Below are 72,089 nucleotides of genomic sequence, written 5' to 3'. Positions count from 1 at the left end.
TTCTCTCTCTCTCTCTCTCTCTGTTCCTCTCTCTCCCTTCCACTCTACCTGAGCAAAAAATGGAAAAATGTCCTCCGGTGAGGATAAAAAAAAATTAAAAAAAATGTTTTGGGATGATAGATATAATCTGGAGAGGCTGTTGTCTTAGGAGGTACTACCCCTCCCAGATCTTCACTTCCATAACTCTTCCATAACAATGTCAGGTCTAATCCCTATAATAAATCCCTTGTCCTATCATTCTCATGAGGGCTCTGTTCTCCTGCCAAAGTTTCAACCAAACCTTGCTTGATAGAATTGTTGATACGTGAAGTGGTCCCAGGAGAACAGAAGGATGAAGCTGGGCATCTGGAATTGGTTCTCTGATTGGCTAGATTGAAAAGCATGATTGGCCATGTTTCCATTGGTAAAAGGTATACAGACAGACAGTTCATGGCATAGAGTGACAAAAAGCTACCTAAAGTACTGTCTGTATCACCTGGAGTCAAATTCCTACAGAACGTAGAGGCTTTGGATGATCAAGTAGTTGCTACAATAGAACATTTTAGTGGAAATATAGAACAAGGACTATGGGGTTGGTTGCTTGCTTGCTTCTAAGTGAGCTGGAGAGGTTGGAGATAAAAAACCGATGAACTTAGGGCTCTGTATTTCCAGTTAAATATCTCACAAGTTATCAGAAAGCTTCTATGACTGTTCTGATAGAAACCGTATCTCCATAGCCACAGGGCTGGATTTTTGAGAGCCTAATTCTGTGTGTGTGTGTGGGGGGGGGGGGGTGTGCTTTCCTACAAGACAGAGTAAATGCAATAAACCAAAGGCAAATACACAGTGCCTTCTCCTCACAGGTTGAATAATCGTGCCTGAGAAGTTAAGAGTGGAAGTAGAAATGGCTCCTCTTAGATTTACTGTTAGATTTACTAACCCACCTGAGGAATCTGGCTCTTTATGCTAATGCTGCAACCTTGAGTTTGATGGTTCTGTAAAGCATCTGCCCCAGAGAGAAGTGGTTTCACCAGTCAACATAGATGTGCTCCACTAAATTAGAAGCTGGGGTTTTCCTCTAGGCAATTTGGGTGATTTGTGCCAATAAACCAACAGTCAGCTCTGAGAGCCTGATTTTTATTGACCTTGTCAGTTGCTTTTCCTTACCATTTGGCTTCCAGTGGCGTTTGGCCAATGGGAAGTACTGGCAGAAGATTCAAGGGATGGGAGGAGAGAGGACTAAAGTATTTATTTACCAGGTTCCTTCCCTGCTAGGTCATGGGTTGACAGTGTCTGAATTTCTTCCTCTACCAAAGACCACAGCTCCTATTAGGTGGACTTCTCATATAGCCATAAGTCTCTCTGAGTTCTAGAAATTGCATCTTTCTTATGATCCTTCAAGCCTAGGCCTAGTAATGACTTCCCGCTGCTGTTAGACACTAAGTGCATACCCCTACCCACACCTGTGCAAACAGTCTCTTCAGTCACCCTTTCTGAATATATGGGCCATCCTGTCAGCTCCCTGACTAATGTAAAAAAGTTGTGATCTGCATCTCATTCATCACTTTATCTAATTTTCTCATTCGTTCTCATAATTGTTAAGTTGATTGCCTTGGACTTTCTAAGTACCTACTCATTATCATCTATGAATAATTCATTTTTATCAGTAAAAGAAAATACTTTTTTAAAAAGCAGCAAAAGACAAACAACAAGTACTGGTGAGGATATGTGGGAAAGGTTACTCCAGGACACTGTTGGTGGGGATGCAGACTGGTGCAGCCACTGTGGAAAATAGTATGGAGTTTCTTCAAACAATAAAAAATTGAACTGCCATTTGACCCAGTGATTCCACTTTTAAGAAAATATCTTGAGAAACCTGAAACACCAATCAGAAAGAATATGTACACCCCTGTGTTCATAGCAGCGTTTACTATAGCTAAGATCTGGAAACAGCCCAAGTGCCCATTATTAGATGAGTAGATAAAAAAGCTATGGTACATTTACACAATGGAATACTATGCAGATATAAAAAAGAAGATCTTACCCTTTGCAGCAGCATGGATGGACCTGGAGAGTATTATGCTAGGTGAAATAAACCAGTCAGAGAAAGACAAATATCAGATGATCTCACTTATATGTGAAGTCTAATGAACAAAATAAAATAGGTCCAGAGACACAGAAGCATGAACAGACTGACAGATCTCAAAGGAAAGGGGGTGGAGGAGATGGGAAGAGATTAACCAAAAAACTTATATGCATATATGCATAACCCGTGAACACAGACAACAGTGTGGGGAGGGCCTGGGTTGGGGCGGGGGCTAGATGGAGGGAGGTAAAGGCAGGGGGGGATGGGGGATATCTGTAATACTGTCAATAATAAAACATAAATTTACAAAAAAGGAGCAAAAGACGCAAAGATTTCTCAGACTACAAAAAGCAAACCTATGAACAAATTTGAAAGTTTAGACTTCACTGAAGTTTAAAAACTGTCGCTTTACAAAAGATACTCTTAAGAAAGTAGAAAGGCAGACCCAGTCTGGAAAAAAATATTTGCAAAGCGTATATCTAATAAAATACTTTGTCCAGTATACATAAAGAACACTTAGAACTCAAGAATAAGAAAAAAAAAACCCAAATTTTTTAATGGGCAAAAGATTGAACAGATATTTCACCAAAGAAGATAAATGGATGCAAAGTAAGCAAATGAAAATCCAAATTAAAATTACAGTGAGATACCACTATATACCCACTAGAGTGGCTAAAATTTAAATGGCTGAAAATACCAGATGTTGTCAAGGATATGGAATAGCTGAAACTCTCATATATTGTTGATGGGAATGCAAAATGGCACACCACTTTGAAAAACCAGTTTCTTAAAAAGTTAAATATACGTTCAACACATGACTCAGCAACTCTACTTTTACACATTTACCAAAGAGAAATTAAACTTGTCTTGTGTGTCCACACGAAGACTTGTACACAAATGTTCATAGCATCTCTCATCATAATAGGCTTTGACTGGAAACAACCCCAAACAATCCCATCAACAGGTGAATGGATAAATAAATTGAGGTGTAGTCACACCGTGGAATATGACTTAACATCAAAAAGAAATAAACTGCACAGATATGCAACAACATGAATGAATCTCAAAATCTTTATGCTGAGCCAGGGAAGATGGACAAAAAGAGTATATACCGTATGAATCCATTTACATAAAACTTTAGAGAGAACAAATCCAATCTGTAAGGACAAAAGCAGACCCTCAGTTGCCTGAGGCTGAGTGTGGGAAATGGAGAGAAGGACTAGGCTGGGGGCACAAGGGAACTCTTGGGGGAAATAGACATATTCTGTACATTGACTGCGGTAGTAGTTACACAGATGTACACATTTGTCTAAACTTGTTGAAATGTATACTTACAATGGATGCATTTTACTTTTTGTAAACTATATTTGGATAATAAAGTTGATCAGGAGGAAAAAGAAGCAGAACAAGGTGTAGTATCAGTGAGCTCGGACGCTCTTCCCTACCAACCATCTGTGAATTGGCATCACGGTTGTTCAGCAGCAGCCTCTGGAACTGAATTACAGCCAGTAAACCTGCTCCCAGATGCAGGAACATCAGTTATAATGGAGAGATTATATTTCATCTCCTGTTTTGGAGATCAGCTCTACTACCTGACCTTAAATAGGCCACTACCTCCAGCAATGCAATACTGCATCCCACACATACAGGACTACAGAGCCATCTGTATCTTACTCTCTCATACAGTTAACATCAATACTCTTTCTTCTGTCACCAGACAAAATTCAAGGAACTGTAGGATAAAGATTACAAATAATGACATGTACCCAGATTTTAAGATGGCTAGTTACCTCTAAGACAGGTAATATCAAAGAGACAATCTTTGGATCCTTGAACTGAGCTTCACCAACAACACAAGAAAAAACTTAGCAGTTCTCAATGCACACCGGCTGCAGAAGCCCCTGCCTTCTCCTTGCTACACCAGCAAACAAGCACCATCCTGAGCCAATGCTCGGTCTTTCACTAAATGAGCTTTATTTTTTTTGTTATTACCATTTATCTTTTTGAGGGTGAAGTGATAAAGCAAAATCTCTGCTAAACAGACCATAAAGTTTGTCACTGGTCCAAGAATTGGATACACTAACAACCTAGACAACATTATCTAGGGTTTTTAAAAAACGTACATGGAATCTGGCCTACGGCCAAGGAAATGATATTAAATTGGCACAGAGGGAGGCCACGGGGCAGGTGGCATTTAAGAGAAGAGGGCTGGCGGAGAGGCTGATTAGATGATAGTGGAGACTTATTTCCCTGGAATTCAAGCACCTGAAAATTCAAGTAACAGAATTTTTTGCTGTATTAGTCAAGAATATCTATCGTTCATACTAAAAGGACAAAGGTATTTCAAGAGTGTAAAGTGGTGTCTGAATCAATGTAAACCTTAGATTTAGAATAACTTAAAAATAAACATATTTATTATATTCCAATTCTTTGGGAAAACCGTGTTTTATGATATGAACTCTCAATAAACCAGGATATTCCATTTATTAATCTAGGAGAGCCTTATAAACTAGGACTATATAACTCTTATTTCATCCCCATACCTAGCATGGTGCCAAACACAAAATGTGTATTCAATAAATGGTTCAAATTTTTTAAAGGAAAAACCCCATATATATGTTCATACATCCATAAGAACATGAAAAAATATGACAAGAGGCACACCAAACTATCACCAAGAAATACATCATGGATTTGAGGCAATGGAGGAAATTTTAACATTTCTTTTAATACATAGCGCAAGGGTCAAAATCATAAACTCAGGTGTCAGACTAGGTTCAAATGCTAACCCTACCCCCTCTCATGTGTGCCGCTGGGCAAATTCTCAACCTCTCTGTGCCCTCGTTCCCTCCTCTGTGAATGGAGATCGTAATGGCTCCAACCTCACAGAGTTAAGGTGAAGATTGAAATAATCCATATAATGCACTTCAGGGTCCTTGACACTGAGCAAGCCCTTGATTTAATGTTCACTGTATTAGTATGTTATTTTATTTCCTGTGGTCACCAAGCAGTACTTTTGAAATTAAAAAAATATATATTTCACACCAAAAAAAATGTTAGTGAAACCAAATTCTAATACAAGAAGAAGAAGAAACAGGTGGAGGAAAAGGACAAGAAAAAGGAGAGGAGGGAGGACGGGGAAGAAGAGAAAACTGGCTCTGGAGCTCATCCTGGAGAAACCTGTCCTTGGGCCGTCTGACTCGCTGCAAGGTGGCTGGTCGCGCCCACGCCTGTTACACAGCTGTCGTCTTGGGCTCTCCGTTCACCTTCATCCTTGGGACTTCTTCTGTCTATCACTTATGTTCCGGGGTCCCAGGAGTTTAGCTCTCTTCCTTTACTCTTTCATTTTGGTAGGTTATATCCAGAAAGAGTGCATATCAGGTACATTTTTTTGAGACATGGTATGTCTGAAAGCTCTTTGTTATACTCTCATACTAAAGTGTGCTTATTCTTAATAATAGTTCTTTTTAAATAATTTTTATGACAAGACAGGGGCATATTTTGGGGTGATGTTCTGTTTCCCTTCACAAAGATGTACCCTAATTTGCTTATGCATTTATGTACTGAAGGACATACTCAGTTTCTTTAATTTTTTATTATTTTTATTTTTTTATTAATCCTCCCCAATATCGCATTAGAGTGGAAGGGAGACAGAGAGAGAGAAACATTGACGTGAAAGAGACACATTGATTGGTTGCCTCCCGCATGACCTTGACAACCAGGGCTGGGGATCAAACCTGCAACCTAAGCAGGAATCGAACCGTGACCCTCCAGTTCACAGGCCAATGCTCTAACCGCTGAGCCAAACCAGCCAGGGCTAGCTTCAGTGTTCTTAAATATTGTTTCATTGTCTTTCAGCTTCTGACAATTCCTTAGAGATGTTTAGTACCATTCTGAATCTTTGTTTAAAACTTGAATTTTCTCTCTGGAAGCTTTTAGCATCTTCTCTTTGTGCCATGTGCCCTGAAAGTTCACAATCACTGGACTTAGTACTTTCATCCACTGTGTTAGGCACTCAGCAGACTCTTTTAGTCTAGTCTTTCTGTTCCAGGAGATTTTCATAAATTCTTCCTGTGATGACATCCTCCTCTCTCTCTTTCTCTCTCTCTCTCATTTTGTTTTGTTCTCCTTTTTTTTTTTTTTTATCCTCTCCCGAGGATATTTTTCCATTTTTTGTACAGATAGAGTGGGAGGGAGAGGGAGGGAGGGAGAGAGAGAGACACATCGACGTGAAGGGACACATCGAGTGGCTGCCACCCGCACGACCAACCACGGCCGGGGACAAACTGCAACCGAGGTACGTGCCCTTAGTGGGAACCAAACCCGGGTCTCTCCAGACCGCAGGCCGACGTTCTAACCGCTGAGCCAAACTGGCCAGGGCTGTTCTCCATTTTTAATCTCTTTATCTTTTCCCCCTTTTATTTTGCAAAAATGTCAACCTTATTTTCCAAAATTTCTATGGAGTTAAAATTTTTTCTCCTATGACATTTTTCATTTCTAAGAACTCTTTTTGTTCTCTGAATGTCCTTTTCTTTAAAGAAAAAAACCATAGCATCTGCAGTCTTGTTTTATGGACCAGAAATAGTCTCCTCAGTCTTTGAGAATATTAATAGAAAGTTGTTGACTTTTTCTCCAGTTTTCTCCTCCCTGCATGGTTTCTGTTTCCTCTCATTTGTTTTTTTCTTTTTTTATCCTCACCCGAGGACATTTTTCCATCTTTTGTTCAGATAGAGTGGGAGGGGGAGAGAGAAACATCGACGTGAAAGGGACACATCGAGTGGCTGCCACCCGCACGACCAACCAGGGCCGGGGACAAACTGCAACCGAGGTACATGCCCTTAGCAGGAACCGAACCTGGGTCTCTCTGGACCGCAGCCCGACGCTCTAACCACTGAGCCAAACCGGCCAGGGCTCTTTTTGTTTGTTTTAATTTCTATCTTTCATATTGAAGGCTTTCCTCACAGGCCTGGCAATCCTTCTCTGTCCATATTTAAAAGTGGGGCACTAAAATGCTGATTGGATGTGCTTGATCACTGTGGAGAAGAGGAAAAAATGGCACAAAGAAACAGCTCCCTGCCCTGGCCGGTTTGGCTCAGCTGTTAGAGCGTCGGCCTGCGGTCCTGAGAGACCCGGGTTCGGTTCCTGCTAAGGGCACGAACCCCGGTTGCAGTTTGTCCCCGGCCCTGGTTGGTCGTGCGGGTGGCAGCCACTCGATGTGTCCCTTTCACATCGATGTTTCTCTCTCTCTCTCTCTCTCTCTCTCTCTCTCTCTCTCTCTTCTTCTCTCTCCCTCCCACTCAATCTGAACAAAAAAATTGAAAAATGTCCTCAGGTGCAGATAACAAAAAAAAAAAAAGAAACAGCTCGCGTCCCCTCAGGGAAGTCAGGAACCACTGACTCTCGATGGGAACGTCCTAAGCAAAGGGGCCACACGCCCATAGGTTAAACCCATTGCAAGGGGTGTTCCAAGCTCTTCTGTTCTACTAGAAATGGGGCAAGTTGAGTATTGCTTAACCCAAGATTTCACTCAGCTGTAACACAATTGATTCTTGCATCCTCAGTTACGGCCTCCCCGTGGGTGTTCAAACACAGGACATGGCCGCTCCAGGACATGGCCTTCCAAAGGCTGGCAGCCAGCTCAGCAGCGGCTGGAGGGCACGTCCACGGGAAGGCTGTGCGCTGCCCTGGAGCACTCCTTCCCCTCGTACGTGGGGTCTGCGCCGCGCCAAAGCAGCTGTCCCCATCAGCAGTCGGTGAAGGGCAGAGGAAACAAAGCCCGTGACCGAGCAGTCAGGACAGATGCAACACAGACCAGCCGCGACAGGGGAAGTTGTTCTCCAGCTTTCTGGGCAGGGGGCACGCCACAGCCCTCCCGGCACATTTTCCCCAACACACATTTTGGCTTTTAAAAAGCAGCAACTGCATCCAAGATTTTCTTCTGATGGAAGGGCTCCAAATGCTTCACTTGAGTCTTCACCATGTAGGTGACAATCACAGATAACAGCTGCGAGACTTGGACTGGTCACTGCTCTTCCTTTTTGTGCTTACTATAAACTCATCAGGAGCTGAAAGAGAGTTTACAAGTGTTTTCTCTCGATGTTATTCTGAAGATCTGGCACTAATTAGAAACCCAGAGTTCGTTCCCTGGGGCTTGGGCAAGAGAGAGGGGAAGTCTGCTGAGATATCCATCCTTCAGTGGACCCTTAAAGGGCCTGTTATATGAAAGGTTCTGCATTAAGTGTGTAGAGTGTGGTGGTGAGGGATATACAAAGAGGAGGGTAGGATGTAGTGGCTACTCTTCAGAAATTTATGATTTACTGCACGATGAGACAGATAGAGATAGGATTCTAGACTAGTCAGAGAGCTTGAGTTCGTACCCTAGTGAGCACACGCTGTGTGACTCGGGTGAGCGAGTCTCTCCAAGCTCCCATTTCCCCACCAGTAAAATGGGGATAATGGTAGGACTGCCGGCATAGTATTATTGTAAGAATTAAATGAAATAATATATTGAATAAGTTTTGTAGAGTCTAGTACATAGCTGAAGCCCTCAATCTGTTCATTGTTGTTGTTATTATTATTATTATCAATAAACAAAAGCAGATGAGAATCACATGAATCATGGTTCATAAAGATAAAATTCAGTGTCTTGAATAGGAATATGCTTTGAAGGGGGTTGGCCCCCTGTATGATTGGAAGTTTCATAAAACATGTGACAAGAAAGAAAGCTGTAAGTTCGCCCCAAATAAGGATTTCTCTTCTCTTCAATGGACCTGAAGTCCAGCCCCCCCTCTAGACCGCTGCGGGTCCCCACCACAATGCCTTTGAGCGGCCACCCATTGGCTCTGGATCTAACCTCATGGCATCGTTTCCCAGGGCCGCATCCCTCCAAATACAAAGCAATCCTCCTGAATCTTTTTTTTTTTTTTTCTTTTTATCCTCACCCGAGGACATTTTTCCATTTTTTGTACAGATAGAGGGGGAGGGAGAGAGAGAGAGAGAGAGAGAGAGAGAGAGAGAGAGAGAGAAACATCGACGTGAAGGGACACATCGAGTGGCTGCCACCCGCACGACCAACCAGGGCCAGGGACAAACTGCAACCGAAGTACGTGCCCTTAGCGGGAACCGAACCCGGGTCTCTCCGGACCGCAGGCCGACGCTCTAACCGCCGAGCCAAACTGGCCAGGGCTCCTCCTGAATCTTAAACGTTTAAACTCCAACTTCCCTGCTCCTTGACCCCAGGGCTGCCTGTGCGGCTCTCCACTATTCACCCTGCAGCCTCATTCAGCCTTGAAATCTTTCCTTCTTCATTAACCACCTGCTTCTTGCATGCAGGCTCTCCCCTGCTCTCCAGAAACAAAACAAGATCAGAAACATGACCCAAAGTCTGGGCCATGACTTTTCTCTCTTAGGGACATTTCCCTGTGTCCTTCGCTGACCCAGCAAGAGTTGGGGTTTGGGGACAGGATATCAGGTGTCCCTTCTAGGTGAATTAGCCCAGCATTCACATGCTCCAAGCTCCTGTGCTCACCCTTCCGGGCAAACTATAATTATTATCGGTTGTATTTCACTTTTACAGAGTGAAGGGGCCCGTGAACTTTTTTCCTAGACCCAGATGTCAAGGAAATGTAGTGACGTGCAGTGGAAATGACAAGCTCTGCCGGAGGAGTGTGCCTCCGGGCCCCAGGAAGCAGCTGCGCCAATCAGCCCTGGGCTCGCTGCAGAGCTGCAGCCCCGGGACACATCTGGATGTTGTAAGACAACTCGCCAGGCCGGGCAGAGTTAATGAGAACAGAGTGCGTGGGAATGTCATCAGACCACTTGGTGCTTTGGGGTCTATTCTGGGCCTCGACCAGATCTGATTGCATAATGGAACCATTTGACATAATTGGAAATGGAAACTGGCAGTTTCCTTGCTTGCCCGGGACCTGCGGAAGCTGGCACAGGAGACAAAGAGGGGCCCAGCCTCCTCTGGAATGACCTGGGCACGGGCAGGAAAGCAGGGGCCGCCCTTGCCCTTGGCTGGGCCTGGCAGGAAGGCCGGAGCATTGCCGCTGTCTTCGGCTCTGTGCCAGCATCTGTCCTGACCTCTGCGGTGCCAACCTCTAGCCCCAGGACCTGACCTCTCCACGTGGAACCTGAAAAGATAAGATCCTAAAGCCTCTACCAGGCTGGGTCCAGGGAAATAAGAAGGGAGCTCATCCTGCCTCCTCTCCTTTTCTTTTTACATGAAGGCCGAGGCTGTCTGAGGTCTGAGACGCCTCTGTAAGTTCAGGCTCAGCACCCGGGGGAAGTCAGGTTTGGCACGGCCACATCTAATTGAAACTTTGGGGTTGAGATACTTCTAATATATCATGGTTAAGAGCACAGGCATTAAAAGTGTCACCCCAGGGATGACTACCTGATGACTATAAGGGGGAAAGCAGCTTTGCCAAGGGGCCACTGTCACCTCCTGAACCCACGGGCCCGTCTGAGCACGCGGCCTCCCCTGGACACAGCGTGCTGGATACGGGACCAGCTAGACTCAGGGTCTCTGCGTGATTCGGCCTCCATCTGACAACCTTTAGATCTAACTCCCAGTTTACACAAAGCCCAGGGGCTGGAGGAGCAAGTTCAACGACACCAGGGCCAGGAGGAAACCATCAGATCCACCGGACAACTGCCCCAGTCTCTTCAACGAGCTATTGACCACAAAGGGTGGGAGGAATTGCTTTAGCTAAAAGATTTGCCGTTTTAGAGATATAACAACTAAAAATCAAACACAAAACAAAAGGCTGGGAGTCAGACCAGGGGGCTTACATCCTGTCTTCACTTACAGGCTTGGGGACAAGTCACGAAACTTCCGTGAGCCTTATTTCGTCACCTGCAGGAGAACAATGCGTCCCACCTCACAGGGAGGCGTGGAGATGAGCTGAGATGCGTGAAAGCCTTTAGCACAGGACCTGGGCACACGGGGTCCTCAGAGTGGCTGCTGTTAGTGTCCCACCAGAGATCTGCTTATTGACAACTGCTCCTGTGGAGTGCCCTGCAGCTGGGTGCTGCTTACCACCCATCAGCTTCTTTACATAACAGTGCGAAACCACCCTATTGGAAATGTCATCTCCAAACATACATGCCCCTCCTATACTTCGGCTCCCTGAGCTAAGGCTAAAGATGTCACCAGCGGCCTACTTGTGTGGGAATATGTAAGAGTGTGTTCAGCAGACACTGTGGGTGCCCTGCCCGGTCTCCCGGGCTTTTACTGTTTCAGAGCAGACTGCCAGAACTCATGAGTGGTCTCGGCTTCTCACTGCTGAAGCCCATTCTGCCCTCCATTCTGCCCCCCACCCCAGAGTGAGCCCCAGGGAGCCCAGGGAGCTGGCGCCTCCTTCCCCTCAGCAGTTTCAACCAGTGACAGGCAGGAGTGTGGATACCCCGCGCCCTCGCCCCTCTGGTGGGATAGCTCTGCAGCAGGGTTAAGATCTACGCACGGGGAAACACACTAGGTAACACCCCCTTTATTAGTTTCGTGCTCTTCCCCGAATTACTTCCCCACCTGCCACCTGTGTTTTCTAGGATCACCTCCCAAATAAACCACGTGCACTGGAAGCTTTATCTGAGGGAACCCAAGACCCCACATGAATGAGTTTGGATTTTACTCTAAGGGCCTTTGAAGTGTTTGCTGAGCTGCAGTCATGAGGGTGGTTCCAGAGTCCGAGCTCTGCCCCCACACCCTGCCTATCCACCATCAGTGGTAGATCTGAAATCCAATAAGAGTGGTAAGTGTTGCCCTGGCCGGTTTGGCTCAGCGGTAGAGCGTCAGCCCGCAGACCAATGAATCGTGGGTTTGATTTCGGCCAAGAGTATGTACCTCATTTGTGGTTCATTCCCGGCCCTAGTGGGGGTCCTACAAGAGGCAACCAGTTGATGTGTTCCTCTCACATTGATGTTTCTCTCTTTCCTTCTCCCTCCCTTCCACTCTGTCTGAAGATAAATGAAAAAATATCCTCAGGTGAGGATTAAAAAAAAAAGTAGTAAGTGTTGTATCTCATTCACATCAGATACTCCCCCTATGGTGCCCATCACGATGGGCTGCCTCCAGCTTCTCCTGGACAGCAGCCCCCTCAGCCTGCTTCCCACCAGGAGCCACAGGGAAGGAAGCTGGAGGTGCGCCCAGAGACCCTGGTTACTCAGAGCCTACACAGCAGCCACCATGGCTGCAAACAGTTACCTGGAAACCCACTCCTGCTTTCTGCTTGGAGGTGTCTGAGGTCTAAGAGTAAAACCCTGGAGAGGGCAGCATGCCAGTTATAGCAGGAAACATCTAGAAGGGAGGAAGGTCTGAGGGAGCATCTGGCTGCCCGTGAGCCCAGCGCCAGGGGATCTACCTTCCACGGGATAACTGAGGAAGCCCTGACGTAGACCTGTCGAAAGCTTCACAGCTCTAATAAAGAGAATCCTCAGGGTGTGGAGAAAAGGGGACTCCAGTACACTGCTGGTGGGAATGCAGACTGGTGCAGCCACTGTGGAAAACAATATGGTGTTACCTCAAAAAGTTAAAAATTGAACTGCCATTTGACCCAGTGATCCCACTTCTAGGAATATACCCTAAGAGACCTGAAACACCAATCAGAAAGAATATATGTACCCCCATGTTCATAGCAGCACTATTTACAATACATAAGATCTGGAAACAGCCCAAGTGTCCATCAGTAGATGAGTGGATAAAAAAGCAGTGGTACATATACACAATGGAGTACTATGCAGCTGTAAGAAAGAAAGATCTCTTATCCTTTGAGACGGCATGGAAGGACCTGGAGAGTATTATGCTAAGCAAAACGAGCCAAGCAGAGAAAGACAAATATCACATGATCTCATTTATTTGTGGAATATAATGAACTAAACAAACAGACGAACAAAATTAACCCAGAGACATGGAGGTGGGGTACAGACTGACAAGCCTCAGAGGAGGGGGAGTTGGGGAGGGAAGAGATAAACCACAGAACTTACAGGCATGTGTGCATGACCAATGAACATAGACAACAAAGCTGGGGATAGGGTGGGGGAGAAGGGTGTCAATGGGGGAAAAATGAGAAACATCTGTAACAAACAAATTAATACATAAAAGAAGAAGAGAATCCTCTGCCCCTGCCTTGCTTCAGTGGCAGTGCCCTGAGCATGCTGATGAGACCCAGAAAGGCCATACGCAATAAGGTTAGGCAGCCAGCCAAACTTTTGGCAAAACGTTGTGCACTGCTCTTGGGACAACTTCAGAAAGAATATGGGTCCAAGTGGGTATTATGATGAGGACCCTTGGGAAAATCTTTCCAGTAGAACCTGAGACCCCCTGACACGTCTGGGCAACATCTTTCCCTTCTTATGAGAAGCAGATGAAATAGACTGAGCCTATTGTTCTATTACTCTTTTGTTCTAAAGCAAGATGTTTCAAGATCTGTGTCCTTTACTAGGCTAATGTTGGTAGCAAGGAAGCCGGTTTAATACTAGCAAATCCTTTGATTCTATCCTTTGTTTAGCAAAGATGCTGGTTTGCTTTGTTTGTATTGGAAGGAAGGAGGGGAGGGAGGGAGGGGGGAGAGGATGGGGGGAGGGAGAGAGGGAGGAGAGAAGAAAAAAGTTGCCCCTAAAGAGTCCCAAAAGAGATCATAGAGTTAAAATTGGATGTCATCACAGACACATAATTTCTGCCCAGAAGGAAAGTAATAAATGAGGTCAGCGTGGTCACCTGACTGTGCTGGCCAGAGCTTGTCCTCAGGCACAGGGAGCCTCTGTACTTGTGTCCTTGCCAAGCGGCCTGAGCCAGATCAGGGCTCCTGGCCACCTGGACAAATGAAGGCGGAGGGCCAGAGCAGTGAGGTGGTATCTCAGTGTTGTTTGGCATTACATTTGATGGGACATAAAAGGAATAAAAGAGGAAATGAAGGGGAAGGGAAATCTTTGGGGAAAGTCTCTTTATTTGGTGTCCTCTAAATTATGTCTCAAAGCAATTTAAAATTTGTTTTTCCTGTATTGGTTTTAGAGAGAGAGGAAGGGAGAACCTGACACCCCCTGACACTTCTGGGCAACAGCTTTCCCTTCTTATGAGAAGCAGGAAGGGAGAGAGAGACAGACAGACAGACAGAAACATCGATGAGAGAGAACATCAACTGGCCATCTCCTGCAGGCCCCGCACTGGGGACTGGGCCCTGACCGGGAATACAACTGGCGACCTCTTGGTGCAGGAGTCGATACTCAACCACGGAGCCATACCAGCCTGGCTATCTCAAAGCAATTTAAAAAAATTGTTTTTTGATTGACTTTAGAGAGAGAGAGAATAAGAAAAATAGCAAAACTTCAATTTGTTGTTCCATTTATTTATGCATTCATTGATTCATTGGTTGATTCCTGTATGTGCCCTGATGGGGGATCAAACCCACAACCTTGATGTATTGGGATGATGCTTTTAACCAACTGAGCTACTCAGTCAGGGCTTTCAAAGCAATTTTTTTTTTAAATATGTTTTTATTGATTTTTTAGAGAGAGAGGAAGGAAGAGAGAAATAGAAACATTGATGTGTGAGAGAAACATCAATCAGCTGCCTTCTGCACGCCCCTTACTGGGTATTGAGCCCACAACCCCGGCATGTGCCCTCACTGGGAATCAAACTGGGACCTCTCAGTCCACGGGACTGATGCTCAATCCACTGAGCCACCTGGCTAGGCTCAAAGCAATATTTAAAGTGTAGACTTTCACAGAGCAGGGAGACGTCCTGATCTAGGCAGACGCAGAGTGCATGCAGCTTACATCCATTGACATCTTAGAGTTCCAAGCTTGGGCACTAGCACTGACCCGGCTAGCATTTAATTCAATGACATCAACTGAAGCTTCTCCCTGGGCCACTTTGGCCCACCCTGAACTTTGGGACATCTGGTACACTATACTCCTCTCCACTTTGTTCTCAGGCTGCCTTAAAATTTAGAAACTACAACAAATACTCAAACAATAAATGCTGGCGAGGGTGTGGAGAAAAGGGGACTCTAGTACACTGCTGGTGGGAATGCAGACTGGTGCAGCCACTATGGAAAACAATATGGTGTTACCTCAAAAAATTAAAAATAGAACTGCCATTTGACCCAGTGATCCCACTTCTAGGAATATACCCTAAGAAGCTTGAAACACCAATCAGAAAGAATATATGCCCCCTATGTTCATAGCAGAGCTATTTTCAATAGCTAAGATCTGGAAGCAGCCCAGATGCCCATCAGTAGACGAGTGGATAAAAAAAAGCTGTGGTACATTTACACAATGGAGTACTATGCAACAGTAAGAAAGAAAGATTTCTTACCCTTTGAGATGACACGGAGGGACCTGGAGAGTATTATGCTGAGTGAAATAAGCCAGTCAGAGAATGACAAGCATCACATGATCTCACTTATTTGTGGAACCTAATAAACAATATAAGCTGTTGCCCTGGCCAGTTTGGCTCAGCGGTTAGAGCGTCGGCCTGCGGTCCAGAGAGACCCGGGTTCGGTTCCCGCTAAGGGCACGTACTTCAGTTGCAGTTTGTCCCCGGCCCTGGTTGGTCGTGCGGGTGGCAGCCACTCGATGTGTCCCTTCACGTCGATGTTTCTCTCTCTCTCTGATTCCTCTCTCTCCCTCCCACTCTATCTGTACAAAAAAATGAAAAAAATATCCTCGGGTGAGGATAAAACAAAACAAACAAAAAAAAACCCAATATAAGCTGTTGACCAAAAGAGATCCAGAGTCATGGATGTAGGGAACAGACTAACAAATTTCAGAGGGATGGGGGTGGGGGGGAAGGATGGGGGTGGGGGGGGATGGGAAGAGATAAACCAAAGAACTTATATGCATATATGCACAACCATTTGACAGGGACTCTAGGCTGGGGAAGGCAGGAGGGGGTGGGAGTCGGAAGGAGGGTGTCAATGGAGAAAAAAGGGGGAAATTTGTAATACTTTCAACAATAAGAAATAATAACAAATGAAAAATAAAATAAAATTTAGAAGCTCACATCTTCACTTCTCCAACCACAATTAAATTTCTAAAAAAGGAAAAAAAAAAAAAAAGAGGAACTCACTATTTGATTTCAGTCAGTATCTGTAAGAGTAGGCCTTCTGTTTTAGGAAAAAGTGTATGTTATTTGATTTAAGCCTATATCCTGAATGACTGTTTAGACAAAACAGGGAACACGTATTAAAAGTTAAACTTCAGCCCTGGCCAGTTTTGCTCAGCGGTTAGAGCATCACCCATGGACCAGAGAGTCCGGGTTCGGTTCCCGCAAGGGCACATACCTCGGTTGCAGTTTGTCCCCGGCTCCGGTTGGGGTCATGTGGGTGGCAGCCAGTCGATGTGTCACATTGATGTTTCTCTCTCTCCCTCTCTCCCTCCTGCTCTATCTGAATATAAATGCAAAAATGTCCTCAGGTGAGGATAAAAAATTTTTTAAAAGTTAAATTTAGGTGTAAATCCTTGAGACAAACATCTATAGACAACAGTCAAAATGTAATCTGGAAGGAAGGAAGGGAAGGTGGGAGGGAGGGAGGGAGGATGTGTCAGAGGGAGGGCCATCACAGCGAGAGTGGCATTGCATTTGATTGGAAATAAATGGAATGAAAGGGGAAATAAAGGGAAAGGGAAACCTTTGGTTATTATAACCAAAGTTTGATGTTCTCCCAATAAGAAATAAAATGTAGAAAAATCCTTTGGCCTAAGTTAAACCCATTAGCAACACCTTTTAAGAAACTGCACTGGCTGTCCTCAGGGTAGCAGGTGTGTGGTGGTTCGGTTTTAGCAGTGAATTCAGTCATGCACTTGCAGGCTGTGTGTTAAGGGAAAAATATACATTTGATTCAACTGACCTCATCTAACAGTTTATACAGGAAGCTTCAATCCCCATGTTCTCCGTTTGCGTTTCTTCAGCAGCCCAAACCAAGGAGGCCGAGGTGCACTGCCACCCCCCACCAGCGCATGGATGAAGACAGCAGGAAATAATCCTGGGAGGGCAATTACGTTTGGTCAAACATCAGCTCTGCTCAGCTGGCATCCACACACACACATAACTCACGTTGCTGAAAAGCCTGCAGTGGTGGCTTATCCATTACAGATTAGTTGCAGAAAAGGCTGTAACTTTATTACAATCATAATTTAAGAATCCTGTAAACACTTAGGATTTAAACTCCACCTTCTGAATGGTCAATGCGTAGTAATCAACCTGATGTGCGAAATTAAATCCAACCCGAAGGAAGATTCATACGCGTTTTCAATTCCGTCTGAACCCTTCCCAAGAACACCACGTGCTGAGGGATCCAAAGGCAATTTAACCAACCTGACTCCAGAGCACCACTGTCCCGTCCTAAGGGGTCATCACCTGCCTACTCAAAAACATCCGAATGTATATATCCGTAGTCCGTGAGAAAGCAACATCATTTCTCTAATGTTAAGTTGTTTAAATGTTAAGGTTTACTACTCATGAGTGTACACAGCTGTTGAGCTTCTGTGCGGTCTTACATGGCCTGTAGCTGCTTAGAACCTGCTGCTCCTGCCCCCTCTATTGCAGACACCGTTCATTACCTGTTAATTCACGTAGTATCCCGTGGGCTACCTGCAGAAAAATCTGCCCCTCTTCCCCAGGCTCCGTCTCTCCAAGAGCTACCTTATCCAGAGAGTGTGGACAAGCCGGGGAAGTCCATCAAAACAAGAGCTAGCAAATCACAATCCTATGTTGATTGCAGGGTGGGGGTGCAGGTGGAAGAGGGCATAGAGGGGATAAATGGTGATGGAAAAAATTAAATTAAATTAAATTAAAAAAACACAGAAAATATATTGCAATCTTATGAACAAAGGTAAGTCATGTTTCCACACGGGGGGGGGGGGGGGAGGAGCTTTTGTCTTGCTGGCTCTGATGAGACACTGTAGTGTAAATCAGGCTGTAACAGGCTGCAAAGCAGGGTAAAGGATTCCTCACCACGCGCCCACTCCAAACTTAGACTTAAAGCCCTCCATCTTTCAAGCATAAATGTTCTCTTATTAGAGAGCAGAAAAATCTACACATCTATGACGGTGCATTGTTACTGTAGGATTTAAATCCACTAAACAAGCTTCCTTAGCAGTTTTGCCCGAGTTAGGAGTGAACCGAGAACAAAAGCAGCGATTTCTGCCTGAGAAAGCAGCCTGGTAGCCGGGGCTCCACCCCGCCGGTGGAAAGGCTGAAGCGGAGGGTTCGGAGTGCGGATCACGGGTGCTTCGCTCATTCCGTGTCTTGGAGGAGCGCGGTCTCCACGCAAGGCAGGAGAGCTCTGAGCACTGGAAGCTGGTGCAAGGCCCTCCCGTGGGCGCTCCAGTGAGGCTGCCCGTGCTGCTGCTGCAAACTGGCGGCTCTGTCCCTAACCTGTTGAACAGCACGGGCGCTATCGGTTCCTGCTCCTCCCCCACCAGCTTCTCTTTCCTCGGTGCCCTTGTTCATAACAAAGTTTTCTCTGAGCACTATTTTCTGCCTTAGAAAACTTTAGCTCCTTCTTTGCTTCATTTAAAGAGATTTATAAACTGGGAAGAGGGAGTCAATGGGGGGAAAAACAGAGGACAGCTGTAATACTTTCAACAATGAAGACAAATTTTTTAAAAAGATTTATAAACTTATATTTTTACTTCATATTCATGAACTCTGACTATTACAAATAAGTCATATTTTATCATCTTTTATACAGAATCGTGCATATTCATAACCATTCTTGAACTGGGGAGGGATCATTATAAAATATCACAGATAGTCTGAGGAGTGGGCAAGATTTTGGTAGGTGGGAGCTTTTTAATGTTTTTCAGCTGTTGGGGTTAAGAAATAACATCTTGCCCAGCCGGTGTGGCGCATTGGTTGCGTGTGGACCCATGCACCAAGAGGTTAGCAGTTCGATTCCCGGTCAGGGCACATGCCCAGGTTGTGGGCCTGATCCCCAGTGGGGGGCATGCAGGAGGCGGCCAGTTGATGTTCTCTCTCATTGATGTTTCTATCTCTCTCTCCTTCTCCCTTCCTCTCCCTCTAAAATCAGTAAAGAAAAAAAATTTTTTTAATAAAAAAGAAATTATATCTTATATATAACTCTACAGGTGACATGAAATTCTCCTTTTCCTCTTTTAATGAAATTGAAATTACTTTTTATCATCATTCTAATAAAAATTCTTCCAATGCATGAATACTTTTTAAATAATAATCCTAAAGCACTATATTTAAAAAGAACCAACTAATTTACCGTTTCTTCATTGGTCTTTTCTATACTTAGATGTAAACTCCTTTAGACAGGCATATGTCTATTTTAAAGGATTCTGACCAATGAGTAATAAGTACTATCCTATTATATGTACACATGTAGCAATATTTCCTCAGGTGAAAAATGCTGGCTAAGAGGTACAAATGGAATCAATTGATTCATTCCTCATGAGTTATTGTTAACCCCGTTTTACAGATGAGGACATTGAGGCATGGATGTGTTAAGTAATCTGCACAAGTTACAAGGTTGGCAGTGGCCAGCAATAAAAAGAGAAACAAACACGGTATGAACCTTCATTTTTAAAATAATTTCCTCAACAACTAACCAACTTCCTCTACAAAGGTTGATATTCTCCACACATATAGTCTCCCAAAATTAGGTAAGAGTAAAGCAAAAAATGAGAGCTGAGTTCTTCGCACTGGTCCAGATCCATGAAGTTCACAGTTCCCCTTATAACTTCTCGTTCATTAGTTAATTTGCAATACTTTCTCCTGTCCTTAGAAATACTTAAACTGATTGTGTCAAAAAATAAATCTGGTTAGATAGTGTTCAGATATGTTAACCTTTATTGCTAAAATAGGCTCCGGTCACCAGAGATAATTCTGTTTGCAGATGCTGTTAATATATGATTCTTTCTTACAAGTTTCTCCGACACAGAGAACGTTGTTGTTACGTGCAAAGGGAGTTCGGTAGGAAAAAATTAAACTCCAACATCTTTTTAGATGAACTCTGTTAGTTATCAAAATTTTCCAAACCCATGTTAGCTTCTTAACAAATGACTTTTGCAAAAATGAAAAATAAATTTCTTTGAACTTCTCTACAGGGATATGATGAACATGAACAATTAGAACTTGAAATCTGTCCCCTCCACTTCATTGATGAGGACATTCCTAGTGTCTCCCTATCCTCCTGCAACAAATTCAATCTCCTTCAAAGGTAGATCAAGTTATGGACAGAAAAATAAAATTATTTCAGCCATTCTGCTGTTTCCTTACCTATTTGGAAGATAAATTCTTCAATTACAATGAAAGATTAACAAAGTCCCAGATGAGTAGCATGCATCCTCTCATGTCCAAAGGTGATTTAGCTATCCTTACTTAGTCGGTAGTTCTTTCAGATGGTGTTTAAAGGTCCATGCAATGAAAGGGTCAAGTTCAAGACTTCTCTAAACCTCTGCTCTCCATGTCTGTTAATGGCCTTCCTGGTGTTAGAGAATTGTTTAATGATAAACAGAGGTTTCTAGTCCAACCACTGAGACTTTCAGAAAGGAGCATAACCAAGTCAATGTTTAACTGATTCTTTGGGTCTGAAATGGCAAAGTGGGAGTTGAAGGGAAGTCTCCATGGAAACCGGCCTCCCAGGAAGTGGCCAGCGGGGTTAGTGTGTGGCGAAGTAGACCGACAAAGATGTCAGGAGGGAAACGGCTGCTTTGTAAAGCAGGGAAACTTCTGCAGCACCTTGATTAAAGCAACCTACATTAACGGCCACGCACCTCTTCCCTCATGGTTTTCTCTTCTCTGTCCTGAACGTAAAATGGGCCTGAGCCACTCCAAGGCTCACCCTAGAGTGACCAAGGTAGCACCTTTGCAAAACAAAGAGGAAGAGATGCCGGCTGGCCCTGTGGATTTTGCATTCAGTCAGAACCTGGAAGAAAAGAGTACATATTCGCTGGCAAGACTGCAGGACCGGACTAAAGCTTTGGAAGGGCAGCTGCCACCCCTGCGAGAGACCTGGTACGGAAGACGTCCTGCAGGTAAACATAAAGCCCCGAGCGAGACTTGTGTAGTTGTGACAAGGAGAGCTATTGGTAGATTTACCTGTCTAGCCCCATAATCTCAGAAAGTTTCTAAATTACTGAAATATAAGAGAACATCTTTCAATGGAGAGCGAATGTTTGTCACTTGCTAAGTGTTCTGGGCGTAGTCGAATGGTGTGTACGCTGCAGAAAGGCTGCCCCCATTCTATGTGAGAAGGAAAACCCATTCTGTTTCAGCATATAGTACTTTCAATGTTTATACCTAGCGTTGCCAGACAATTAAAATTATTTCGATAAACGTGTGATACACTGTGGGGATCATGTGTTTTGGTTAGATTCTGAAGTTAACGCCCTCTCTCCAGGACCGTTCAATGCATCAGGTTTTGTTGCTCTGAGGGTAGCACTGTAGGAGTTCATTCCAATGTGAATTTGGAAACCGCCCCAAACAAAATTGATTTACTTGAGTACAGATGAGTGGATGAGTCACCCTCTCCCAACCCCATATTTTCATGGTCATCTGCAGAGCTAGGAGAATTTTTTCCCATTATGATAGGAAGCTCTGAGCCTGAAGTGGCTATAAATCATCCTGGGATATTTTATAAGACATATAAAATATTTTATGACAACCACAATAATAATTAAGCATATATTCTAACTTGGGAAGATAAGTATACATACACAATGTAAACATACATATATGTGTATGTAATTTTCTCTTTTCTTCACATTCTGAATCAATAACACATTACTGAGCTCCCATTATTGCTCAACTTGGCCCAAAAGCCTTATGTTCTATTTCAGCACCTAGTAGATATTACCTAGAATCATATGTTTGGCCACTTTCTGTAACTGACCACCTCTGACTCGTTCCAGATCACCTATGTTTTTATGTTCTTCAACTTTCTAAGGATGTGAGTGAGAATTTGCCTCTTAATTTTATTGAATAATTAGTGAAACAATCTAAACCCGTTATCCAGAGTTTTAAGATTTTGGCAACTGAATGCTAAAAGCTGATTCTAATGATTAGAGTCCCAGCTGGGAAATGTTCTTATTTTTGAAGTGGCAAAATCATATTAAAAATAAATAACTAGGGGATGGTGAGCATTTTGACCACTATTTTCAAGGGGCCCATATTCTAACTCCAGCTCCACCAAACAGCAAATAATATGACTTTGGGCAATTTACTTCCTCAGTTTTCTTCAACTGTGACTAAGGTGTAAAAATAACTACTTGACACTGCCTACATCATTTCAAGAGACTCAAATTAAATAATGGAGTGATATCACTCAGATCATAGTAGACAATTAAGGAGTAGTCAGGCTACTGAAGAAAATTTTGCTGAAAATATTTAGATTCTTAAATCCAACATGTCTCTCATTGCTGTTGCGATTGTTTCTGTCTTGCTCACAATGCTGGCATCTCCCGAAAGAAAATAAGGACACAGCGAAGTTCTTACGGTGGTCACTGAAATGTCTTAAGGATTGAAACACACAATTACCCAGGATTATTTTTCTGTTTGAAATGCAAAGTGGAACTGCAGGATGGTCTACACAAGAATCGAGAAATTAGAATGCTTCCAGCTTAGGAGAGGAGAGGAAGAGCCCATTCATGCAATGTCGGTCGGGGTAGGAGTCCAAGGGCCCAGGATAACAGGCCAAAGAATCCAATTCATCAGGGATCTCTTCAGCCTCTGTTTCCTAACAAGGCTTAGGGGGGAAATGTAATATTTTCTTTATCAGAAAAGAATATTGTCATGTATTATAGTGGTACCTTGCGGGAATATCTTTCCCTAGTTAGAGGGACTATTGAGTTAGGAACATACAACGCTCAGCATTGCATATTCCTATTACACGCTCATGCTCCACTTCTTCATCACCTCTCTACCTGATACCTAGCTATCTATCTCTTCCATCTAAAAAGAGAATTTCTTTTCATTTCTTAAAGTTATAATTTCCTCTGATTTCCTCTATTATTTTGGGGTGATTTCATGAAATTAAATCACTAAGTTTCTATTTTTCATGTCAACTTCTGAGTTTGAATAACATCTGTCATCAACACATTTTTAATTGTGCAGCTCTTCCTCTAAATATCAATCTGGGGAGGAAATGGGGAAAGCAGAAATTAAATTCTGGGTCTAGGCTGGTGTTTTTGCATTTGCATTCACATAGGGCTCCTGCTTTACACTCAACCCATAGGTTAGACATATAGAACAAAGAAGGTATAAAATTGTGTTAACAAAGTCTAAAAGCTCATTGTCAATCTAAATTAATAGTAAATTGTTTCTAATGGTTTTTTTCTTGCTTCTCCCCCAATCCTTCAAGTGCCCAGGGCCATGTATTTTGACATCCCACTGGAACAGGGAGAAACAAGTATTATTAAAAGGCATCCACCTCGAAGACTTCAAGTAAGATGAATTTAAAAGGCTTCAAAAGAAATGTAATGGTCACATCCCTTTTTAACTATAATCATAAAAGAGGGATATTGACAAGGACTGAGCAAATGAGAATGACGATAATGTTAAAGCGAATGTTATCAATGCAAAGGCATCTTTCTCTAGGTTTTCTTTTATAATGATTTCACTTTTAAGGCCACCATCAAAAGAAGGAAGTATAGTACCCAAGATGTAGCCATGATGAGACTCAAAAGACCTGAAGCTTGCACTGATTAGTTGGATGATTACGGGGAAAATCACTTGTAATAAACAATAATAGCAATAGCTACTACTATTTAATTATCACCTACTACAAGTCAGATACACTTTAGCCAACTTGATCTATGTCATTAATTTAATCCTCATACCCCTCCATGAGAAAGGAAGTCTTATCTTTGCTTTATACATGTGGTCCAGAGAGTTAACAAAGACCACAGAGGGCAGATATCAACCAGGTCTCCAAAGTCCGTGTTCTTAATGGGGCTTAGGTGATCTCTATAGCTCTTCTGTCCCTAACCTTTCATTGTTCTGTTAACTGGTTGTTGACATTGAGGGCATTGGACTCCATGGCAGTATACAAGAGTTTTAAATGCACTCACCTTAATAAATATTTTTCTCTAGAGAACTATAAAGTCTAAGTACTCTCATGCTAGAAAGGGAAAGAGGTATGAGTGGGTCTTTGAAAGTAAGTATCTGCTAAAAGGAGGGCTGGGGGCTCTCTTGTGAGCAGGAGCTATCAAATCCCACCTGCTACATAATTCTCTCAGATGACTGGACCAATCCCAGGTGTATGTGAGCTCATTTCTTAGGAATTATTTCTGTTTCAGTTGTGTGCTTTTTTAAATAATTTTTTAATTATTTTATTTATTTATTTATTTATTTATTTATTTATTTATTTATTTATTTATTTATTTATTTTTAGAGAGAGAGAGGAAGGGAGGGGGAGAGAGAGATAGAAACATTGATGAGAGATCAGCCGGCCGCCTCCTGAATGCCCCCTACTGGGGATTTGGTCCACAACTCCCTATGGGGAATTGAACTTTTCATGCATGAGTCGATGCTCAACCGCTGAGCCACACAGGCTGGGCTATTTCAGTTGGATTTTATTTACCTTCTGTTTTCTCCAGAAGCTCACAATCGTTATTTGATATGCTTATATCCTATGGTCACAAAAAAAGCACCTTTTCCCAAAATGTTAGAAATCTCAGGATATTATTTAATGAAAAAATAAAGTGACTTAAAATTTTTCAGCATATCTCCAGCTAAATTGAACAATTTTAAAACTTATGTTTTATTCTTAAATCAAATGCATCCTTTCAAAGGAGTATGTTTAATGTATGTTCCTACAGAGACTCTAAGCTGAATATTTCAAATAGAAGATATTACCATAACCAGTGAAAAATAAGTGTGCAGCAGTCTGTAATCCACAAAGTACTTTTTATATCCATCAGCTCTAAATAAGCTAAATTGTCCATCAAGCTCAAAAAGAGAACTGTTATTTCAAAGACTACACCTGCCACACCCTAACCAACCACCTTAAAAAGGAAGAATCAAGACAGATGAATTATTTGAGTGCAAAGACTATGTCTTACTCAGTCTTCTGTCTCAATCACTAACACTTAATATGAACCCCACCATATTTTGTGAATGAATGAACAGATGAATGAATGAGAATGAGACCCATTATCCCTAATGGGGAGAAAAATCAAAGTGCACTCCCTGCTACAGACCTTTTGCATCACCATATTGGAAATCCAACTGAAAAACCAAAACAATCAACATGATGTATTATAAGGATAGAGGAGTGTTTTACTGAACCTAAGAGTTGGGAGGCACCTGGACTTCAGGGAAGAACTGTGCCTTGGCACCTGCAGGGCAGAACTCTCTGTCTTCCCTAAGCTCTTCTCCATGCATTTGCTTTACTCTCTCCCTGCAGATGGACTTTCTCGGTTCCTCAAGACCACTGGTGATATATGACCATTAATTTGCATCTTACAGTTCCAGTCAAACAGCATGGCCTGGCCCTCTTGGCTCCAATTCTGAATTCCTGGGAGAAAAAGCCTTATTGGCTCAGTTTTGTTCATGATTCCAGCTTTGGTCCAATGAGCTATGACCAGAGGATATGCTCATGCAGTGGAAATGTGGACAGAAAGGCCTCCCACCTTAGATTCTGAAGGCAGCTCCCTGAGAAGAGAGAAATCACTGGGAACTTGACAGATATCTGAAAGATATCAACTATAATTATCTTCACAAATGAGGCTCAGCACATTTTCCACTACAAATGGGTTTTTGAGAGAATAATAAATGCTAGGCTCCCATGACATACTAATAGCCCAATCTCTACCAGAGAAAAGTATTTTAAATTATTAAACCAAATCTAATTGCACCTTAAATCACTTGAGTTGCATATTTGGCACTCTCTACTTCCTGAACATCTACTCCTCAAGTAAAGAGCAGGTCATCAACCCTGGTGATTCCCTGAGGTCCTGCCCCACCCAACTTTCAGGCCCACCCAAGCTGTTACCAGTTGCTTTATCATAGGAATGGCCTGTCTTGGATCCTGCTTCAGATTTTTCTAAATTCTCTCAAACAAGCAGCATCTGGTATCAGCAAGCCTCATACCTCTCATTAAGTGGTCCCAGGCCTGGCACTAGAAGCAGCCAGCCTTGGTTCACAACTGGGCTTTGCCTGGGCATGGCCAAGCTCAGCACAAGCAGCAGTCATCTGAAGACTGATTTGTAGCTTATGCTGGGTGGTCCTGGGTAGACTTGGCCCCAGAGCCAATGGACAGCTTCAGAACACTGTGAAGCACCACCACCCAACCAGCTCCACAAGTGACACACTCAAAGAACGGACTCAGTGGGTACCAGAGCCTTGCTGAAGTAAGTCTTGTTCTGTGTGGTGGGCCCCTGCACAGCTGATCATCCAAGGTAGCCAGAGGTCAGTGGATAGTGGGCACAGCCAGTCGCTGCAACTGATCAGCCTGAGTAAAACCCTCTTTCTGGTGTGCCAACAGCAATTAAGACTCAATTACAACAGAAGGGTATAAAGTCCACACAAGGAATGCGCCTCAAGGACCCAGCTGGGAGACCAGGGAGGCTGTGCCACTGGACCCTACAGAACACCTACTACAATAGGCCACCCTAGGAAGCCTAGGAGACATAGCAACTCTACCTAATACATAGAAACAAACACAGGGAGGCGACCAAAATGAGGAGACAAAGAAACATGTCCCAAATGAAAGAACAGAACACAACTCCAGGAAAAGAGCTAAACAAAATGGAGATAAGCAACCTAACAGATGCTGAGTTCAAAACACTGCTTATAAGGATGCTCAATGAACTTAGTGAGAACTTCAATGATCTGAGTGAAGGCCTCAAGAGCATAAGAAAGGACCAATCAGAAATGAAGGAGGCACTAACTAAAATAATAATTTACAGAGATTAAATAATAGAGTAGGTAAAGCCAAAAAGCAAACCATCGATTTGGAATATAAGGAAGCAAAAAACACCCAATCAGAACAGCAAAAAGAGAAAAGAATCCAAAAAAATGAGGATAGTATAAGGAGCCTCTGGGACAACTTCAAGCATGCCAACATTTGCATCATGGGGGTGCCAGAAATAGAAAAGAGAAAACAAAAAATTGAAAACCTATTTGAAACAATAATGACAGAAAACTTCCCTAACTTGGTGAAGGAAACAGACATACACATCCAGGAAGCAGAGAGAATCCCAAACAAGATGAACCCCAAGAGGCCCACACCAAGATACATCATCATCAAAATGCAAAAGGTTCAAGACAAAGAGAGGATCTTAAAAGCAGCAAGAGAAAAGCAGTTAGTTATCTACAAGGGAGTTTCCATAAGACAGTCAGCTGATTTCTCAAAAGAAATGGTGCAGGCCAGAAGGGAGTGGCAAGAAATACTCAGAGTGATGAAAAACAAGAACCTACAACCAAGATTACTCTGTCCTGCAAAGCTGTCATTTAGAATTAATGGACATGTAAAGAGTTTCCCAGACAAGAAAAAGCTAAAGGAGTTCATCACCACCAAACCATTATTATATGAAATGTTGAAAGGTCTTCTTGAAGAAAAATAACAACAAAAACATGAACAATAAAATGGCAATGAATACATATCTATCGACAATTGAATCTACAAACAAAAATGAACAAGCAGAACAGAAACATTCTCATAAATACAGAGAACATTTTGTTGGTTGCCAGATGGGAGGTGGGTTGGGGGAATGGGTGAAAAAGGTAAAGGGATTAAGAAGTACAAATTGGTTGTTAGACTGACAAACCTCAAAGGGAAGGGGGTTTGGGGGAGGTGGGAAGAAATAAACCAAAGAACTTATATGCATATATGCATAACCAGTGGACACAGACAACAGTGTGGGGACAGGCAGGAGGAGGGTGGGAGCAAGGAGGAGGGGTCAGTAGGGGAAAAAGAAGGAACATCTGTAATACAAAGAGCGGGTCATGAACTAGGGTCTCTCCAACTTGAAACTGCAAAGATCTGAGAACCTCTTCTAAGAAACTCTGAAGCAGATGAGCCTGTCCCGCATTGAAGAGTTGACCATCACTGTCCCTTCTGGCTTGATTCACCTTCTCATTCAGCCACCTCAGGTCCAGCCTAAGATGGAGATGTTTCCCACCCGCCCCACTATACAGTGTTTTCTCAGGTAATCTCAGATGACTCCCTCACTTCCAAAGATGTGCTCAAATCTCACCTTCCCTGGAAGGCTTATCCTGACAACCCATTGACAGCTGAAACCCTCACCCTAACACTCCTGATTGCCCTGACCCTTCACTACCTTTTCCCCCCCAAAAAAACACTTATTTTCATTTAACACACCAAGCAATTGACTTATCTATTATGTTCATTGTGTATTTTCTTCAATGCCTCCCAGCCCTCTCCCCATCCGTAATGCTAGAATATAATCTTCACAGAAGTAGGTTTTTATATATCTTAAACCTGGTCCTTTGTTAGTTGACCATTGATTTGAAATGTTACTTCTGTCATATATCTGATTTCCAGAGCGTCATGAGTCTGTTTCTGGATTCTCTCCTCTGCTGCATTGATCTAGTTGGTATCTCCACAGAAATTCCACACTGTCTTAACTATACAACTTTAAACTGAGTTTTAAGATGCAATAAGGAAAGTCCCCCACTTTATTCTTCTTCAGAATTATCTTTGCTATTCATAGTCCTTTGCTCTCCCATGCAAATTTTTTTTTTTTAATCCTCACCCGAATACATTTTTGCATTTCAGATAGAGCAGGAAGGAGAGAGGGAGGAAGAGAGAGAGAGAGAAACATCGATGCGAGAGAGACCCATCAACTGGTTGCCACCCGCACAACCCAACCAGGGCCGGGGACACACTGCAACTGAGGTACGTGCCCTTAGCAGGAACCGAACCCGGGTCTCTCTGGACCGCAGGCTGATGCTCTGAGTGCTGAGCCAAACCGGCCAGGGTGCAAATATTTTTTTTTAATCTTCTTGGCAAGTTCCACAAAAAACCTTGTCAGTATTCTGATTGGAATGCATTAATAGATTAACCTGGGGAAGATTAACCAATTTTACAATACTGAGTCTTCTAAATCATGAACATAGCATAAATCTCCATTTACTCATATGCTCTTTTAGATTTTTCAATAATATTCATAATTTTTCAACAGGGGTCTTGTGTAATTTTTGTAGTTTTATTTCTTGGTACATTTATCAATCAGGGTTCAACCTGGGAGACAGAACTGGCAGATAGAGAAACATATTAAGAGACTTATTACAAGAAACTGGCTTCCATGATTGTGGAGGCTGGTAAGGCAAGTCTGAAATCCACAGGGCAGGCCACAGGAAGGCAGGCTGGAGCGGTAGGGCGTGAGCTGCAGCCCCTGTCCACAAATAGTTTCCTCTTCTTCACGGAAGCCTCGGCTTTGCTCTTAAAGCCTCTCGACCAATCAGGCTCACCCAGATTATTTAAAATAGTCTTCCTCACTTAAAATCAGTGGATTATGGACTTTAACCATATTTACAAAAGAATTGCACAGCAACACCTAGATTAGTGTTGGAATAACTGGAGACTGTAGCCTAGCCAAGTTGACACTTAACAACTGGCCATCAATTTATCTATCTTATAGGGTTAGTTCCTCCTATTATGAATGAAGTACTTTTCCCATTTAATTTTCTAAATAATTGTTATTGGTGAATAAGAAAACTAAAAATTTTTAATAATTTGAAAATTTATTTAAAAAATTTATACATTGAATTTGGTGTTCAATTTTACTGAAATACCTTAGAAATTCTATTTTTCTATACATTCTTCTAGACTGTCTATGTGGACAACTTTTTTATTAAGTAATTAATTTATTTTTGTTACAGATGTTTCTCTTTTTCCCCCCACTGACACCCCCTCCTTGCTCCCGTCCCCTCCCTACCTTCACAGTATTGTTTTCTATGTCCATTGGTTATACATATATACACATAAGTTCTTTGGTTAATCTCTTCCCACCCTACCCCATGCCTTCCTCTGAGGTTTGTCAGTCTGATCCCTACTTCTATATCTCTGGGTGTATTTTGTTCATCAGCTTATTTTGTTCATTATATTCAACAAATAAGTGAGATCATGTGATATTTGTCCTTCTCCGATTGGCTTATTTCGCTTAGCATAATACTCTCCAGGTCCTTCCATGTCATCTCAAAGAATGAGAGATCTTTCTTTCTTATAGCTGCATAGTATTCCATTGTGTATATGTACCACTGCTTTTTTATCCACCCATCTACTCATGGACACTTGGGCTGTTTCCAGATCTTAGCTATTGTAAACAGTGCTGCTATGAACATAGGGGGCATATATTCTTTCTGATTGGTGTTTCAGGCTTCTTAGGATACATTCCTAAAAGTGGGATCACTGGGTCAAATCACAGTTCCATTTTTAGTTTTTTGAGGAAGCTCCATATTGTTTTCCATAGTGGCTGCACCAGTCTGCATTCCCACCAGCAGTGTAGTAGAGTCCCCTTTTCTCCACACCCTCGCCAACACTTGTTGTTTGAGGAGCTGTTGATGGCAGCCATTCTGACAGGTGTGAGGTGATACCTCACAGTCATTTTAATTTGCATCTCTCTGATGATTAGTGATGTTGAGCATTTTTTCATGTCTCTTGGCCATTTGTATGTCCTATTTGGAGAGGTCCTCTGCCTATTTTTTAATTGGACTCTTTGTCTTCCTTTTGTTGAGTTGTATGAGTACTCTATATATTTTGGAAATTAACCCCTTATCTGATATATCATTGGCAATTATGTTCTCCCATACAGTGGGTTCCCTTTCCATTTTAATGCTTGTTTTGTTTCTTTTGCTGTGAAGTTTTCAGTTTGATGTAGTCCCATTTATTAATTTTTCCCTTTCTTTCTCTTGACCATATCTTTTATAAATAAGAATATTTATCTCTCTTTCTTCCCAATTCTTGTTCCTTGTACTGTTTTTCTTGACTCCTGCATGGAATAAAATTTCCCTTGCGATGTTGAATTCAAGCAGTGGTAATGGGCATCCTTGTCTTATCCATGACATTAATGGGACTGGTTCTAAAACAAAGTACATTTGCAATCTTAAAAGGAAACAGATGGCATGCTCAAATTAGGATAATTTAAGGCAGTTTTCATTACAACTAGCTTTTTAGAGGTTTGGATTAGGAAAATCACAGAGGATATTGTAATAACTACTAAAGGCATCTGAGGAGTAACTTCCTCCAGGCCAGGGGATAGGAAAGGGACCGGCTTCTGGAACCTAGAATGGGGGTCAGGTAGAGGAAGCTGCTTTCAGAGGAGCAGCAGGACATGAACAACCCAATTTAACCATCCAGGGAAGGAGCCAGAGGAATCAATGTCTTGATCTCATTCTCTTTCTTCTCTCACATCTCCTACCAGGGCTCCTCAGTGACTGAACCCAGTGGGAAGCCAGAGGCAGGAGAAACAGCTTAGTCCTCACAGGCAGAGAAAAAGGCAGAGAAATGTGGCAAATGGATCTGGGGAAACAAACAGAGGATATTTGGTACAACGCCATTCATTAAGTTATTGTTATTTTCTTTATTCCTAGTGCGTTAAGAGTTTTTCTCAGGGCTGAGTGTTAAATTTTATTGACTTTTTCCCCTTCCATCTTTAAATAATCTATTGAAATAATTGTACGAATTTTCTTTTTAACCAGTTGATGCAAGGTATTACACTAATAGATTTTATGATGTTGAACCATGCTTGTATTCCTAGCATAAATTCTACTTGGTCATGAAATACATATATAAATACATTACTGAATTTTATATGCTTAGGCTTTTGTATCAATTTTCATAAGTGAGGTTTTTCTATAATTTCCTTATACTTTTTTTCCTGTTTTACTTTCAAAATTATGCTAGTTTTATGTTGATTACCTTTCCCTCTTTTCTGTTCTCTAAAACATTTGATATAACATAGTTCTTTAAAAGTTTGGTAAAGCAGGCCTGTGAAACCATCTTTGGTGATAGTTTGGGGGAGTGAGACTCTTTTTTATGGTTCTTAGTTGATTTTGGCATTTGATTTCTTCCTGATTCAATCTTGCTAATTTACATTTTCCCCCAAAATTATTCATTTGTCCAAGCTTTCAACTTTATTATTATAAAGTCTTTGTTTGTTCATATTCAACTTTTTGATCATGCCAGCTGAACAAGTCTTCCAGCTTACATTTTCATGCGGCTCCTTTTAAATCAGGAAAGAGGTGAGGAACACCTCCGCCCGGGAGTTGAAAGTGTGATCCTGGTTCTAGTTTCCCATCTTATATGGAGCACTCTTAGGTCCCATTTAGCCTGCAGAAATAGCTCACAGTCATCAGGGGCCCAAATGCCTTCTTGATGAGCTTTCCTAGGTCTCGGTTCTGTTTCTGGTCCATGGATTATATATACACACACACACACACACACACACATATATATATATAGTATTAAAGCCTGACCATGTCTCTTTGGTTTTCTGTTTTATTTTTTACTGCTATATGTTTGGAGCAAAGAATGCTATTAAAATGTGAACTCCTGCCCTGGCCGGTTTGGCTCAGCGGTTAGAGCGTCGGCCTGCGGTCCTGAGAGACCCGGGTTCGGTTCCCGCTAGGGGCGCGTACCTCGGTTGCAGTTTGTCCCTGGCCCTGGTCGGTTGTGCGGGTGGCAGCCACTCGATGTGTTCCTTTCACATCGATGTTTCTCTCTCTCTCTCTCTGTTCCTCTCTCTCCCTCCCACTCTACCTGAACAAAGAATGGAAAAATGTCCTCGGGTGAGGATAAAAAAAAAAAAAAAAAAATGTGAACTCCTTGCAATGCTTTGACCAGAAATTCCTCCTTGGCCTTATGATGTCTTACTCCAAGATTGTCTTGAACATCTTTACCTTTGTCCCAGAAACTTAGAGGACACATTCTTTGGTTGTGGTGCCAAATAAGTGTTATACTTCCTTCAAGTTGCTCCTGCCCAACCTGTGCTTCCTGCTAGTAATAGAAGCGACCTTCTCAGGTGAGTGTCACCAAGCTCAGTGACCTATGCTCGATTTAATCTCCTTTCCTAAATGTCCTATGTGACACTTCAGCTGGTTATTTGTTGTATTTGAGAAGCCAAATAATCCAAAAATCTTTAGATAATCATTTTTTTATGTTATGAAACAGAAAAAGCGATCATTCTACCAATTCTCCAGTTAGTCCTTCAACTGTATTCTCTCCGAAGATGATGAAGTGAAGCATCTCGTTTCCCAGGCAGGGAGAAGGACCATTAATAGGAAGCCAGAATCCAATTTCATTTGTTTAGAGAAGCCAATTTTCCAACAATTTTTTCTGCAGTGCTTCTTAGGCCAAGTGCAGATGATTTGACAGATATTTGCAGTGTTAGCTGCTGCCATCTAGCGACCTTTGAGGAGAAAGACTGTGAGCCTTTAGGTTCTTTTCAATGGCCAGGAAGGAGGTAATTGCCTGGAGAGGGTACTTGAAGACACCTACTACTTAACCCTAAGCAGAGCTGCAGATTCAGATAAAATGAGACTGGAAATAAAAGAATATATATTCATACTCTCAAAGAAAAACCTGGCTCTAATAACTTGTAGATAGGTTATTTTAAATAGCTAAAAATATTTAAATAGCTGGCTTGTTCAGACTCAATGACATTCCACAAACAAATGCTTTGTAGTCCCTTTTGATGTAGCTCCTTTAATTTTTTTTCTTTATTGATTTTAGAGAGAGGAAGGGAGAGGGAGAGAGAGATAGAAACATCGATAAAAGAGAACATCAATTGGCTGCTTCCTCCATGCCCCCCACTGGGGATCAGGCCCACAACCTGGGCATGTGCCCTGACCAGGAAATCAAACAGGCAACTTCTTGGTGCATGGGTCTACGCTCAACCACTGAGCCACACCAGCTGGGCATAGCTCCTTTATTCAGTTCAGACAGCATAGAAGCCAGTGAATACCACCCTCAGAAATCGTATGAATACTCTGGAGAGTTTTGAAAAATATGTATTGCAAAGAAACAACTGATAAGCTGGACTTCATTAAAATTAAGAACCTATGTTCTGTGAAAAACAGTGTTAAGAGAATGAAAAGATAAAAGAAGATATACTGGCAACTAAGCATATGAAAAGATGTTCAACAGCATATGTCATTAAAGAATTATTAATGAAAATCACAATGAAATACTACTACATACACATTAGAACGGCCAAAATCCGGAACACTGACAACACTAAATGCTGGTGAGGGTGTGGAGGATCAGGAACTCTCACACATAGTTGGTGGAAATGCAAAATGGTACAGCCACTTTGGAAGATTTGTTACAGAGCGAACCATACTCTTAGCATATAATCTGGTCATCACACTCGTTGGCATTTAACCAAGTGAATTGAAATCTCATACCCATACAAAAATCTACACACAGATGTTTCTGGCAGCTTTATTCATAATTGCCAAAACTCGGAAGCAACCAAGATGTCCTTCGGTGGGTGAATGGATCAATAAATTGTGATATGTCCAGACAAGGGGATATTCTTCAGCATTAAAAGGAAATGTGCCTCTCAAGCCATGAAAAGTCGTGGAGGAAACGTAAATGCATGTTACTAAGTGAAAGAAACCAATCTGAAACGACTACATACTGTATGATTCCAACTCTATGACATTCTGGGAAAGGTAGAACTAGAGAGACAGTAATAAAAGTACTAGGTGTTGCCAGGAGGTAGGGGAAAAAGAGGGATGAATAAATAGGCAGAGCACAGAGGATTTGGGTTAATACAACTACTCCATATGAGACTACAGTGGTGGATACATGTCATTATGCATTTGTCCAAAGCCATTAGAATATACAACACCAAGAGTGAACCCTAATGCAAACTAAAGACTTTGGGTGATAATGGCGTGTCCCTGTAGGGCTATCAGTTGTGATACATGTACCTCTGGTGCAGGGTGTTGATAATGGGGAGGTTGTGTGCACAGAGTATATGAGAACTCTGTACTTTCTGCTCAGTTTTGCTGTGAACCTAAATCTTCTCTAAAAAATAGTTTATTAATTAAATATACATACATTTATAGATACTATACATCTAATTTTTGCCAGGACATAGCCCAGACCTGTTGACTCTCAATCACCAATGAATAGCTCAGGATTTTTTTTTTAATTCCAAGAGTTTCTGATGATAAACCAGGTTGAGGAATAAGTAGTGGAGAAAAGCATGACATTTGGAACTGGGCAGACCTGAGTTTGAGTCCTGGAGTCGCCATTTACTAGCTATGCAATTTGGGACACCTTACTCCCCTCTATGAAACGGGGAATCATCACCGTCACCCACAGGGTTCCCATGATGACTAAGTGAGGTGACATACTGGGACCCTGAGTATGAGGAACAGCAGTGGCTGCAAAGGCATTTGGGCCTAATCACCAGGAAGAAGCCAGGGAACGGCACAAACATTTCCTGTTCTTTCCTGAGCCCGAAGCCCCCCTCAGTCATTGCTGATTCTCCCTCCCTTAGGTGCCTGCACGTCCATCCCTTCAGCCTTGGTCTCCCTCCTCCTTCCTGTTCTTCTCCATTCCCACCAGGGCTCTGACTTACCGCAGTGGCTTCCAGTGCCAGCAGGTCCCTTTGCTCTGCGTCTTTCCATTCTGCAGACTAGAGCCAGACAAACCTCTCCTACTAGTATTGATCGCCTCTCATCATCTCCTTGCAAAGTCACTATGTTAAATACAAACAAATGAACACAGGAACCTACTTCCTCCCACTAGGCTGCTCCAGCAGAAGGAACCGCTGGCCTCCCCCATCCCACCCCCACCACCACCCCGAGAACAGGGCGGGCACAGGCCCAGGCCCTGGCAGCTGTGCCCTAGGGCAGCGGCAGGAGGCCGCGTCAGGCTGCCCGTTGAGTGCTGGGTGGTCTCTCTCCCTCTCTTCTCACCCTTGACGGCCACGCTGGCTTCCAGGACTATGCCTTGATAACACAACAAATCAGACTACAGTAAAAAATAATGTCAAAGTATATTAGGAGGTGCCTCTCGCGTTGGCCTCAGGGAGCAGAGCTCACTGTGCAGCAGCAGCAGGGCGCCCGGCCTCCTCCCGCCCCATCACTTAGTGTCCTTGCCTGTCGTCCGCCCACCAGCCACCCCCTCTGGACTCCTCAGCGGCTCTGGCTTCTCACCCTTGACTCGCCCACGTCTGTGGTTCCAGTTTTTCTCTCCCCAGGAAGGATCCCCAGCACAGACCTGTCCTCTGAGCTCCATGCCTGCCTGTCTAGTGATCTACTCAACATCTACACTGTTATCTCAAAGGCTCCCTGCTCTAAACCGAATCTGCATCTTCCTGCAATATTCCACCGAAACCTGGTGCTCCCGAGAATTCCTCACCAGTGACTGACAGTGCTATCTGTCCGTTGTATTGAAGGTCATCTAGACACCTCGCTCTCCCTCACCGACCACCATGAGTCCTGTTTGGGCAGTTTTAATATCGATAGAGCCCATCAGTGTCCTTGCACAGCCCCCAAGCCGGGACCTTTGCCCTCCTCACTACTCTCTTTAGTTTAGTTTCCACACTGCAGCTACAGTGATCATTTTTAACAAGCAACTGTAACCATGTCACTACTTTGCTTAACACGAGTGGATGGCTGCCCATGGTCTGAAGGAAACTACCACGAGATACTGACCCATCAGGCCCAGGGAGCTGGCCCCCGCCTCCCTCTCCAGCCCCATGTGACTGCCGGCTCCTCGCAGTTCCTTCCACAGCTGTGTGCTCTCCGACCTCAGGCTGCTGTCCAGGGCATTCCCTCTGCCTGGAACAACTGAGGCCCCTGGCAACTCCCAACCTTCCAGCTCCTGCTGAAAAATTGCTTCGGGAAATTGCACGCACTGCCTCCTTGGCCCTCACCTCCTGCGTTAGTTTTCTAGGGCTCCAGTCACAAAGGCTCACAGATTGTGCGGCTTCAAGAGCAGCCCCCCAGTTCCGGGAGCTGGAAGTGTGGAACAGGGCGCTGGCAGGCTCGGTTTCTTCTGCGGGCTGTGAGAGGGACCTGTGCCCCGCCTCCCCCTGGCTTCTGGGGACGTGCCGGCAGGCTTGGCGTCCCTGTTCCTGTAGAGGCGTCACCCCAATGTCCGCCTCCATCTTCGCGGGCTGCTCTCTCTATGTGTGTGTCTGTTTTCAATGTCCTCTTTTTACGACAACACTGCCCTCTTGAATTAAGGGTCCACCCTACTCCGTATGACCTCATCTTAACTGATTACATCTGCAACGACCCTATTCCCCAATAAGGTCACAGTCTGAGGTCCTGGGGGCTAGAACTTCAACATATCAACTTAGAAGCAGGAACTCAATTCAACTCATTAACACCCCCATTTCCAAGGTGGAGTCCTCCAGGGATATAGTGTCATAGTCTTGCCCTGAAGACTTTTTCCTCGAAGTACTGATTGGTTTGTAATTCTTAACCAAATAGTCACACGAGCAAAAGTGTGTTTGTCCCCCACCCCCATGCCCATGTTCGTTGAGCATGGTACCCCCACGCCTGTCACACAGCAGCTGCTCAATCAGAACTGAGTAAAGAAATAAACTCCACAGCCCTCCGGGTCCTTGACCTCACATCAGCATGAACAGAGCAGCCTTTCTGTCCCAGCCTACTGGCACCTGCCACGGCTCTAGCTTCTGGAGCATTCTGTCCTCTAAGGCACGGAGGGCTGGAGGCAGAGCCTCTGGTTCATCCACTGCCGCCCAGTCTCAGTGACCCCTTGACACTCCAGCATCACCTCCCCCATAAAGCCAAACCCCTGCTAGAAAAAGTCACGTGTAAACTTTGCTAGCACAATGCACTGTCACCGTACCTGTGCTTCCTAAGCACCACTGGGTGTTCCTGAGGAGGCTAAGGGAGCCTCTCTGGAGATCTTACAAGTACGCCCCTTCCCTAAGGCCCAGACGAGGTCAGTGGGGCGGTTAAGGATGAAGAAAAGGAAGGAACTTCTTGGTACCGCTCTCATCTCTAATACTCTAAGATCCTCGTTGTTCGATAACTTTAGACATGGTCCCTCAATGCAGATAAAAAAAGATTCTTAGTCTTTGGACTCTCTGATCAATATTTAAATCAAGAAGTCACTGACGACAGTGCAATAGGACAATAAGGAACCCAGAGCGGCCGAAAAGCCTTTTGCACAGGTATGACTGTGGCCCCGTTGAAATCACCTTCTCTGTGCTCTCAGGAGCACGTGCTGCTTTTGCAAAGTGTTAAGATAGTTTAATGTCTGGCTTTTATATTTCATCATCTCGTGGCTCGAGGAATGCTGAATGCTCTAAACGTTGGCCTTCTAGAAGCTTGAACCTGTTGACCTGCCACAAGTAATTACTTCTGAAAGGATCCTGAGCCAGCAGGAAGCCAGGACAACTCACAGAGCGGAGGTGAGCTGCAGGGGTGACCGGAGGGGCGGGTATGACTGGAGGGCGCACTGTCCTTCTCCCAAACTCCCTGCACAGAAGGTTTCAAAGCCCATCAAACCAGCTCACCGTTCAGTTAAAACTTTCCAAAGCTCCCGGTCCTGTCCTGGGCCTGCCTCCAGCTGGCCACCGCTCTTGCCTCTCGGGTGAACCCAGGGCCCTTCTCTGCTTCGTGGTGAAACAGGGAGAAGATGAGACAGAGGAATTTTACTTGCAAATTGGCGATTCTAGAAGTGTTGCAATTTATGGAAAAGTCCAACATAACTCTTCTCTTTCATTTCTTTCCCTCGGGCTGAAACGTTCTCTTTGTTTTCAGGATAAATCCTATCTGCGAGCTATTCCTGACTTGTTTACTACAAACGCACCAAAAAGTAATCCCGAAAGGGTCTTCTGTAGAGCTCCTTGCTTTTATAAGCTTATCAAGCTCTGCTGAGAAAGCTCCCCTCCTGCAGAGACATAAAACAGAAAACATCACTGAACGCATTTGGTGGTGAATGAGGGTGTATTCACCCCTGGCTGCCCCCCAAGGACTATCTGCACTGTCCCACTGGGGTTTATGATACACCAGGGGAAGGGCACCAACGCCACAAACATTCAACTTCAAGTCCTTCCTAAATGCAATATACCAGGGCTTATGCGGTATATGGGGCCATTCTACAGAATAGGTTCCCTTTACCATTCAGTGGCTCCTCTCTAGTTTCATAGCCAGACAGTCAGTGGGAGAAGAGACAAGGAGGGAGAGGCAGGTCTCATCAAACCCAGGCATATTTCTGCGAACATAGTAATAAACATCTTTTGACAGGGGAAGTGATATCTTATCAAAATGAGATATGAAAAGTATGTCCATTCAAGGTCTGCAACACTCCACAGGAACCTTAACAGCTACGTAGCTCACATTGCAAATGGCCGCTCTGCCCACTGGTGGCTACACAAAGGACTTACTGGGGAACTGCTATGGTCTGTCCCCTTTGATTGAGGGTTGATCTCGTTCTGTTCCAAAGAGGGCTTCAAACTGTAGATTGCAGAGTCAGTAACTAGTTACCTCATACTAATGGAGGTGTCATCTTTTGCAACAGGACTTGGAAAAGAAGATGCAAATTCCAATGTATACTTCTGGGAAAAGACAATATTTACATAAGATGCAAATGCTGGAAATGAACCGTAAAAGACAAGAGGTAAATATAAGGAGAGAGTAGAAGAGTGTCACATTTACCAAATTCACTCCGCATAATTACTGCCTCAGCACATGAATATAGTTAAGCATTCCTCTTCACTCTTTACTTAGCACTTTAAATTTAGACACTGGATCCAAAGATTCAGTTCCTGGAGTTGGGAAGAACCAGCAAGAACCCTTCTGCTACCAACCATCTTCCCTCTGTTTTCAGTCCTCACAGGATGTACTTGTGTCCCAAGTCTCTCTTTTTTAACTGTTGCTTCTATGACATTCTGGCTCCAGCAGAAAAATGAGGTTAGATCATTTTTCTTCGTTTAGTAAAAGGGAGGGGAGCGAGTTGGTCTTTGATGCAGAGGCATCCCCACCGTGTATGCTACAGAATGATTTGTGAGGTCTTTCCAGGGCACACATTGCAGAGATACGACGGGCACACTTTTACAGCCTGGCTCCCCCAACCCTCATATTCCAAATTTCTCACTCTAGTGAATAAGCCAAAAGCCACTGTCTTCTGCTATTCCAAATCTATCACTAGCTACAGAGGAATGTTTTAAGAGAAGTCCTCTTCTTTCTGAGACTGTGGCATACTCTCCCTTCTAACAAACCTGTGCACTAAAGAACATTTCTGTACCTTCCAATAGAAAAAAGAGAACCATGTCCTGATTAGGGGACCACAGATGTCTACAGATGAGGAGACAGCTTGCAAAGAGGCTGATCCATTGACCTGATCTGGTGAAAGTAGCTGTGGGCGGAGGTGGGGGAGAACTTGAACCGTGTATAACTGATCATTTTCAGGCCCAAGTGGAGTTGAAGAAAAGTCTTCTCAGGGAGGCAAGGATCAATAAGGAGAAACTGAAGGACCATAAGGCCAAGAAAATCCTTGACAGCATCCGCAGAAATGATGACGGTGACTTTCTCACCTTGTTGCCTGATGAAACATTACACCCAAGTCCAGGTGAGTCATGTAATTTTTTCAGTAAAATAAACTATCTCAAGTATTTAAATCATCATCAAATAAACTTCCAGGAGGCTGGGGGGATGGTCAGCAAATAGCCTTGGGTCCCTGCTGGTATTTTACTGCCCAGAATATAGTGGGCATGTGACCGTGTAATTTGGACGGCCAGGAAGAAAAGAGCTGTAGCAAATGTTTCTTCCTCTGTAGAGCTTTACTGTGCTTTTTACACATTGTTGGCGATCCTTGCTCCAGCCCTAGGTTAAAAAAAGGCAAAACAGCCTCATCTTGTGGTGAAAGAGAATGAAGCACGTGGAGAAGATATTAAAGGGCAAACTGGTGCCAGCCAGCTCGGTGCCGCACGCGGGCACTGGCCCGGCCCACTCTTTCCCCTACGGCTCACTCGGCATGTCTGAGACTGAATCTGTGCCCTGGGTCACTCGGGGCAGGGACCGGGGGCCTTTCCAGCCCTTCTGTTCCCTCTGCTCGTAACTGGTCAATCACAAAGTCCTGCCGATGTCACCTGGCACTGAAATCTTCCCTCTCTCCCCCATTCCCCATGTCACCCTTAGGCCATCGTGTCAAACCAAGGCTATCGCTACAGCCTCCTGACTGTACCCCTCACTCGGGTCTCACCCTCCCACATCAGCCCTCCATTCAGTGGTTCTCAGTGTGGGCCTCAGGCCAACAGCACCAGCCTCACCCTGGAACTTGTCAGGGCCCCAGCCAGAGCGACTGAATTAGAAACTGTGGGGGTGGGGCTCAGCACTCAGGTTTAACAGCCCCTGCCCCAGTGATGTGGATGCCCCCAAGGTTTAAGAAGCACTGGTCTACTTGGTAATCAAAGTATTGTCCAGAGACCAGCGTCAGCCCGGCCGGTGTGTCTCAGTGGTTGAGCATCAGCCCATGCACCAAGAGGTCGCCGGTTCGATTCCTGGTCAGGGCAGAGACCAGCAGCAGAGTCTGCATCTGCATCGCCTGGGAGTTGATTAGAAGTGAGGAATTTCACTGAATCAGGCCCTGCATTTTATCAAGACTCCAAAGTGATTCTCATGCCCAATAAAATTCTAGAAGTAGTACACCCATACTGGAGTAATCTTATAAAATGCAAATCTGACCAGCTCACTGTCTTGCTTAAAAACATCCTTCAGCCCTGGCCGGTTTGGCTCAGCGGTTGGAGCATTGGCCTGCGGAACAGAAAGTTCCAGGTTCGGTTCCCGCTAGGGGCACATACCAAAAAACAAAACAAAACATCTTTCAGTGAGTCTCCATCAGCCTGAGGACAAAGTCTAAACTCCCTTCCCCAGCCTCATCACCTGCCACTCCCACGCCCAGCCCCCACACTCCAGCCAGGCCAGATTACTCAGCAGCCTCAGACTACTCTGTGATTTCCAGCAGATAGTCCTGTCCGCAACCTCTGTGCTAGGTTGCCTCACCAATTAGAGCCCCATTGAGTTTTCTCTGTCTGCATTCCCCCAGGGCAAGCCCAAGGTTGCAAATGTACCGTGTTGTCCACACTCTCGCAGATTGCCGTGTTGTGGGCCAAATCCCCGCCAAGGCCAGACTGACCAGTGAGAGATCTGGGGAGATGCTGCCATGCCTCTGGAGAGCTTGGGCTTCTAAGAGGCAAAACAGCCAGCTGAAAGAGATACTGCTCCTGCTCCAAGGAACAAGATGCTTAATCAATAAGTTAATTAAATAAGAAAAGGCAGCATAATTGAAAATCTACCTGAGGCATCTATTTAACCTATACTCCTGAGTCCCAGAATGAGATATGCTGTGTAGTCAGGTAGGGAAACAACTTTTACAATTAAAAAAATATTGGCAAAACAACCAGGAAAAGTGCCTCAGCTACACTCAGACACGTAAATTCATCGCTTGAGCTCAGGCCAAGGAAAGCCAACATTGGTGTCGTCTTTGGAAGACGCCCCAGATTTGGAGGGCACGGGAGAGGCTGTGACGCCTGGCGAAGGGGGCTCTCCTGCTCTCCTCATGCTTTTTCAAGCCTGCAGATTTCACCACGGAAGTAGGCACATGCTGGAGCAATGGTTCCTTTCTGTTTACTCCCAAAGAGCATCTTTGATTTCTACCCGTTTTCTAAAAGCAGTTCACTCTGCTTTCTCCTAAAAGTGGAATGTAGCCAAGATCACAGACTTCCATGAGCATTCTGCTAGTCAGATTCTGGTATTCAGATTCCTCTGGCCTGGCTGGTGTGGCACCGAGAGGTCTCTAGTTCAATTCCCGGTCAGGGCACATGCCCAGGTTGTGGGCCTGATCCCCAGTGGGGGGCATGCAGGAGGTGGTCAATTGATGTTCTTTCTTATCGATGTTTCTATCTCTCTCTCCCTCTCCCTTCCTCTCTCTCTAACATCAATAAAGAAAAAATATTTTTAAAAAAATGATTCCTCTGGCCCTGGCCAGTTTGGCTCAGCGGTTAGAGCGTCGGCCTGCGGTCCGGAGAGACCCGGGTTCGGTCCCCGCTAAGGGCACGTACTTCGGTTGCAGTTTGTCCCCGGCCCTGGTTGGTCGTGCGGGTGGCAGCCACTCGATGTGTCCCTTCACGTCGATGTTTCTCTCTCTCTCTCCCTCCCACTCTATCTGTACAAAAAATGGAAAAATATTCTCGGGTGAGGATAAAAAAAAAAAAAAAAAGATTCCTCTGTACCTAGCTCCTCTTATTTCATGCTGTATTTGCCCATTCTTGTTCCCTCTTTCAGAAGATGGAGTGAGAGTTCAGGTCTCTAATGAGATAAAAATCAGTCTTGGTTTCCTGCAGCCTCTTTAAAATGAAATTGCCGATTTCCGTTCAAGATGGCAGCGCAGGTAAACGCGGTATCGTCCTCCCACAACCACATCAAAGTTACAACTAAACTACAGAACAACCATGATTCCAAACCGCCTGAAATCAAGCTGAATGGAAGTCCTACAACTACGGAATTAAAGCAGCAGCCACATCGAGACTGGTAGGAGGGGAGGAGGCAGAAGGGCTGGTCCCACACCCACGTGTGGCCGATAAAAATCAGGAGGACACCTCGGCTGGGAAGGTCCTCCCTGAGGACTGAGGGGTCCCCGCCCCACACCAGGTGCCCCGCTCAGGGTTCCAGTGCCAGGAAGAGAATCTCCATCACTTCTGGCTGGAAAAACCAGCAGAAACTGAGGCTCAGGGAAGCTGAAGCGGCTGGAGCCCCAGGCAGCTCCCTAAGGGCCCGCGCACGGACTTATCGGACTCTCTCCCTCTAAGCTTGGAGGGGAGGCAGCTCGAGGGGCGCCAGAGACATACAGGGAAGAACTGAGCTGTTTGGCACTGGAGCGAGGGCTGGAGAGGGGGCTTTCTCCGGAACAAACGTGCTGTCAGAGTCCTTTGTTCCTTTGGTGAGCCCTTCCCTGGGGCAGCAGACAGAAGCCACATCTGGGACTCCAGCAACCTGGCTCACACTGGTAGCCCCGCCCTGCTGACTCCCTGAGGCCCCGCCCCGCCCCACCCAACTTTCAGGCCCACCCAAGCTGTTGCCACTTGCTTAACCATAGGATTGACCTGTCTTGGATCCTGCTTCAGGTTTTTCCTAAATTCTTTCAAACGAGCAGCATCTGGTCTCAGCTAGCCCCATACCTCTCGTTAAGTAATACATAGAAACAAACACAGGGAGGCAGCCAAAATGAGGAGACAAAGAAACAGGTCCCAAATGAAAGAACAGAACAAAAACCCAAGAAAAGAACTAAGCGAAATGGAGATAAGCAACCTAACAGTTGCTGAGTTCAAAATACTGCTTATAAGGATGCTCAATGAACTTAGTGAGAACCTCAGTGAACTTAGGGAGGGCCTCAAGAACATAAAAAAGGACCAGTCAGAAATCATGGATGCACAGTCAGAATTGAAGGAGGCATTAACTGAAATAAAGAATAATTTACACAGCTTCAATAGTAGAGTATGTAAATTCAAGGAGCAAACCATCGATTTGGAATATAGGGTTGCAAAAAATGCCCAATCAGAACAGCAAAAAGAAAAAAGAATCCAAAAAAATGAGGATAGTATAAGGAGCCTCTGGGACAACTTCAAGCGTGCCAACATTTGCATCTTGGGGGTGCCAGAAGGAGAAGAGAGAACAAGAAATCGAAAACCTGTTTGAAACAATAATGGCAGAAAACTTTCCTAACTTGGTGAAGGAAACAGACATACAAGTCCAGGAAGCACAGAGAGTCCCAAACAAGATGAACCCCAAGAGGCCCACATCAAGACACATCATCATCAAAATGCAAAAGGTTCAAGACAAAGAGATAATCTTAAAAGCAGCAAGAGAACGGCAGTTAGTTACCTACAAGGGAGGTCCCATAAGGCTGTCAGCTGATTTCTCAAAAGAAACTTTGCAGGCCAGAAGGGAGTGGCAAGAAATATTCAGAGTGATGCAAAGCAAGAACCTACAACCAAGATTATTCTAGCCTGCAAAGCTGTCATTTAGAATCGATGGACATATAAAAACTTTCCCAGACAAGAAAAAGTTAAAGGACCAAACCGTTATTATATGAAATGATGAAGGGTCTTTTTGAAGAAAAAGATAAAATATATGAACAAACAAAATGGCAATGAATACATATCTATCAACAATGGAATCTACAAACAAAATGAACAGGTAGAACAGAAACATTCTCATAGATACAGAGAACATTTTGTTGGTTGCCAGATGGGAGGGGGGTTGGGGGATTGGGTGAAAAAGGTGAAGAGATTAAGAAGTACAAATTCATTGCTAGACTGACAAACCTCAAAGGGAAAAGGGTTGGGGGGTGGGAAAAAATAAACCAAAGAACTTATATGCATAACCAATGGACAATAGTGTGGGAAAAGGTGGGAGGGGGGCGGGAGTGGGGAGGAGGGGGTCAATGGGGGAAAAATGTGGAACATCTGTAATACATTTTACATTCAACAATAAAGATTTTTTTAAATTAAATTAAATTGCCCACACTTTACATATATTTATTACATATATATATATGCCTGTATATTTATATTAAATAATATATAGCTTACACAAAGTGAACATCACTCTTTGGGCTTACAATTCTATGGGTTTTAACATGTCTATGTGGCTCCTATGCTCTCCTCAAGCCATGATTTGAATTTGGGTAGAAAAAGCCATGGACTTGGAATCAAAGTCTTTCGTTTGAGCCCCAACAGGACATTTACTAAATGTAAGCTCCATGGGAGCAGGGACCTTCTCTTGTTCCAAAAACAGTGCTTGGTACATGGTATCCTCTCAATAAATATTAGCTAAATTTTTGTCTACTATGTGTGGGTTTATTTTATGTATAGAGAGAATATAGCTAAATTCCAATCATTTAACCTCTGCAAACCTCAGTTTCCACATCTGAAAAATGGGAATATAAATCATGTCACCATGTAGGTTTTATATAAAAATTAATCTATGTGTAAAGGCACATAGAAAATGTAAAGTTTCATATAAATTCATGGGAATATAGACAAAAGTGAAGAAAGATGGAACTGATATCTTACAGTGAAAATAACTATATTCTTCATGAGAAGTATCACACTAAATATATTATTTGAATGTCACCTTCACAATTCTGGTCTTATGTGGATACCTGTACTATTATTTACTTAGTATTTTTCATTAAGCTATCCCCTAAGCACAATAGCAACTTTCCTACATAACCACAATTCAATTATTACACTTAGAAATGTTAACTTTGATACATACTATTTCCTAATATGTAATCCATATATAAATATCCATGGTTGTCTTTATAATGCCCCTTATAGCTATTTTTTGTTTTCCTTTTTGTGCTTTCTTTTTTAGATCCAGGATCCAGGATCATACATTGCATTTTATTTTCTTATCTCTCAGTCTCCTTTTTATTTCTTTCTTTGTTGATTGATTGATTTTGAGAGACAGCATGAGACTGAAACATTGATTTGTTGCTCCATCCATTTATGCATTCATTGGTTGATTCTTGTATGTGCCCTGACCGGGGATCAAACCCTCAACCTTGGCATACTGGGACAGTGCTCTGACCAACTGAGCTACCTGGCCAGGGCTTCTCAGTTTCCTTTATTTCAAGAATAATTTCCTATCCTTTTCTTCTTCCTTCTTTTCTCCTTCCTGCCCTGTTCTTAGGAGATTTGTGGGGTTGTATGCTGGGGGAAGTGACTCTGCAACTAATTCTCAAATGGTTCAACTGAAAATTGTATATTTACACATATATAAATATATAGCAACATATATATGTGTGTTTATACACATGTATACGCATATACTCACATATATGTATATTGCAATATATATCAATATTGTGACAAAATGTTGTTGATGGGTTGGCATGTACAGGTATGTATTATACTATTCTTGTGACTTTCAGAAGATTTAAATTTTTTTTAAAAGTAAAAGAAAAATATCTTTAATGCTTCCCCAGTTGGAAACCTTGATATGTATATATATATTTAAAAATATTAAACAGATGATTCTGTGTTCATAAAGACATAGGCACTTAAACAAATACACCATTATCAGGGCAAAAATGGTTAAGTGAAGTTTTCTTTTTTTTTTTGTAGGAAATTCACAGAATGTAGAATTTTTAGACCATCACTCAAGGAATGACTATTGTCCCCGGAAAATGGGCAAAATGGAAACATGGCTCCGTGAACAAGAGGCGCGGGGACAGCTTCTCTGGGACAGTTCTAGCTCTGACTCAGACGCGTTGGGGACAGTCACAAAGAAACCAAGAGCCCTGGTGAGGACCAGGACAGAGAGAATCCCACTTTTTGATGAGTTTTTTGATCGAGAATAAGAATGCTATTCACTAACCTAGACACTCCGTGTACTGAATGCTTATTTTCCTGTAAAAACTCTTCAAGTTAGGATAGGAATTTTTCTGAGGAAACCAACTCTCTTTCTTTCTATTTGGAGTCTTATGATTAACAGGTGTGACATATTCTGCTAATTATGCTGCATAACTGACTGCCTCTAAATTTAGGAGCTTAAACAATAGCCACGTACTGTTTCACTTTTCTGTGGGTTGCTGGGCTCAGCTGGGTGGCTCTTCTGCTGGTCTCTCGTGAAGTCTTTCATGAAGTTGAAGTCAGTCAGCAACCAGGGATTGACCACGACAGACACAGCTGGACCTCACTCCCTCTCCACACAGTCTCAGAGTCTCTTCACATGGTTTCTCCAAGTGGTTTCTCCAGCCAGGAAGTAAATGAGGAGCCCAGAGCTTCAAAAAGCAAGTGTTCCAAGAGGAGGAAGCAGAAGCTCCAATGCTCTAAAGGGTAGCCATGGAACGGGCTCTGTCATTCCTGTCACATTCTGTTGGCTGAAACAAATCACTGGCCAGATCACAGTTGGTGAAAAAGGGCACAAATTCCAAAGTGTGGGCCATTGGGGTCCATCTTTGAGACTTGCCCTCATGCCATATTTTTTTTTTTTTTTTTTTTTTTTTTTTTTTATCCTCACCCGAGGATATTTTTCCATTTTTTGTACAGATAGAGTGGGAGGGAGAGAGAGGAAGGGAGAGAGAGAGAGAAACATCGACGTGAAGGGACACATCGAGTGGCTGCCACCCGCACGACCAACCAGGGCCGGGGACAAACTGCAACCGAAGTACGTGCCCTTAGCGGGAACCGAACCCAGGTCTCTCCGGACCGCAGGCCGATGCTCTAACCGCTGAGCCAAACTGGCCAGGGCTCATGCCATATTTTTAAAAAGCAAATTAGATCTTATAAAACAAAGAGATGAGAGAGTAGATTTGCCCCAAAATAAAAATGAGTTTTTAAAGATGTTACATCAGAGACTAAGCTCACTAAGTGACTTTCTTGTGAGTCAGCAGTTTATTCTCATAACCAAGAGACGGCAGGAAAGGGGTGGAATAATGCCTAGTGTGAAAGGTCGTTGTGAATGAAAGCCCAAAACTAAATGAAGATCTCTTAGAGTATGATGTAGATCTTAGAACTCTAAAACTAAAAGGAACCTTAGAAATATTCAATCCGAAAGTTACTCCATGTATAAAAATCAGATTTTTAGGTATTTAAGAATTTCTTTTGTGCAAATTAGGCTCTACTTATAGCATAGTCTAAAAATACATTTATGCCGTCCAGGAGCTCCTAAGATATTAGTAAAACTTAAAGCAAAACAAACTAAAAACACCCTTGTAAGCCTTGTTTAGGAAACTCCCCCCACCAAACATGAGAGGGAAACACCCCCTGCATTTGACGTTCAGTGCATTAGATCAGGCACTGAGAACAGAAAAGACTGCTGTGTCCGGGACGAACATCCGTTTCCTCCAAGGACAAAAGGTCATTATGCCATCCCTGGGCATTGTTCCTCCCAGTTCTTTGCAAGAAGTATTCTCACTTTTTCTGTGGTTAAAAAAAAAAAAAAAAAAAAAAAAAAGCATATCTCCTCCAAAGCAATACAAAAGTTTGACCAGTCAGCCTCCTTGGAAAGGTAAAATCCTTGAGAGAAGAAACGAGTCCAACCGATTCATAATGAATATTATGGTTTATCTGGAAGGTTTAAAACAAAGTGGGATGGTCCACTCCCAACACTGAAGATAGCAGAGCTGAAGCATGTCTTCATCATGCTGGTCTGTGACCTGAAATTGGACAGCGCCTCCTTCCAGAAACTCCCTAAACTGTGAGCTCCATGAGGACATGGATCACGTGTCCCTGCGGTAGCCCTGCGTCCTGGCGCCACATCTGGCACTAATGATTAACTGTTGGTTGAATTCATTAACTTACGTGTTGAGCCGACTAGTTAGAGGCACTTATTTCCCTCCAGCTGTGCAGTTGCTCACTCTCATTTCCCAAGAGTGTGAAATGTACAAGGCTGGTTATACAATAAAGAAAGGAAAATTTTTCAGAAGGTCTTGCAATGTATACATCTAAACGGATGGCATGAATTAGACATCGCCTTGGGGTACAGGAGCTAGACACGTATGTACGCCGGTGAGGAGGCCATAGCTCAAAATGTTTTTCCAAACTCTATCAGAGTGTGCCCGCTGAAAGGAAAATCAATCAGAATGGTGAAACTATAAATTTCAGCCTGGAGGCAAAGTTGTCAATTTTCTTCTCCTCAGCTTTGGGAAGAAAAAGGGCTTGTCAATGGCCAAATGCATGCTTCTCTTGTGAAAATCATGTTTTCCTTCTTGCTCTGAATTTTTCATAAGAAGGAGAAAGTCTTTTGGCATACTTTTGGAAATGTACCTTTCTCAATTTTTTTTTTTCAGGCAGCGAGCCATCTGTCCTCATCTATCTATTTTGATGGTAATTCTGAGTTACTCTACCTGGGTTTAATGAAGAATGACTTGCAGGAGTCATGTGTGAAATAGTCTTACAAACAAATGGAGAATGTTTTCTCCTTGCACAGAGCCTTTAAAAATGGAAAACAAAACACTAGCTCTTCAGACCACTCCCTTTCTTACCAGAAAAGAAAATGAATCATCAAATCATAATTAATATCAACTATTCTCTGCCTTAAACCAACAACAAAAGCCCATTTCCACATGTCACTGCAAACACTCACTTATTTAGGATACTATAGGGGGCTTGGGAGAAAGTGTGTTATGGGGAACCTTAGGGAAGGTCAGACCATTAAAAATCTGAATTACGTCTCATTTTTAAAGAAGTACCATTTTATTCTAGTACAGAATAAACAAAACACATTTGAAAACAAAGTCAAGCCCTGGTCGGTTTGGCTCAGCGGTTAGAGCGTCGGCCTGCGGTCTGGAGAGACCCGGGTTCGGTTCCCGCTAAGGGCACGTACTTCGGTTGCAGTTTGTCCCCAGCCCTGGTTGGTCGTGCGGGTGGCAGCCACTCGATGTGTCCCTTCACGTCGATGTTTCTCTCTCTCCCTTCCTCTCTCTCCCTCCCACTCTATCTGTACAAAAAGTAGAAAAATATCCTCGGGTGAGGATAAAAGAAAAAAAAAAGAAAAAAGAAAACAAAGTCAATAGTTGAGGCTTATTTTTAAATGTGTCCTTCGTAACACGTCTGAGACTCACTCGTTCATGCACATAATCATGCATTTCACAAATAGACTTTGAGCATCTATAATATGCAAGCCCTGCTCCAGATGCTGGAAATACAGTATAAACAAGGCAAAGTCCCTGTGCCGTGGGTTACATTCCAGTGGGGAGACCATGAGCAGAGAGTCGAATACGTGATACAATGTCAGATACTATCAAGCATGAGGAAGAAAAATAAAGCAGGTAAGAGGATAGGCACAGATGGTGTGGCCTGTTTTGGGCAGCATGCTCAGGGAGGGGCTCTCTGACGGAGAGACTTGAATGAAGGGAGGGTGTGACCCCTGAGAAGATCCTTGGGAAATGTCTTCTAGACATTGGAAGAGCAAGTACAAAGGCCCTGTGGTGAGAGATGAGCTCATAATATTCAAAGGCCAACAAGAAGGCCAGGATGGCAAAGTGAAGAAAGGTAAAACTGACTGGGATAACATATGTCAGAAAGGTCATCAGGACCCAAATGGTGAGGAGCCCAGAGGACCACAGTATGAAGATGGGTTTTAAGTGTAACAGAATTTCAGAGACAGAAGGGGCTGGTCCTAGTCTAGACTGACCTCTCCAATATGATCATGAACAGAGGCAGACAGACCCACTAATGTCACATGGCCATGGCTGACTGACCTAGATCTTACTCTTGACCTGACCGAGCCAAGTCAGAGGACTCAGTCTCCGCTGGTGGCAGGAGCCTGTGAGTACACTCAGGAGCAGTGCGTGGTGGTGGCGTTCTGCCTGTGGGCCAGAGATGCCAGAACACTGACCTGCAGTAAACAGAGCATTAGAGACCAGGGACCACTGAGGTGCCCAGCATATCTGCTCCTCATCCCCCCTTCCCCAGGCCCTCCTGCCCTTCGTCCTGAGACTATATTCTTATAGTAAATTCCACCTTCTGCTTGGGCCAGCTCCAGCTGATTTCTGTTTTTTAAAACCAAAGAATCTCAACTACTAGATATCTTAACAGCACCTGCTTACCTTATGGTGTAAGGCTAAGGGCTGTGGTGCCCGGGCACTGGCGAGAGTTCCTACTTCCAAGAGGCACTGTGAGGCTCTCTCCCCAAATCCAGGCTCCGTGATGCCGAGTCAGCCACGGTGGGAGTGTCACAGCACAGAAATGGACCAATGTGACAAACCAGGGCTTATGCTGAGAGCTGGGTGTCAGTCACTGACGGCACACCTGTCTCGAGGCCACGACCAACAGACGCTGGAGTCACAGCTCACATCCAGCTTCCCGTCTTCGTAAGTCACGTGACCCCCTGGCTGCAGTTTCCTCGTTGTAACAGAGATCACGGCAGTGCCCACCTGACAGTGTCGTGACAGTGAAGTAAGATCACGCAGGTAGAGCGCTGAGAACGGCCTGACACATGACACACAGTACCTGTGCAACGCATGCTTGTTAAGTAGCACTGAAATTAGAAATAAAATAAGAAACATATTTGTGGTTCTAGAAGTCTGATTTTTTCAGCAAGACGTGAAACAGCAGTACATAACTATGGACCTGTGAAAACACATTCACCAAGATTCACTGATGATGTGACTGCAGGCCTAGACCACCCAACAAATCAACTGGAAAAAAAATAGCATTAATAATGGCATTAAATAAGTATCTGAATAAAAGAGATATCTTTTAAAAATCAACAGCTTTTGCAAACCATTTCTCAGAATTTACCCAGTGAGAATAAATATACCAGTGTGCAAAGGCAACTGTTTAAGCATAAATAGTAGGCTCACTATAATATCACTTGAAGGTAGATTGTGATATGGTAAAGAAATATATTTAAATCCACCCTGGCTGGTTTGGTTCAGCGGTTAGAGCTCTGCCTGTGGTCCAGAGAGACCCAGGTTCAGTTCCCGCTAAGGGCACATACCTTGGTGGCAGTTTGTCCCCAGCCCTGGTTGGTTGTGTGGGTGGCAGCTACTCGATGTGTCCCTTTCACGCTGATGCTCCTCTCTCTCTCTCCCTCTCTCCCTCTCTCTCCCTCCTACTCTATCTGAACAAAAAGTGGGAAAATGTCCTCGGATGAGGATAAAAAAGAAAGAAAGAAAGAAATATACTTAAATCCTACAGCAACCATACCAAAAAAAAAAGGAATAGCTAATAAGCCAAACAGGAGATAAAATCAAATCATAAAAATTACTCAATCCAAAAAAAAAAAAATCAGAAAAAGAGGAAAAGGGTAGACAAAAGAGAAACAAAACTAGATCCAAATACCAAGATGGTTAATTTAACCCATGATTTAAACGTCAGATTGAATAAAAGAGCAAGAACCAAATCTGTGTTATCTATAAGAAACGAACTTTGACCATAAGGACACAAATAGATTAAAAGTAAAAAGATGAACGAGGTATCCCATGCCAGCACTAATCAAAAGAAAGCGGGAGTGTCCATAGTACTGTTCGAGACGCAGACTCAGTGCATACAAGAGGCATCATGATCACAGCCGGGAGTGGAGATGGAGGATGGTGAAAAGGTGAAGGGATTGAGAAGTACAGACCTATTGGAACAAAAGAGTCCCAGGGACGTAAAGTACAGCCTAGGAAATGTAGTCAATAATACTGTAATAACTATGCATGGTGCAGGTGGGTACTAGAAATATCGGGGGAACCACTTTGTAGACTATACAGTCGTCTACCCACTATGCTGCACACCTGAAACTAAAAAATAATATTGAATGTAAACTGTAATTGAAAAGTAAAATAAAATGAAGAAAAACATGTGAGAGTGAAAAAATTATTTTAAGTAACAGTGATTTTTTACCGTTCAGTAAAGATACTTCAAAAAGATCCATTTCTTTGAGTGAGATCTACCCATTACAGGCCTTCTTCAACCTAAGGGTTGTACACGTCTGCCACCTACTGACCTTTTTGCTGAAGTACCTACCTCATGCTCCTCAAGATACTGCATACAATCACAACTCTGTCAGCAAATTACATTGAATGTATGCAACTATTCCCCAATGAAATTCTCCATAGGGAAGATAATTTAAAGATCAAAGATCCCACACAAATATTAAACAGTATTCAGTGTTCATGCTTATTTCAAGGCCCTCTGCTGACCATTCATATTACATGTACTGCTTAGTTAAAAAAAAAAAAAAAGTATCACAAATCACTGGGAACAGTGAAGATATTTTTCTGACATTTTGGCTCACTCCAGCCTTCTTTCCTGGCCTGCTTTCCTCCCTGGGGTTTGAGTCAGCTGCCAGCCATTCCTTATCACCCTTTCCTGGAAAACAGGTCAGCAGAGGGCCCTAACCTTCTGTCTTGTTCTGAGATGGCTTCAGTTTTTCCTATGATTCTTTGCAAAGTTTCTCTTATCTAGCTATGGCTTCTTTCCTGACTTAACTATTTCAGAGGTGGTCCTGAAAATAGGCTATAAAGGGAATACCACGGCTTGAAAATAATATCTAATTACTAATAGGCTGGGAGCTCTTAGAGGCAGACAAAGCCCTCCCCAGTCATATGGAGTGATCCCCTGCAGAGCAGGCTGTGAATGTCTCAGACAAGGACACGGCACCCACCAAATTCTGAGGGCAGAGCCGGTTCTATTACTTATCCTCCCTTTCCCGCTCTTATTTTAAATCTTTTTCTCACCCTATTTCCCCTGCAGAATGTGTTAAGCTACCCTGCATCTCTCCCCTCTACTCTGCAGGCTGGGATCTTCCCTGCAAATACTGAACGATAAAATTCAGTCCACTTGTCACAGGGTGGAAGGAGGCTAGCCCAGAGGTTTCTGAAATCATCGAATGCTATGGTAATAGGTCAATCCCTGTCGAGTTGATTTAAAACACCTTAGCATAGCCCTGGCCAGTGTTGCCCAGTTAATTGAGCATCATCGGTTCAATTCCCAGTCAGGGTGTGCGCCCGGGGTTGTGGGCTCGATCCTCCCGTTGGGGGAGTGCAGGACGCAGCCGATTGGTCTTCCACTCTCTCTGGTATTTCCCTTTCTCTCTCAAATCAATAATAAAAACATATTAAAACACCTTAGCATAGATACAAATGAGCTAGAAATCAGGGCTGCTTGGAGAAATGACAGATTCCAGCAAGCGGCATGAATGTACAAGATGATCATGGGCCACTCTGTTGTTCAAGAAAGCAAGAAAATTATCAAATACTATTGTGATCGTCTTTCAAGTTTATAGTAGCCATCCGAAGAGGTTCCATCTAATCAAAGATGAGACATTTCGAGCATGAAAAGCAAATAACTGCAATGGATTGAACTATGAAATGTATAAAAACCCATTAGCTTATCGTAACACTCAAAAGGGGAATATACTTATTACTTTGCTACCACACCAACTCATTTTTCTTAAAATTGTTAAATAACAAACAGGAAAGAACTAGCGATTAATCCTGTCTTTCCTGCATCAGTTGGAGTTCAGCATAATTGAATAGTTGATAAAAGAAAATTCTTTGTAGAAACAGTCCTAATACCTGCAAATACAGTGGTAGCAGTTGAATGACACCACTTTGCAACCTCTAATAAAATAATGACTCTAAGGAATAAACATCATTGATGCTAAAATCTTTAAGTGAAAAGCTAATTGGGAGTTTTGTAATGGAGAGATCGGGCTGACACCACCTGAGCCCACTGACCAATCTTTTTATTGGAAGGGTCTGAGATTTTATTCTATTTGTAAGCTAACACATTAACCTGCCACAGTGTCATGGAAGCTGATAGAAGATATAGATTCTGGACCAGAGATTGTGATGGTTAATTTTATGTGTCAACTTGACTGGGCCGTGGGATGCCCAGAAATTTGGTTAAACACTTCAGGTTGTGTCTGTGAGAACGAGACTAACATTTGAATCATTCGACTGAGTGAAGCAGGTAGCCTGCCCTAAAGCGGGCGGGCCCCATCCAATCCGTCCAAGGCCTGAAAAGAAGAAAAAGCTGAGTAGGAAAGAATTCTTTCCCTCCACCGGACTGTTTTCCATCTGGGACACTGGTCCTCTCGCCTTCAGACTTGGACTCAGTGAATCTTACACTACCGGCTGTCCTGCTTCTCAGGCCTCTGGGCTTGGACTGGAACGTACGCCACTGGTTCTCCTGAGTCTCCAGCTTGCTGACGGCTGACCTCGGCCTTCTCGGCTTCCATAATCACATGACCAGTTCCTGACAGTAAATCAGTCTCTCTCTCCTCCCCCCCTTCTCTAACCCTCTGTATATGAGTGTGTGTGCGTGTGCGTGTGCGTGTGCGTGTGCGTGTGTGTGTGTCTGGAGAATCCGGACTAATCAGAGACCAAGGACAATCTGTTGCTACAGCAATAGCAGTGGCCAGAATATTATCATTTTTATACTGGTTCCCTGAGCCTCAGTTCTAACAAAGAGGGTCAAAGGACCCTGTGCACACAGTGGGCTGCTTTAGAGGAAAGGAACCCCGAGTTTAGGGGATTCTAATATTGTATACTGTCCAGTAAGCTCCCCTGCCCTTCTGCTCCAGTGGGAGACACTATCTCTTCCTTTCAAGACAGTTTCACTATACAAACTTCCTTGAAAAGATAATGCAGACAACGAGCAGTCAAAGCCTCTTCTTGTAAAACATAAAGGAATGCAGAGCCCAGTGGAGAATTGTCCCCCAACAGCCTAATCAGCTGATCAAATTTGTTTTGTTTTTTTTTATCCTCACCCAAGGACATTTTTCCATTTTTTGTCCAGGTAGAGTGGGAGGGAGAGAAGGAAGAGAAAGAGAGAGAGAAACATCGACATGAAAGGGACACATCAAGTGCCTGCCACCCGCACGGCCCAACCAGGGCTGGGGATAAACTGCAACCGAGGTACATGCCCTTAGCGGGAACCGAACCCGGGTCTCTCTGGACCGCAGGCCGACGCTCTAACCACTAAGCCAAACCGGCCAGGGCTCAGCTGATCAATATTAACATCACTAAAAACGGGACATCATATGTCTGTCTCCTAATGAGGTGCAGTAAGAAGTACGAAGCACTCCCTAGGAGTTATTCTTGCCAAAGACGATTTATCTGAATCTAATCGAGCCTGGAGATCCAGCTACCAGTTTGCAGGAAATACAAGGAATAAAAAAGTCAGTAAGGAACAAGCTGGACAAGAAGGCAATCAGCCAAATCTACAAGATAGGAAATTGTATGCAACAAATGACACAGTTTCTCCAACACATAAATGGAATTTAAAAAGGTGGGAGAAGAAGAAATATTTACTGATGAAAAGAGACTTAGGAAATAATGCAGTGTGTGGATCTTGTTTGATTTTAACCTAAACAAACCAATTGTAGGACAATGTTTAGACAAAGACTTGAGCTTGAAGGAATTAGGTATTATTAAAATTACATAACAGGCCCTGGCCGGTTTGGCTCAGCGGTTAGAGCGTCCGCCTGCAGTCCGGAGAGGCCCGGGTTCGGTTCCCGCTAAGGGCACGTGCCTCGGTTGCAGTTTGTCCCCGGCCCTGGTTGGTCGTGCTGGTGGCAGCCACTCGATGTGTCCCTTTCACATCGATGTTTCCCTCTTTCTCTCTTCCTCTCTCTCCCTCCCACTCTGTCTGTACAAAAAATGGGAAAATGTCCTCGGATGAGGATTAAAAAAAAAAAAAATTACATGACAGAATTATTGTTAGAGATAATAATGGCATTGTGACTATGTCTTTAAAAATCCTTATATGTTAGAGTTAGTTGCTGAACTGTGAATGAGTAAAATGACATAATGTCAGCATTTGCTTTAAATTCTCCACCACCACCACCACCACCAAAAGTGGAAGGAAAAAGAAGAAACAAGGTCAGCAAAATGTTATTAATTGTTAAAGCTGGGTGATAGTACATGAAAGTTCATAATACTATGTGATTCTACGTAGTTTTTAAATTTTCTATTAAATTTTTTAATAAAGAAAACTGTGGAAGAATGAAAAAACAGAACCCCCCAAAAGTGAGAGAAATTAACTACAAGCATAAAAGGTTGTGGGGGCCTGGCAGTTTCCTTAACTTAGACTTCAGCGGAACATCTCAGATCTTTGGAAGTCTGCCCATCAAGAGAACAACTTTCATTTTTCCATTTCAACGTGGAATCATTCATATCCTTTTCTCAGTAAAAAGATAGACTTCCTATGGGAAAAAGTGAGGTAGGAAGGGAAGAGACCTAGGAAGAAATAGAGAAGGGAAGAGAGAGAGGCTAACACAGATGTGTCCGTTTCGCATGGATTTTATAGTCTAGTAGAGGAGACATCCAGAGACCTAATAGTCACACAGGTTGAGTGTTTACTTATCAGTGGAGATAAATGCTATGAAGTGAAAGAAGAAACTTCTATAAGAGCAAATAACACAAGAACTTGGAAGGGAAAATCAACTTCCCTAAGGAAGTGACCCTTGCTGGTGCCGAGCTCTGGAGGGTGAGTGGCTGTTAATTAAGCAAAAGGGTTTGAGGAAGGCTATTCTAGGACAGTCGAGCAAGAAGTCCTCAACCTTCCAATGCAGAGAGAAAAATGAATGGAAGGGGGAACAGGTACATGAAGCAAGGAGAGTAGGGGATTCTTTCGGCAGCCCCACCAGAGATAACGATGGTTACGTTAGAGTGGTGGCAATGGAGACAGAGAATTGGACACATTCGAGAGGTATTAAGGAAGGAACATTAACTGGACTTGGTGATGAATTCGATATGATAATAGGTTTAGATGCTTTGTATTGTGCCCTTAGTATTATGTCTTCATTGTTGTTGGAAGAGGTCACCAAAAAGATGACTGCCAGTTGACCCACACGCTGGACCCAGGCAATCAGAGTCTCTTTACACCTTTTCCTGTCCTTGGAAGGTATGTCCTGCTCACTGTTCCCACAGTGGGAGCGAATTCAAGGACATGGCCTTGAGAAAGTACAATGGTGTTGAGACCATCTGGACTGAATATGTGACTGAACCCAATTAAGGCCAATATATAACCTTTTAAGACTCTGATTGGGGGATGCAGAGATGAACTCATCTTGCAGTCACCCAAGAGAAGCCTCGTATGTAAGTTCCCTTGCTTATTAAACCTGCCAGCCACCAACGTGGAGTCGTCTGACTCTTTCTTCAGTCTCCTTGCCCTCCATGTACAGGAAACAGTTTCAGATTTCTCCAGGGAGGCTCCCAAGGTTGCCAGACAACAAGCATCCACCTAAAAAGCCCTGAGTTTTGGGGGCTGCTAAGCCAGTGTACCACTGGATACCCTGAGTTGGTGTCCAGGAAAAGGGACCAGGAGCTGACCTAAGTGTTTTATTTTAGGCCTGGGGAGACTATTAGGAGAACACTGGGGCTGCTGTCTAGCCTCTCCACACCCCTACCCACTATGCTCACATACACTCACGCCCACTGCCCAGGCTCTAAGGGAAGAGGAACAGAATTAAGTCAGGAGATCTGGTTTGAATTCTGGTTCTGGCTCTTAGAAGCTGAGAGACATCGGTCAATGCCAATTTCTGGGTCAATGCATTCAAGTGCTGCCACTAAGGTCAATGGACCAAAGGCCCCTTGATTCTGGTCATGGACATCTGGGCTGAAATCTTGAGGGGTAGGCATCAAAATGAGCACGTGTAGATCTGGAGGTGATGAGCCCCACAGTGGTCCTTTGGGGGCAGGCTGGTGAAATCACCCAAATGGTCCTTTTTATTATACAAGTGTAAAGAAAAGAAACTATGAATTATTTCCATTTCAGAAGAGGGTCTTTGCTTTTAAATGGGCATAACAAAAACCTGGCAGCAGTGAAGGTAAACATTGGGTAATATCTGAAGTTGCATTTGATAGATTACAAAAGAAGAGTAAAACCATTTAACGAACGTGTATTTCATGTAAAGGATCAATGGAACCAGCAACTAGACTGCAGCAAGATCCCACACCTAGAACACAGGGAAAATACTGTACTCTGGTCACAAGGTACCTCCTCATTCTAAAAGACCACCTGTCGCCCTGGCCAGTTTGGCTCAGCGGTTGGAGCATCAGCCTGCGGACCAGAGAGACCCGGGTTCAGTTCCCGCTAGGGGCACATACCGATAAATAAATAAATAACCACCTGCCTATGAAAGGTCCCTACCTTCAGGTGAAGTAAACCAATCTAATTACTCTAATTTGTTCCCAGAGATGTTGACTGTGTTCACATTCATCACTGACAACCTATTTCTATATTCTGCTTTAACTTTCAAAGATTAGGTCTGCTAGTAATAGGAGCTCTCAATATACATGAGTCCTATTGTTTGGGTTACTTTTATTCATGACAGTGTCTCCGTTTGTCTGATGTTTGTCTGATTAACATCCCCTTGAGAATGGAAAACAAAGTAAAAGAACAAGAGGTTGGTTGGTCAACACAGTGTTTATTGCACAAAGCACTGGATTTAAGGACAAAAGGCCAATGGTTAAAACTCTTCATGGTCACTTACCGGATGTGTGACCAGGTGCAAAGTCCACACCCTGCATCTCCCTTCCCTCTGTGGAACTGTGATAGTGAAGTCACCTACCCACCAGGTGATTTGTGATCTGAATGCAACACTCTTTGTGAAAGCGCTCGGCCTAAATAAGTGCTGGTTGATAGCTTGCTTTTTTCTCACTAATTTTTTCAATGATCTATCCTTGTTTCACGAGGAAAACTGAAAAAAGGAAATCAATTTTCACCAGCGATTGTGGAGCACATTTACTCATTCTGAGTCCACTTAATTCTCAGTATTAATTAATAAAAACACTAGCCAGCCAAACCTAAAAGACCTGGCCCATCATGTTGGCCTCTTGGAGGTGGGGGAGGCGTGGGCAGAGGGGTCTTGCTGTAGCTCTGCCTGGTAGGCCAGGGTTCTGGCTTTGATACCAGCCCTTTCAGACACACTAGCACAGACTTGGCCTGTGAATACTGACAAAGAGTTGACACATTTGTCCTGTGATTGCAGGTGTGGGCAGCCAAGTTTCAACACATTGATTTGCTTGTCAATTACGAAAACTTTGACAGGTCCTGATGACCCGTTCAACTTTGCATATGACCAGGAATAATCAACCACCGCTTCTCAACTAGAACTCTCCTAGTCTTGAGCAAAAACATGCCAATCCAGTGTTTCTCAAGGTGTGGTCCCTGGGTCACTTACTCCTGAGCCTACTGGGGATTTCATTAAAATGCAGACAGTCCCCAGAGCTACTGAATCAGAGTCTCTGGGTGGGGGCCCAGGTATCAGCATTGTTAGCCAGCACCACAGAAGTGTGGATGCTCATTAAAGTGTGAGGACTGGTTAAGTAAACCCAGGGTTGTGGGTCAAACTACTAAGGCTATATAATGGATAACATTTCAAGCTAGAACATTTAAGTATATTGACATGCTGAGTTGCAATGATAGAAAATGAATGCAATCTGAGAAGTTTAAACTGGTGGCAAAATCTAATTTTTGGAATTTTGCCTACATTAATTAAGCACACTGGCTGCACTAAAAAGGACAGATCTGTCCATTATGCAATAACATGATTGACTTTAATGGCTTCAATAGGGTGTTACATCAGTCTCAGATAATAAGAATAAGCACAGTAGTTAATCACATGCCAAGTCAATCACTAACTGTAACAATTGAATGTGAAACTTAACTCTGGGTTTTTACTTGTCTGTTTTGAACTTTGAGTTGGATTTAAGTAGGAAAAACACTTACATTACACTGAGTAGCAGAACTTCTACTTTAGGCTTTGTTCAAGAAAAATTATGCCATCTCTTCCCCTTCCATTTCCCTTAGTCAAGGTCAAGAACTTGGCTGGTGTAGCCAGCTAGCAGTCAGTGGGGCTGGGCCAAACAGGCAGCCTGTACGGTTAGGACATTGGTTACACACAGGAGAAATGACAAACTAAGTAAACATATTGAGGCTTATGGGAGCCAAGTGTTTCAGTGCTGGAGAAGGGCATTACAAACAGGTGAAAGAGGAAAGGATAAACCCTGTGGTGGTGGATTGGAACTGAAGGTATCGGTGTGAGTTCATGGTGTTTTCACGTAGGCATGGATGTGTGTGTATATGTGAGTGGGTATGTGTGCACATACATATTCCTACTCTGCTGAGAAGACTTGATAGTAATGACACCCTGTATCAATGAGCGTTGAGATCCTGGCTTCTACACTGCATTCTCCTTTAAAAGGAACCAGGACTCATTAAGGAAATAACTGATTCCAGGGCTGTGACAAGGAAACACAGATGAGCCTGGAACATCATGTTGTGCCAGAGAGTAAGAAAGTGCCTCAAAGAATGATGGGGACACATCAAAAGGACATAAGAGCCAGCTTGAGGGGGCTGATAAATAATCATAGTAACATATCGAAAAAAATGGAAGTCCCTGAGTCCATATTTATATAAGTAAATGAATGAATATACAAATAAATAAGGAAAAGGGAAAAGGTCTACCTTATCAGAGAATGCCAAATAGAAAACACAGAGGTGCCCTGGCCGGTTTGGCTCAGCAGTTGGAGCTTCGGCCTGTGGACCAGAAAGTCCCAGGTTCAGTTCCTGCTAGGGGCACCAAAACAAAACAAAACATAGAGGTAAGCCCTGTTGGTGTGGCTCAGTTAGTTGAAGCGTTGTCCCATACACCAAAGGGTGGCCGGTTTGATTCCCAGTCAGGGCACACACCCAGATTGTGGGTCTGATTCCCAGTCGGGACACGTATGAGAGGCAATCAATCAATGTTTCTCTCTCACATCAATGTTTCTCTCTCTCTCTCTCTTCCTTCCTCTCTCTAAAATAACATATCCTCAGGTGAGGAATGAAACTATATGAATGTTAAAACAAATAGTTGAAATATGATGGACAGGATATTTACATAGTCTCAAAACATCTTTCCACAAAATACGTATTTAGTGCTTGCTAATAAAGAAGTACATACAACTTTATAACAGAGTAACCAGGCAGATTCCATCTTAACCAAGTGATAAAAGTTAATATCAAAAGTAACAGGACAGATAACTGTTATGTGCCTCCTGATACTATCCACTAAGAAGAACACAACCCTCCTGCAGTGTTCCTGCCTGAGAGAAAGAATCTGACTCTAATCTAAACACATCAGACACATCCACATTGAGAAGCATTTTACAGAGTAAATTTTAAAAACTCAATATCATAAAAAATAGCAAGACTGTGCAAGTGTTCTTGGTTGAAGGAAACAAAAACCATTGATAACACGTGATCCTGGATCTATGAAGGATATTACAGGGTAAATACTGGGACAATCAGCACATTTTCAGTTGGGTCTAGGGATTAGATGATAGTATTGTAAGAGAGTGTCTCTTTTTAGGAAATACATATTGCAGTATTAAGGGGCAATGGGATGTCATATCTATAACTTTTCAATGGTTTTATATATATACAAATTTTTTCATATATATGTATATATATAAAATGATAAAGCAAAAATGGTAAAATGTTAATGTAGGGGAGGAAAATGTGTCCTCTGTCCTCTTATTTACCTGAGGCCTGCAAATTAAACTGACAAAAGAGAGATTAAGAGGAAAAATAGGTTTATTCATATACACATGGGAGCCTGGTAAAGAAGTAGCTGGCTCTTTAAATGATTCAAGTTAAAGGCTTATATACCTAACTTAGTAGGAAAGGAGAAGGGAAGGGAGAAAAGTCTTTTCTGGGAAGAATAAATAGGTGTCTTTAGGAAAGACAAACGGGTTTTTAGGATAACAATCAAAAGATAAATAAGTCTACACAGATAGGAATGGCTTCCTGTCGTCTTCGGGGCCATAAAACTGCCCCTGGAGAAGGAACTTGGGGTAGGTTTTATTCATGTTCTTCCTTGTGGGCATAGATCTGCCCACAGAAGAAATTTATTACAGCCTTATTTCCCAGAAGTCGTTGCTTTTAGTTAGATAGGGAAGCTGGAAGAAAACTTCTTTCCGTCTGTTGATTCTCTAATGTCCTGAGCTTAAAATATGTATACCAACTCGAGTTCTGAGTGGGTGCCCACATTAAATACTGGGAAATGTTGATGAGCGATATATAGGAGTTCTTTGCACTATTTTTTTTTCTTCAAATTTTCTGTAAATTTGAAAGCATTTCAAAATAAAAAGTTTTAAAAGTATGTACACCCCATCCTCACAAATGGATGATTTAAAAAATACTGCCAGCCCATTTACTTAAAGAAGGGCCAACTCTGAAGGGCGGATTAAACGGAACAGAAAATGTTGAATTTCTATACATAAGTGAGTAGCAAGGGGCTCGCCTTGAGGAAGGGAGCCCCGGAGGGAGCACTGACTCCATCCAGGGAACAAGGTATCAGCCAGGATCCTGAGCTCTTCCCGAAGAAACGCAGCCCTTCCTTGTTGGACAACGGATCTCGGGCGAGTGTAACATAACCACGTAGCTGCAGGCTCTGCTTTCTGGGTTATTACCCATTGCCAAGGTGACCTTGTGGCCACAGTTTGATTTTCTTGCCCAATTCCTATCTTAGAAACTAGCATAATGGCCTTGGCCGGTTTGGCTCAGTGGTTAGAGCGTCGGCCTGCGGTCCTGAGAGACCCGGGTTCGGTTTCCGCTAAGGGCACGTACCTCGGTTGCAGTTTGTCCCCGGCCCTGGTTGGTCGTGCGGGTGGCAGCCACTCGATGTGTCCCTTTCACATCGATGTTTCCCTCTCTCTCTCTTCCTCTCTCCCTCCCACTCTGTCTGTGCAAAAAATGGAAAAGTGTCCTCGGGTGAGGATAAAAAAAAAAGAAACTAGCATAATGTTCAGATCTCCACACTAAATAGCAGGTTCTTGTTTTTCTATTTTGCAAAATAAAGATCCTCATATTTTCCACTACTGATGACACAAGTAATCCACATGTACTAAATACTCACTCTGGGTCAGGCCTTCTACTAAATATGTTCTGAGCATTGTTTTGCTTAATCATCTCCATTTCCCTATGAAATAAGAACCATTATTGTTCTCTTCATTTTACAGATGAGGAAACCAGATTCTCTGAGTGATGTAACTCTCCAGGATCACAGGGCTGCAAAAGGCTGCATCAGGGTTTGAACACAAGCTTTCTTTTTTCCCCCCAATTTTTATTCATTTATTTTTGTTACAGATGTCCCCCCCCCAGACACCCTCCTCCCCATCCCATTCCCCCACCCCCAGCATTGTTGTCTTGTACACCGATTATGCATACATGCATATAAATTCTTTGGTTCATCTCACCCATCCCCCCGCTCCAGGCCTTCTAATGTCAAAGCCCATATGATGAACCACTATGCAAGATGCTGTGCTCTGCCTCAACATTCAACATTGCATGGTGCCCTCTAGACTCCAGCTTATAACTCAGGGTCCAAATCCTGTGACAGATACACCATCTCAGTTTTTAAAAATCCTAAGATGCCCAAAGGGAAAACATAAGGTAACCATCTCGATACAAACCCAAGAAACAGGGGAACAGTTCTGCAAAAAAAGAGCTACCTTACATCATAGCTGACTCACATTGTACTGTTGAAGGCCTTTGGTTGCCTCACTGCTGTGGCAAACTGATGAGAGTTTAGCTATTTTTAGTTGCTTTGGTTAAAGGGCAGGAGGCAGAGATTGTTCACAAAAGACAATGAAATATACTCATCTCCAATTTTAATTAATTTCCCTTTCTATTCTTAATTAGAGACTGGACTCAATCATCATTCTTTCTTCCTCAGTTAAATTTTAAATATGTCAAATAGCTACTCCTGAAGAGTATCTACTAAAATAAAATGGAAACATCCAAGAGCCAGCACCAAACTAGAAGAAAATCATGGCACTACCCGCCACCTCCTAGCTCAGTCCCAGGAGCTGAGACGTTCTTCCTGCTTCCATACACTGTAGTCAAAATTTCTGGAGGATCAGCCGGAACCGTACTCAGTTCTCTTTCACACAAGAAAGAATATCATAATCAAGTGAGTTCATGTGACATTACTATAGGATGCCACTGATTCTAATTTATGAAAAAGAATCTTTTGCAAACTTTTATGTGTCAGCTATTATCGGTAATGTCACAAGTAGCAGCTACATGATCTACGTCATCAGCATATCTTCCAGCTTAAGTTTCATTGTTGCTTCCCTTTATAGTGTTTCCCTCTCTTCTTCTGCAATTATTTCATTTTACCTGGATCCCTACCCTAGAAGATCTGAGAGAAAGATGACAGAATCAGAGAAGCAAAGAGATCCGTTAGAAATTGCTCCAGCCCAAGAATTCATACTTATCAAAAGTCTAGACCTGCGTCTCATCAGCTGGGAGGCAAGGATGTTGAGGACCGGGATGTGGAGAGCAGGCCTAGGGAATAGTTTGTTCTCTCTCTCTCGCTCTCTCTCTCTCCCTCTCTCCGCTTTATTGAGGTATAATTGACAAAGACAAATTGCACATATATAAATTGAATAACTTGATGTTTTCACATATGTATACATTATAAAATGATCCTTGCAATCAAGCCAATTAACATATCCATCACCTCATATAGCTACTTTTTTTTTTAGTGTGGTGAGAACACTTAAGATCTACCCCCTTAGCACACTCCAAGTATGCAATGCAGTGTCGTTGACTATATTCTCATCGGAACACGGGTGGACAAAGGAGGTCTGACTCTGTGCCAAAGCATGCCCAAGTGCAGCAAGTAGACTACAGGAGTGTGTACATAGGAAGGCCAGCAACCAACAACTGTGACCCTGCTTTGCCCCCCTGTATTAGATCTCCAAAACTATTCATCTCGTGTAACTGAAACATTGTACCCCTTGATCAGCATTTCCCATTTCCTCCACGCACACACAGCCCCTGGCAACCACCACTCTGCTCTCTGCTTCTGTGAGTTTGACTGTTTAGTTTCCACGGGTAAGTGAGCTCACGCAGGCTTTGTCTTTCTATGTCATTCCCACATGCAGGGCTCCTCCGATTGTAAAACATTAGTCAGGCCCTGTGGCCTGACTTTGGCAACCACCTTTGACTTAAAGGTGACAGGGGTCAAGGTCCAACGGGATCAAAGGATGGGTTCCTCAGCCCACATGCAGCCCCTCCCTGTGTATTCTTATACTGTACTTGGACCCTACACTCGAGTTCCCAGACCCCAGAAAGCCGACAAGGTGACGCCACAAGCGCCAGCGCCAAGCTCTGCCCTTGGTCTCCCTGTGTGACACAGGCTCCAGCTACTTGAACTGATCATGATCCTGAAAATAAACTGGAGTACATCCTGTTACAGGGACTGGCCTTTAACCATCACCATAAACATATAAAGTAACTTTCATTATTCCTTTCTCCAGGTGAGAAAGTTGAGGTTTACAGTACTTAAATAACTCAGCCAAAGTCAAACACAGACATGATTTTGAACCCAAGTCTCCCTGACTCCCAGGCAGTGCTTTTAACTTAGTTTTAATCGGGCTGAGCCCTTTCACTACCCTTCTCTAAACCCAGGCCCTGGCTGAAGCTCTGGTTTGCCTGCCACAGCCCCTCAGTCAGTCCTTGAGGGGAAGGAGCACGAAGGGGGCTGGTGAGGCTGCGAAAAGGGCCTCAGACTCCCTGCAAGCCCCCCACCCCTGCCGGGCGTGGCCCGTGTTCGCTCTGGTTCCTTGGGAAGCGGACTCTGAGGTGCAGCTCGTGCAGGAAGTTTCGCAGGAAGCACCCTTAGGAAGCAGCTGAACGAAAAGGGAAGCTGAACTGGGATTCGGCCTCCTTGAAGGCTCAGCCAGCCCCACGGGGAGTTCTGGCACGCAGATGGCCCCTCAGGCCCACCTCCACCACGCTCTGGGGAGCATCACATGGCAAAGCTGCTCTCTGGCTGAGGTGCGTCCTGAGGTCCTTCCTGACAGCTGAGGACCGTCTGCCCAGCATGGGCAGCAATGGGGGGAGTTGCTCCCCGCCCCACAAAATCCATGGTACTCACCAGTGCTTTGGACTTCCCTTTTTTAGGAGAAAGGACAGAGAATTGCTACAAAATTCTGATTATGGAGTGAAAAGAAAAGTATGAGGCTTCTGACAAGATCCAGCCACATTTGCACTACTTGTATGGCCCAGTTTTAAGCTGCCTACATGGAGGGCTTCTCCTTTCTTCCCAATGAATCTTTCACAATCCGCCTCCCATAGCCCTGGCTCACCAGACATGTGATGCTTATTTAGGTGTCCCCAGGCTCCCCATTAGAATTTTGGGACTGCTGTCTGCTTGCAGGATGCAGATACCACCAGAGCCCTGAGGTCTTCTGTTGGTGCTTCCTCCCCCCTTCCGTAGGCTTCTGCTGTCTTCGAAGTCACACACTATTTGATGCTAAACGTGGAGGTTTTCTTCTACAATCCCAGGTACAATTTCTGGCACAATAGTAGGTAAATGTTGGTCAGATGGCTAAATGGTGTGTTCTGGCTGGGAATTTAAACATCTCTTCTGATATGAGCAATGTTCCACCAGTGTTTGTGCTGCGTGGGTTCCCATCACTGCCCGATGCACAGAGCCATTTGCCAGGAGTTATGCTCAGACTTGGAACCAGAGGATTAAGATTACTTCCCAGGCATCCCTCTACCTAGGGATCCAAATATATGAGCTGGTAGGTAGTTCAGTCAAATCCCTGAGGTCTACAAAAATAAAATAAAAGTGAAGCTCACTCATAGTTACTACCAACCATTCAAAAGACAATTCAGTTCTTTGCAATTAAGTCAAACATACAGAAAAGTCAACCCCGGCTTCCCCTTGGTGAAGGCAAACTAAACTCTCAAGGAAGCGACCTTTCAAAGTAGATGTAATGATTTTGGCTGACATAGTGTTTGGGCAAATATATATATTTACTATATATATTCTTATAACATATAAATATATATATTCTTATAACATTAAAATTTTTTCTCTTTGTAAAAATAAAATCATTCTGAATTAGGACTCAGAAGTTTCTACTTTAATCCACAAAAATCTCTGCTAATATTCTTTCCCTTTCTGCTTCCTGTTTAAATAACCAGACTCTTGTCCCTGGCTGGCTGGATCCTCTTTGCTTCTATTTTTCTCTCTATATAAATGTGACCCTGTTTTGGCCTTGATTCTCCTTGCTGTCAGTAGGCTGCTTTGGCTGAAAAGTACATTCAGGTTCTTGGTTTTTCCAGTAGGTTGACTTCACAGCCGACTTGGCAAGGTTCTTTGGGTGGGGAAGACAGAAGAAGTGGTATACCAGATAAACAAGGAATGGGAAAGTTTAGGTTACAGATCAGAAAAATTTGAAAATGTACACTAAGTTTTAAAAGCACTTTTGGTTTTAAAGCACTGAAGTTATTCTTCGTGACTGAAGGTATATGCAAATAACTTTTAAACAAGTGTCCAATTGCCTTAGATTTATAAAACATTATTTATTTTGGGGCTAAAATATATAAATTTGATCTCTCAATTTCCATGAAACTTTCTTGTTTAATTTCTTAGGTCTAATTTGCAATTCAGGGTTAACTGTATTTGGATGTATGTGTCTATGCAATTAAATATTTGACATAATAAAACAATTTACATTCACAACAAATAAAAGGCTTTGTTTCTTTTTTAAAAATGCAGAAAATGCTATCATTTAGAATTGAAGTTCAGATAAAGAGCTTCCCAGACAAGAAAAAGCTAAAGGAGTTCATCACCACCAAATCAGTATTACATGAAATGTTACAGGGTCTTCTTTAATAAGAAAGATAAAAAATATGAACAATAAAATTACAATAAATACATATGTATCAATAATTGAATCTAAAAATCAAAACAAATGAACAAGCAGACTCTTTGATACAGAGAACATTTTGAATGTTGCCAGAAGGGAGGGCGGTTGGGGGGATGGGTCAAAAAGGTGAAGGGATTTAGAAATACAAATTAGTAGTTACTGTATAGTCATGGGATGTAAAGTACAGCATAGGGAATATAGTCAATAATATTCTAATCACGTATGGTGTCAGATGGGTATGAGATTTTTCAGGATGATCACTTAATAAATTTTATAATGCCTAATCACTGGAGTGTACATCTGAAACTAATATTGTATGTCAACGGTAATTAAAACATAAAAAATAGGAAGGAAAAATGGCGGCGGAGTGAACGGAGCTACACAGACCGTCTCCCAGAACCAAACTGGAATTACAACTATAACACAGACAAATCGACGGGAAAAACCAACAGAAAAGCAGCTTGCGAGGACCATACAACGAGGGACACTGACTCCATCCCGGTAGGCTTGCGAAGGCGCGAGACGGGGCTGGGAGCCCACGGTCGGCAGCTCGGCAGCGGCCTCAGCTGGGAGCAGCGCCCTCGGGTCACACTCCCAGGCGGCCCCACAGCACAGAGCCGGGACAGAGGCTGAAACAGCCACAGCCACTCACCTTGGGCTCCGGCGGAGGGAGGGCAGACTGGACTGGAACTGTGTCGGGACACTCGGGGTTTGGAGGGCGCTCAGAGCTTTGGCTGAGTGCAGCCACTCAGGACGGTAGCCACATTGCTCCTTCCCAGGGCTCTGGGGAGAGGCAGCAGCCCCTCCCTCGGAGATCCAACCCCACCCTGTGGGCCATTGAAGTGTTAATTGAGGCTCACTAACGACCAGCATCTGCCCCACCCTCGTGAAAGCCCCTTGGCTGAGCACCAGAGGGAGTTTTTCAATCAACTGACAACCCAAAACTCATCAATTAACCTAGACTGCTAGCCTCCAGGCAAAAAGCTAGAGGATAACAGTACATTTCCTGGGCTGGCAACTTTAACCAGGAAAGTAAGACTTGACAGTGGTGTTCAACGCGGGTCCTCCCTCGCTCATCTAAACACAGGAGAGGGAGCCACAAACAGCAGAACACCAACACCCACAGGGAGAACTTGACAGGCTCCAAAGCCCACAGTGATAGCTAAAATGGTGAAACACAGAAACAGAAGCCAAATGAAAGAGCAAGACACCTCCACCGAAGATGAGATCAATGTGGAGCAATTAGGCATGTTAACAGAGCTAGAATTCAGAGCCATGATCTTGAGGAAGCTGAACAGCATGAGTAAGGACATAGAGACACTGAAAATAAGCCAAATGGAAATTAAAAACCAACAAGAAGAGATAAAAAATGACATATCCGAAATGAAAAACACATTGGAAGGTTTAAAAAGCAGAGTAGGGGAAGCTGAGGACCGGATCAGTGAATTAGAAGACAGGGTAGAAAAAATCAACCAATCAGAAAAACAAAAGGAAAAAACTATTAAAAAACAGGAAGACAGCTTAAGAGAACTATGGGACAACTGGAAACGTAATAATATTCGCATCATAGGAGTCCCCGAAGAAGAAGAAAAGGAGCAAGGGATAGAGAATATATTCAAAAAAATAGTGAGAGAAAACTTCCCTAATTTGGTGAAGGAAGAAGGCATTCAAGTTCAAGAAGCACAGAGAGTCCCAAGTAAGAAGAACCCAAACAGGCCCACACCAAGACACATAGTAATTAAAATGCCACAAATTAAAGACAAAGAGAGAATCCTAAAAGCAGCAAGAGATAAGCAACAGGTTACCTACAAAGGGAACCCCATAAGGCTTTCAGCTGACTTCTCACAAGAAACACTACAGGCCAGAAGAGAATGGCATGAAGTAATCAAAGTCATGAAAAACAAGAATCTGAATCCAAGACTACTCTACCCAGCAAGGCTATCATTCAAAATAGAAGATCAAATAAAGAGCTTCCCAGACAAAAAAAAGCTAAGGGAATACATTAGCACCAAACCAGCACTGCAAGAAATGCTAAAAGGACTGCTGTAAATAGCAGTAGAAATGGGAAGAAAAATAGAACCACACTAAACAAAAATGGCAATAAATAAGTACATATCAATAATCACCTTAAACGTAAATGGATTGAATGCTCCCATAAAGAGACACAGAGTAGCTGATTGGATAAGAAAGCATGACTCATCTATATGTTGTTTACAAGAGACCCACCTCTCAACAAAAGACTCACATAGGTTGAAAGTGAAGGGATGGAAAAAAATTTTCCAAGCAAATGGAAAGCAAAAAAAAGCTGGGGTAGCAATTCTCATATCTGATAAAATAGATTTCAAAATGAAGACCATAACTAGAGACAAAGACGGCCACTACATAATATTGAAAGGATCTATCCAACAGGAAGATATAACCTTGATAAACATATATGCACCCAATATAGGAGCACCAAAATATATTAAAAATCTTCTGGAGGACTTCCAAGGAGAAATCGACAACAATACAATCATAGCAGGGGACTTCAACACCCCGTTGACAGCACTGGATAGATCCTCTAGGCCAAAAATTTGCAAGGAAACAGAGACTCTAAATGAAGCACTAGACCAAATGGATTTAATAGATATCTACAGAGAATTACACCCCAAAACTACAGAATACACATTCTTCTCAAGTGCACATGGGACATTCTCAAAGATAGACCACATGATAGGACACAAACTAAATCTCTACAAGTTCAAGAAGATTGAAATCATATCAAGCATCTTCTCAGATCACAATGGCATGAAACTAGAAATCAATTGCACAAAGAACATGCAAAGACATTTCAACACATGGAGGCTAAATAGCATGTTATTAAACAATGAATGGGTCACCGAGGAGATCAAGGAAGAAATTAAAAATTTCCTGGAAAC

General features: G+C 43.3%; 1 protein-coding gene across 1 annotated transcript; it reads left to right on the top strand.

Annotated features, from left to right (window-relative positions):
- Positions 1 to 20,853: 20,853 nt before the first annotated feature.
- Positions 20,854 to 47,367, top strand: CCDC198 (coiled-coil domain containing 198). The gene is made up of 6 exons (XM_036243699.1): positions 20,854 to 21,073; positions 23,398 to 23,480; positions 38,324 to 38,410; positions 39,523 to 39,621; positions 40,413 to 40,572; positions 47,132 to 47,367. Exons 1-6 carry the CDS (start codon positions 20,854 to 20,856, stop codon positions 47,365 to 47,367), a joined length of 885 nt encoding a protein of 294 aa, XP_036099592.1.
- The last annotated feature ends 24,722 nt before the right edge of the window (positions 47,368 to 72,089 follow it).

Source organism: Molossus molossus, unplaced genomic scaffold (genome assembly GCF_014108415.1).
Source record: "Molossus molossus isolate mMolMol1 unplaced genomic scaffold, mMolMol1.p scaffold_m16_p_1, whole genome shotgun sequence".
NCBI lineage: Eukaryota > Metazoa > Chordata > Mammalia > Chiroptera > Molossidae > Molossus > Molossus molossus.
This window is presented reverse-complemented; position numbering and strand designations above follow the sequence as displayed.

Bases quoted from the DNA above. Each gene is read 5' to 3' on its own strand.
- CCDC198 (XM_036243699.1), top strand. From the start codon at position 20,854: ATGGGCCTGAGCCACTCCAAGGCTCACCCTAGAGTGACCAAGGTAGCA. The intron at 21,074-23,397 runs GTAAACATAAAG...CAATCCTTCAAG, and splicing joins GTACGGAAGACGTCCTGCAG to TGCCCAGGGCCATGTATTTT. The intron at 40,573-47,131 runs GTGAGTCATGTA...TTTTTTTTGTAG, and splicing joins AACATTACACCCAAGTCCAG to GAAATTCACAGAATGTAGAA.